Source organism: Abrus precatorius, unplaced genomic scaffold, assembly GCF_003935025.1.
Source record: "Abrus precatorius isolate BTA unplaced genomic scaffold, Abrus_2018 Scaffold11, whole genome shotgun sequence".
In the NCBI taxonomy this organism is placed as follows: domain Eukaryota; kingdom Viridiplantae; phylum Streptophyta; class Magnoliopsida; order Fabales; family Fabaceae; genus Abrus; species Abrus precatorius.
The window spans coordinates 25,101,453-25,173,541 of NW_020874303.1; the positions used below are offsets into that span (position 1 = coordinate 25,101,453).

A 72,089-nucleotide genomic window follows, 5' to 3' on the forward strand; every position below is an offset into this window, starting at 1 on the left:
AGGTGGACACAGCTATCACTAAAATAAGGGTTGGGTCTATATTCTGGTTTCTTCAGGCTTTCTTTCAACAACGAAAAGAGGTTGAAAAGGGAGAAAATTTATTCTTATCCATTGACCAAGTAGAATTGAAATGTGTTTCATGAAATACCTTTTGTAAAAGTGTCCGAGGCCTGGACTAGGGCTTGCACTCGTTCGTCGCCTTTTATCTACTTTTGACCATCCACTTTAATCTTCATTTTGACAGAAACAAATAATGATAAAAAGTTAAATTTATTTTTTTTCTCCCTAAAATGAAAAAAATATAATAAAAAGAAATCTTTGAATTAAAAATTTAAATATATTATTATTATTATTTTTTAATTCAAATTTTAAATCATTCTATTCTACCTGTTATATTTTCTCCCGTCCAAATAAAGAATAGCTAATCATCAGCATCTATCTAAGTTAGAATATTAAATTTATGTATTCCAATTAAAGTAATGACAAGTCTCTTTGGTTCATTTCTAGTTAAGGAAAATTAGATTGTAAATCAATCAAAATATATTGATTGGATTTAGTTCATCAAATTTAATGTATAGTTTACTTTTCAATACATAATTCGAGAAATAGTTCAAGTGAATTGATTTGGATAATCATCTCTTCTGACTGAAACGACTTCTCATTTTATATTTGAAAAAAAGTTAAAACAGAACTTCAAATTAATTTATTTAGATAATCATCTCTTTTACAGTATCATATTGTATATATAAGAAAAAAAAATTACTAACAATTCCAGGAGCTAGTTATCAAATTTCAATTATCTAATTAGTTATCGTGTTCGATCGTCATATTAGTGTTAACTATTTTAAAATTAGAGTTTAGGCATAGCTCTTCTTTATGCTTGTGTTTAGTAAAAATTAAATCTTTAACTCTTTCCATAATCGCATGTGCTAATGGAGTCACTGAGTACTCGTTTAATTTAATTCGAATCTAAGCATGTAAACACAATCTACACTAACTTAATTAATGGAATTAAATTTTCTTTAAATCAATATAAACCCTTTATCTTGAGATAGATTGATGGTCAATCACAATTAAAGTTTCTTTTGAAAAAAATTAAGAAAAGACAAACATTTTACTCTCTACTCCGATAAACTAAGCCAAAACGCAACATACTGTTTATATACTTTTATTTTAGTTTTTTTTAAATTAATTTTTTTTTTATAAAAAGTATTTTTATTCGAATTCCATAAAATCACTAATGAATGACAAACCATTTTTTACTATTTAATTCCGAAGAGTTGGTTGAGTGAAATAAAATAAGGTGTAAGTTCAAGTTTTCACTTCTCTTTTTGAAGTGAGGTAAATATAAACCTGATCTTTGATACTTTTGCTTTCATTGCATGTTGAACAAAACGAACAAAAACTGTAAAAAATAAAGATGAAAATTAACTTTTGTAAGTAAAAAAAATGTAAGACGTTTTTTCCCCCCTAAACAATAGGATTAAAATTAAATAAAATTTAAATAAAACTAAAACTTAAAAAAATCATATTTTGAATAATTTATAAACGCATTAAAGTTTTAATTTATTCTTATCTTGTTCAATTTAGAAGAAAAGTTGGAGGAAATATTATTTTAACATAAGAATAAAATAGGCTTTCTTTCCTTAAAATATGTTTTCTTGCTCAATAATGTTACAAAGAAAAAAAAAATAGAAAATGAAAAGGGATACATTATAGTTTAGTTCACATTTTCTCAAGGTAATTACATTTGAACTGTATATTTAGTTCAACTTATTTTAAAAAAAGTATAAAAAATAAGGAATTATTTTTTCATCAACTAAATCAATGTTTTTCATGATTCAATCACTCGTATAATGAGTTGATGATATGTATGCAAAGTAATATACGGTTTTGTTTCTTGGGATAAACACCATATTCAGTAAGATTCTAAGAATATATGTCATGCTCATCTCCCTTTAGTTTCTTCGTGCCTTAGGCAATCAAAATTAAACTATGGGATTGGAAGATTTTAATAGAAAATAGAAGGTTAAATCTTATCTAGGTAAACTTTAAGAGAAAATTTTATAGAAGAAAAAATTAAGTATAAAAATGAATAATTTTTTAAAGTTAAAAATAACTTATTTTTTCAAAATTTTAGAAAATTAAATGAAAAATGTTTAAAAAATAGAGAAACATAAATTATTTATTTTTATATTAATTTTCTTTTTACTTTATAAAGACTTCTTAAAAATTACTTAAGGAATCTAATCTTCATTTAGAGATTTAGAAATTAAATTGATTTTAGATCAATTACGTTAAGGAAAAGGTAAGTGTAACGCTTCGCCTAACCTTTTCATCCATTATATTTTCGTTATTTCTCATTATGTTGCTTCCCTTTTAAATTCTAAAACATCAAAACTATTTTTATCTTTGTTTTAGCATATTTTCGTTATTTGTTTTAACATATTTTCGTTATCTATTGAGCTCTATCCAATTTCAAGTTCAGATAGAAATTGATTTAGCATAGTGATAATTGAATTATAAATCTACGAGGATGATACTTATTACATTCTTAAATTAATACTTGAAAGCAATATATTTATTACATGCACTTGCCAAACGTGTAGCAGTAATAGACAGCTAGGGTAAAATAAGTATTTACATATTCAATAACTAGTTATATCCTGAATTAAAACAATTTTTTTTCATGGAAACAATTAACTGTAAATTACAAAACTTTCTCGTGAATAATTAATCCTAAACAATTTTTTTAGGAAAAGTAATTTACAATGATCAAATACATTTTATAAAATTTCACAGAAATTTATAATACTCGTTCCCAGGAAAAGTAATTTTGATGGAATTGATAGATTCTCCTTACCAAATGCCTTGTTATTCAAATTTTTATTCCATTGTTGGCAGTATATGTTAATGCTATTTAATTGTAAATTTTAAATTATTCTTTAAAAATGGTGCAAATTGTGAAAAAAGCATATTCAAATTAGGATTTTGTGGTATTTTTACTTTTTTTTTTTTTTGAGATTTTGTTAATTTAAACTCTAAATTCTAAGTACTTAAAGTTGAGTTTAAGCATTTATAAATAAAATATTTTATAAAAAAAATATTTTTTATAAAAAAAAGTATATAGTTATTGTATTAAAATTATAAAAATATAATAAATATTTTTTTAATAAAATTTTATTATTATTAACTGTTTATTAAGGCTGAAGTTAATAAAATTATTTTTTATTATTTTTTAAATAAATTTGTGAACTTCGAACACGACTGCAAGAAGTTTATTTTTTTAATATGTTTTATTTCGTTACTTGATATATGATTTGAAGTAAATATTTTAATATTATTTTAGTAAAATTGTATGTATGAATAGCAACTAATTTAGAACCAGTTGCTCGTAAGTCGTAAACACTAATTATTTAAAATACTAATTGTGACTACGAATAACAAATTATATAATCATAAGAAATAGTTTATAATGACAGTGTTAAGCCAATAAAAGTCAATGTTCATGTTAATGACTTCACTAAAATGACAATAAAAAGTATTTAAATTTATCCTAACTTATATTTGATACTCACGACTTTTGTAAAAAATAAAAAAGAAAATCTCTAAGTAAATCATGCTCGGAGACTCATTTTTCTACAATAGATATCCTTCGAAGAAATAATTTAAAGACTGAATTAATAATAATAGAATATTGTTGTAGAAATGGAGTGAAAAAAAACGCTAATTTATTCATGGGAATAAGCTTACATGTAAATCATGCGAATTACTTGGACACCAAAGGTCCGCATCATACATGGGAGAAAAATATTGCTGATCAGATTCATTCGCCAAAGGTGCAAGCAGTTCATTTGGAACATGGGACAAGTCCACAACATACGGTTGTGTCCAACAATATGTTGTTGGCTGTGTTGCTTCTAGAAAGGCAAAATGGTCATTCTCCATAACCAAATTTTCACTCGAAGATGACGGGGGAGATAATTCCCACGTATCTGGGGTCCCTCTAGTATCTGAACCTTGAAAATTACCATCACCAATTATCTCAGTTAGACATGACTCTATCCACATATTCTCATTCACATCCTCTGTGCATGCATCCATAAAATTTAAGCCAATTTCGCTAGTTGCCCCTGTGGTACTAGCTGAGGGTGTGGAGGAGAATTGGCTTGAGGATAATTGAGGGGACAAAGGGTCACAAGAGGTCTTGGAAGTGGATGGAGAACTATCATTGTTCTGAACAGAGTCTTTCCCTTGCTTCATCGATTCAGAATCATTTGATTCAGTGCCTCTGTCCTTTCCAAAACGTTTCTTGAGGGTAGTGTGCCAGTGGTTCTTTATTTCGTTGTCAGTTCTACCGGGTAAATGAGTGGCAATGATGGACCATCTACAAAGAAAGTGAGAAAAAAATGAAATTAACATTCCCCAACTAATGCTTATAATTGACACATTGATATTCGAGTGGCGATTTGCAAGACCCATTGGTACGCAAGTGTTGAAATAGAGGGAAAATTATCAAATTGAAATGTGAGCATACTTGTTACCCAGCTTTTCGTGTAGTTTGATTACAGTTTCTTCTTCTTCTTCAGTGAAGTTCCCTCTTTTTATGTTGGGTCTGAGATAATTCAGCCACCTCAGTCTGCAACTCTTTCCACACCTTGCCAGACCTGAAAATGATTCACATTTTCATGTTAAAAATAATGATATAATGCTTATTAAACAATTTCACAAGGGGAGGAGGAGGGGGAAGGGAGAGAAAGTGAGTTCATGTATTCTAATGAATTTTAATGAATTAATTAGCTTAATTTTCCCATGTGATAAGATATGTTCAATTAATTAATTACCTGCAAATCTTGGGAGTTGGCGCCAATTCCAACAACCATAGCGAGTGACATAAGCTATTAATTTCTTATCCTCTTCTGGAGTCCAAGTGCCTTTCTTAAGTCCACTTTTGTCAGAAGAAGGGGTTCTCACCATCTCTCTGTTTATGTTAGCAATGTAGTTTAGTCCGTGGGTGTAAGAGACAATAAGAAACTCTGATGATGATCTATATTGTTTTCCTTTTGCTTCTCATCACTACAATCACTAACGGCTTTACTATATTTATATATACATGCGTTCACATAGCCAAAACGTGTTTCATGCTCTATAAAATCCAAATAAGGTAAATAATTCAAAAGATTCCCTCTTTCTTTCTTTATCAAATATCTTTCTCAGCAGATTATGTTTTTACACCCTACGATTGTTTCCCCTTACGCTTGGGTGAAAGCAGAAAATACAAAACATAGCTACAAATCAGGGGGGACAAATTGGCTATCTAAACCATAAAAAGAAAATTAATATTAACAGTTAATGTTTTTCAACTATTTATTTCAACAAATCAAATACTTTTACTTTTCTTTTATGTTTTTTTAGATTCATTTTTATTTAAATAAACATTTTATTTCTTAAAATACATTAAATTTTGATTTTAGTGGTTATAGTTTATTTTATGAATATTAAAATTGAATATACTTAGTTATTTTTTGTTATCAGAGTGCATCCATCTGTCTCAGCTTAAGTCTCGTTCTTCAAATCTGCAGTAGTTCTATAGAGGCGTGAAGAAACCTTTTTCCTTATTGTCGTAATATATAATTATTAAAATTTAAGAAAATACTGTCCATTCATTTAAAAAATGAAAAATGTCAGTGGAATGAGCCGCCACCTGCTTATCCATATTACGGGAAAGTAACAGGAAATTTGATTTTTCTATAAAGAAAAAGCAAATGAACACGTGTGGAAGTCAACATGAATAGGAGGTATCCACGTCAACGTATTTATGACAAAAAACATGGTTGTGCTTGTGCGTGTATACGCTTGAAAATATGGGATGACGTTTCCCATTTGGATAGAGTCAGCAATCATATTTCATTCTCTGTTTTTCAAACTCCAACTTCAACATTTAATTTCCCCTCATAGCTTAGGTAGACATCATTTTAATGGAGGACGATTCAAATTACTAGAACTTGCATAATATCACACCTCTGTTTTTCTATCATTCATACGGTTAAACTAAAATTAATTTTAATTAACCATTTTCATCATTAATATAAGATTAAGCGAATGCTTAGTCGTGCTTAAAAGACATAATAGCCTTTTTTTACTCCTTTAGTAAATTTGCCTAGAAATTTGTATTTTTTAAATTAATTAATTAAATTTTCATCAAGATTACATTTCACTTCACTCTTGCCAATCTTAAAACTTACTTTAAATTTAAAGTTTAACAATAAAAATTTAAAATTAAATTTATTTGTAACTTAATAATATTTTTAAACTAAGAATTACCCTTTTGTCAATAAAAAATTACCTTTAAATCAACTATCGATTTATAATATATTTTATTAGTAGATGCTAATTTTTAAACGAAATTATTTTAAATAAAAATATTTTTAAAGAAATTATTTATATATTTTATTTTTTCATTATATCAAATAATTTTTTAAAATATATATTTTTAATTTTATTTAATATAATAAATTATTTACTGTTAATAATTATAATATTTATTTTTAAAATTTATTAAATTTTAAAATAATTATATAATATACATCTAATTATTTGATAAAAGAATTATTTTAATTTAATGATACTCTTACAGTATATAAAAGAATACTAGTATATTCTTAAATTATAGGACTAAGAATAAAAAAATAATATTTTAAAAGTTATATATATATATATATATATATATATATATATATTAATGAATAAGGTAGAGCCATAATGAATTAGATCGAACAGTACTTAATTAACCCAAAAATTAACTTATGTTATGCATTTACTTTATACGCTTTGCACCTATACATATAATATCTGAATGAAAAAAGGTTATACTCATCTATTACCCATTAGCTAAAAATGGCTGATTAAATTGAGAGAAGACATGGAAACACAAGTTTAAATTTTGTTCTTAGTGTAATAAAAGTGATAAAATAATTGTTTTAGCCAAAAATTTAAAATTTCATCAAAACAAATTTTGAAACATCACTTTCTCAATTATTTCGCGATGTTCAAACATAGGAACAACTGTATACAAAAGCGGAGGTGGTCCTGCTTTTGAATTTGGAATCTTTTGAATTTGTATTAGATGCATTTAAGTATTTTTTTTATTTATTATTTTAAAAAATAAAAAGTATTAACTGTTCTTTAATATTATCCTTATACAATCGGAATACTTTTTTTACCAAATATTATTATAATAGCTCTAATATTATTTTAGAAATAATTATCATCAATTAGTTATTTCAATAAATTTATTATTTTTAATAAAATGAACTTATTTTACTAAAATAATTAATAAATTTAATATATTTTTAAATATGTATATATTCATTTTGAAATGCATCTAAAATAAGACGTAGGGAGTAATTTTTTTTACAAAATCACTGTCGCTAATTACTTTCTTTTGCTGCATACAATTTTGTTTTTTTTTCCTTTGTTGAGAGTTAGTACGGTACACTAGTATTCAATTATTTTTAATACTAATCAACATTTAAGAAAGATGAGAATTAAATTAAATTAAATATTATATAAATAGTAATAATTAAATTATATCTGTATAAGTTAAACCAATTCTTATATTTGTTAATAAATTTTTATTAAATATTTTAATTTTAAAATAATTTATTAGATTAAAAAGTTCAATAATATATATTATGTCTACAAAAGTTTATATCAATCTAAAATTATTGAAAATCTTATTCAAAATTAACAATATATATGTGTGTATATATATATATACAACGTCTTCAACCATGAACTATATATTGTCTCTCAATTCAAATCCATATAAGTATAAGCATGTGTCAGTTTCTTTTTTTTAGTATATAATAACAGTTACTTACTTTCATTAAAAATGCTTTTAACTGGACTTATCGTTAGGGACAGGCAGCGATATACAAAGCAAACATATTACCCTGTTGCCATCCTTTTTTTTTTCTATTGTTTCGTACCCATATTATTTTTATAATATAGAGGAAATCCAATAACACGTTTTTAAGCCTGTTTTTTTTTTAATAAATTTTAGATCATTATTTTGAAAAATGAAAATAATATTTAAAAAGTGAGCAATTTATGTGGTAAATAATTTTTTAAAAAAAATAATTATAAAGAATGTGTTGAAAAACATGTTACAAACATATCACCTAGTCATATTCACTACAAAAAGATTATCATTTGTTAAAATTATCAAAGATTAAAATAATTTTCATTGATATAATATTTGTGTAATAAATTTTTTTAATAAATAATTTAAAAATATATGCAAACAAATGATATAGTATATTAATGTATATGTAATAGAGGTACATAATAATGATTAATTTATACTAATGAAATTATTTGTTTGAATAATACATCATATTCATATTGTTAGTACAAAAACTCAAAATATTTATACTACAAAAATTCAATTTTTGTTAGGAGAATATATATTAACATAGGCTAATATAATGTTAAATTGTTAGTAAATGGTAAATTTTTTAATATTAACTACATAAACTATTATAAATCAAAACATCAATATTTAAATTAGTGAACTAATTCTTTCACCAATTTGGTAAACGGTTTACTGTATAAAACGCTAATATTCTAGAGAGATGCCGTGACTTGACCTGTATACAGTAAAGTTAATGCTTATGGAACGGTAAAGCATATATAAGAATAGTAATTTAATTTTTGAAAAAAAATTATGATTTTATAATTTAAATTTTGTTGTGAAGATATTTAATTTTAAAATTTTAAAAAATTTTAGTAAGGATTTTTAATCAACTAAAATAAAAAAAATTTAAATTATAACAAAAGAGTGAGAATTTAGAATTATTATTATTTATTTATTCTATGTGCCATTTAGATTTTTATTTAGTTATGATTAATTTAATATTTTAAATTTATATTTTTAATTAATTTTATCAAATATAATAGTTATTTTATTTTATTTTAAAAACAAGTAATTTAATTATTCTATCCAAATAAAAAAATTAATATAAAAAAATTCAATTTTTCTATTCAAACAAAATATTTTAAAATAATATAATTTAAATATTCTAAAATTTGTAATTATCTTTAAACGCAACTTAAAGATAAACTGAGAAGACGAATAGAAGACGGAAACAAATAAATAGACTTGCAAGACCTGAAAAACATGAATCTCCTTTTTCAATTGTTTTACTAAAACATTCATACAACCATTGTGAGATGCTAGAGCCGTGTGCTTTCGAGGAGTATACGGACAAGTTGGAAGACTTGGAAAAACATGTTCAATCTGACCCCATTGGCCATTTTCTGTCATTACTTGTATTTTAGACAAATGTTAGATAATCGACCAAAAAACACAGACAATTTACCAGATGAGGGCCTTCCAAAGAAATAACTAAAACATATCGATTATTAGAAAATAGTAGGTATTAAAAATTGTGGTCCACAAATTAACCATGGTTAAGAAACAATTACATTGCTTTGGATGGACATCGATCTTCGATGACGTCAGGTAAGTACCCTACTGGAAAGGGAATGATGCAGTTGACCGAACAAAAAACAGAAGAGAAAATAAAGAAAGCGAATGAATCATGTTCAACGATGTATATATACATTATTTTTTGACCAAAAAGGTACGATTTTTTTTTTAAATTTAGGATTTTTAATATTATTTATTAAAAATTAGAAAAAATTTAATTATTAACTTGAGGTATTTTTAATTTTCTTAATCATTATGTAAATTTTACGTAAACAACGTGTAAAACTCTTGACACGTATATGTAAGTGGGTTTCATTACTTGTTTGACACGTTATATTTATGTTTGACACGTCATTTGACACGTAATAAATTAAATAATGTAAAAAATATAATAATTAAAAAATAACATAATATAAAAAAATTCTATGAGTAAACAAATCCTATAATAATTAAAAATAAGTATTCAAACATGCTTTGAAATTATATTTTATTAAGATATTTCAAAATGATAAACAAAACAAACTTAGCTTCTAGCATTGCATGATAAATTCGTTATATTATTATGATAATTTTTTTATTAAAACAATGAGGATAAAAGTACAATTTGGTTAATAAAGTATAAGTTCAAACGCTATTATAACCGATTCATGAGTTACTAATAATAGCATCTATATTTTGATCATAATAAATTTATAGGCCTTGTAGAAGTAATAAACTAACTGAAATTTCCGAACCAAAGATATGTCTTGCAATAATATTGAAGTTGAAACGAATAGCTTTGAGTAAGAAAATTCATCTACTGCTCCCTCGTACTTCTAGATGGATGTGAATGATTGTAAACTTGTAAGTTTTGGTTTTTTCATCAAACAAAACTTACGTGTATTTTTAAGTATTTTTTATCTGATTTTTAATTAAAAATAGAACTTTCCATCAATAATATATGGTAATATTAAATAATCACATTTTATCAAAAAAATTAGAATAAAATTTAAAGACATCTACCTAAATTTTGTCCATTTCCAGTCTTCTCTCATGCATGCTGAGAGAAAAGGTAATAAGGGTGCGCACTGAAGAATGTATTTCTTTCTTGTATTCTCTCTGCCGTTTCCTTGGATTTTCTCTAAAGTATTTGATTATGAAAACTTTCTTTTATCGTAAAAGACAAAATTAAAAAAAAAAAAGTCTTAAGACGCTCTGTGTGTCTAATAAATCCAATTATATGTGTATAACTCAAAATACGATAATTAAAACGAGCAAGTCCTGTGTAGTCTACTTAAGCTCATAGAAATGATATAGTTTGCAAACAAAATAATATTAGTACTTTTGTGGTAGTAGCTTATTAAATTTAGATATCTTGCTTCTGAATTATTTTTAAAGTAAGGGATTGCTTTTCTCTCTTAAATTAACTTACTTGTTTTCTTCCTTATATGGCGTCAGAAGAAATTTTAAAGAAAACGACTAATGAAATCAAAATAAAATAAATTTCATCTTTTTTTCTACATAATCAACTTACAAACTGCTGAATTAAAATTTATCAAATAGCACATAATTCAAATATTTCTCAAAGAATCCAAAAGAAAATTTCTGGCAAAACAAAAACCTAAAAGCTAACCAAATTTGCAAGAGAATATAAAAAAGAAGACACAAATCGACATAAAATTATCCTAGAAAGGAATAAATACACAAAATCTCGTAAAAACATGAATATGCAGGAAACACAAATATACAAAAATATCTGCAAATAACATAAAATTGTAAGAAAATCTATATGAAACTAAAATTATCAAGTAGTAAACACAAATTCAGAAGAAAGTTCTAATGTAATTTTAAATCCACAATTTTTTTAAAGAAATACAAATCCAGAAATAAATATATACCCAAAAGAAAATCCATTAGAAATACAAATTTGTAGGAAAATCTTCAAGAATAAAATTACTTACGGATATTTCTACAATTTTTTCATGTAAATATATTAACTGGCTTGCAACTACTTTCCTATGAATTTTATTTCAGATATTTTCATGATAAAACATTAAGCAGATAAATCAACAACAAACTTATCTACATGACCGAGGAATTTTTCTTTAGACTTTTCTGCAAATTTATTTTACTTTCAAAATCTATATGATTTTTTAATTTATTTAAAATTTTAAGATAATATTAATTTATTTTTTTTTGTTATGTTCTTATAAATGCAAAGGGAGTAATTAGGGGATTAGAATAGGCCAAGTTAATTAGGTCATATTTTACAAGGCCTGAATTTGGTTTTTTCCTTGACAAAAGCCATGTTTGTAGATCTGACCTGACTTATTTAGAAATCTAACGCTTATTAGCTTATCTAAAGGCTTGATTTGCATGAGGCCTAAAATATGCCCCATGTCTTCAGTGGAGAAGCTAGCAAAATATGGAGATGGTGCGTGACCTTCGATGGAGAACGATCTCAAATTATGATAGTCTTCAAGGCTTTGGCAAAATATGGGCACGTGGCCTTTGACAGAGGAGTTTGGCAATTAGATACGACCGTACTGTATAAATAAATTAAGTAAATATAAGAAAACTTTCAATCAAATGTAAGATGGTCAATTAAATTGCTACAGTACTGCACACTTGGATTTTATCGGTTGAATCGGAATTTACTTATATGGTTGTTTTAACTCAATTATTGACTAATTATTCAGCCACCATAAATTTTGAGAAAGGGTTAATGACATTTACTATTGTTTTATGGAAAAGAACTTAATTTATCTGAGCAATTTCAAACGTCATTTCGTTTAAGAAAAAGAAGGCAAAGAAGAAAATATATTAAAACGAATCTATTTATCTGTACAACTTTTATCTTAACTGTTATTTTAAAACTATGATTTTAATTAAAATGACGTACTTAAAAGGGGGGAAATTGTCCGTAATTCCAAAAATAGTGCCAAATTTTTGGAAAATAATACATTGACATAACATTCATGTTAAATAAGTTTGAGAAAGGATAAATAAGAAGAAAGAAAGAAAATTAATAAATATAGGGAAGATAAAATGAATTTGGAAACGTAATAGTGGGAAGATTTTATGCTTATTCCAGCTACAAAATATAGTTACATCATATCAACATTCCAATATGCATTTTGGAAAGACATAGGGGCAGGCACGAATAGCAAATTTATTAACAAGGTTGAAGTCCACAAATATTGGAAACTTGTGATCAGTGAAACAAACCCTCACATTCCTGCAGGTACAAATCATTTTGGCTCCAAAGTTCTACATCACACATAGGACTAAAGTATTCAGGCACAACTGCTTCACCAGGAGGGACATAGGAATCGTCAATTACATATGGCTCTGTCCAGAAATTTGCACTCTCAGGCTCCGTGTATGCGTCCAAGAAAGAAAGATCATCATCTTCTGGAACCAAAATTTCATGGTTTGTGGCTTTTGTAGTGTCTGTTGTTGAGCAGGAGAGTCCACTAGACGATGGCTGTGGTGACAATGGACAAATATTATCACTACGATTGGCATCCACTGACTTTGAAACTTTGGTTTTTGCAGTTCCACGTCTATTGTCTGATTTCTGTTCAAAACGCTTCTTCAGGGTTGTGTGCCAGTGATTCTTTATCTCGTTATCTGTTCGCCCTTGCAATTGAGCGGCAATCGTTGACCATCTGCACAATCGCACACCATTCAATAATTTCTATACATCTTGGTCTTATTAATTAGTACGTAAGGAAATTGATCAAGGAATCAATAATTAGAATATTTTCAACAAAAATCACGCATTGAAAAACATGTTAGTAGTCTATTAACATTATTTTTTATTTAGTACCCTTAAAAGTATTGGTTAAGAAAAATGCTAAAAACACATTTTTTGATACTTTTTTTTAACATATTTTTAATTATTAATTAAATTTTATTAAAAATTATAAAAGAAAATTGTGAAATTAGGAATGAAAAAGAATATAATTTTTATAGTTTTTAATAAATTTTAATTAATAATTAGAAGTGTGTTAAAAATAGTTTTAGAAAGTGAGTAGTTAGCATGTGATGCTTCTCTTTCTATCATTGTATGCTGCAGTTGCCGATTTTGCAATATACGTGATGTCTTCATAGTTTCAAACTGTGGTCAGCACTCAGTAGTTGCACCAGGAGCCAGGAGCCACATCTTTGTGGTCTTTGAGGTTTCTGCTACTGAATTTCGGCTGCAGCAAATATAGTTCTCACAATATTGTCATTGCGACTGTAATTCTAGTTTAAAATCATGGATGTCTTCAATGCATTTGGTTATTATAAAATAAGAAAATGTATAAAGTAAAAAAATGATCGTACATTTATACACAATTTAAAATGTGTTGAAGTTTAGAATTTATTTATGATAGATAATTTATTTTCTCACTTTATAAAAACTACTAGTCGTTTGATTTGTCTTTGTCAAAGTATATCGTGTATGAATAATTCCAACTCTTTTTTCATTCCTTCGTTTTGATTTTAAAAACGATCACAATCCGATGGTGATATGAGGTTGTCGGGATAGAAGAAGCAATAGCTTTAGTCCTTGTAATATGCAATTAATATATGTATATACATACCTATTACCAAGCTTTTCGTGAAGTCTGATAATAGTCTCTTCTTCTTGGTGACTGAAGTTCCCTCTCTTGACATCGGGCCTCAGATAGTTAAGCCACCTCAATCTGCAACTCTTCCCACACCTCGCAAGACCTGAAAATTAAACCAACCCCAAGGTTTGAAGACTGAACTCTTATCACGTCGTATTACATATCAGTTGCATAATTTATTCTTCTCTTTTTTCTCTGTTAATAATATCACGAGTTTTATTATATATCTTAAAATGACAAATATATATTACTTTAAGGATTAGTGTACATAACCATTTATTAATAAAAATATATATATATCATATAAATTGTTTTTTCTCTTCTATTTCTATTTATCGGATGAGTATATACTCAAGTGTATACACCCAAGAAGTTTCCAAGTAACACTTCCCATTCCAATATGGCTGAAAGAAAAGAAAAGGCAGACGTAAAATAAAGCATAGTTTCTTATAGACGTTGGTGATCCACAGTACCTGCAAATTTGGGGAGTAGGCGCCAATTCCAGTGACCATATTTAGTGACATAAGCAATCAACTTCTTGTCTTCCTCAGGTGCCCAAGCGCCTTTCTTCAATCCATTTTTGTCAGAAGAAGGGGCTCTCCCCATCTCGATCTGCAGGTAGCTAAATTGCTTTTATTATTCAGTGGTAGCGTCGGTGCGTAGTGGGTGTTGTCTTCTTAAATGCATACAGAGGTACAGAGGTAGGAGCAGAGGGAGACAGGGACTTGGTTTGTTATATTTCTTTGCATGTGACCCAAGCTCGAATCTTCGCCTCTTATTTAACATGCGTTCATGCGTTCACAACTAAAACGTGTTGCACGGTTCAAAGGGTATTTAATACCAATATATTCTTTCACACTTATTCTTTTGAACAATGTATAGACTTCGTTGACAAAATAGCAAGTATAGAGAGAAATGTATTAATACTTAGTTTGATAAGAACAATAAAAAAGAAAAGGTACGAAAATAGTTTTTCAAATTAGGTTCATTACAAATTTACACTCTATCGGTTATATCCATATCAGTATACTAGATTAGGAACACTGGAAAATACGATAAGAAAAAGGGAGAGAAAAAAAAGTATAAGGTGATGACTATAAAAAAAATCCCCACTCAGATCAAATATGTTGTGCGTATAGTTTATTTTCTACACCCATACTATATGCTTTCCTTTATTAAATATATAATTATTTTTTAAAATAAAAATAGTTCTATAAAATGAAATTATTAAGATCAATCAGTAGAATTATTTTAATTTAACCTGTAATTTAAATTTTGAACTTTAATAAATACAACTATATTAAATAGTTGAAGAAAAACTCATTATAATTAGTTATTTTAGATAATTAAACTTTGCATGATTTTTAAAATAACATATTTGATCACTTTTAAACGATATATATATATATATATATATATATATATATATATATATCATACAGACGAACTAATTTCACTATATTTAAATTATTTATATTTTAATGTGACTTTTAATAAATGAATTATAATTTAAGTATAAGTCAAGATTTTTCATACATAAAATAATAAACTTAATAAAGTCTCAATTACTTAAACTTAAATTAATTAATTCATGGTTGAATTAGGTTAGATTAATAAACATGTAAAAAATTTAAAAAATAATTTAAATAATATTTTAATTTAATTAGTTAGATATTCTTTTTATCAAATTTCGGTCTCATTTGATATTATGATATTATCCAATAATGATATATATTTGCATTTATTTATATCATATTAGAAATTAATTTGAAGTGCAACTTAATATACTTAAGTGTATGTTCTATTATCTTTAAATAAAAGTAAATAATATTTTAAAAATATAAATATTATGAAAATTAAAATAAATAAATAAATAAAAACTAAAATTAAGTAAAACCGTGTTAAAAAGAACTGAAGTTTTACTTTGGTTTTCTATAGAATTTGTGATCTTTAGTATAATCTTTTTATAAATTTAAAATTTATTTATTTATTCAGTTTTTATAAATATTAATTTTTTAGTGATTAATATGGTAGTAATTAATTTTTATTATGAATAAATTTTAAATTATATGCCTAATTTTATTAACCAATGCAATAATTAATTTTAAAAATTTTAAAAATTGATATCAATTAATTAAAAATATTATAAATACAAATTTTTAAATTTTTATTTTTATTGCCAGAAGGATTGTTTGGATTTGAAAGAAGCTGTTGCAAAAAGTCAGGATTAGGGTCAGGGAGAATGGAAAATATTTTTACACTCACAACACTGTGGTAGGCCCAGTCAATGTTCTAATGGCAAGTGTCGTTAATCCTAACCTTTAGCAGTTGAAGTTAACATGGACCATTGAAAAACTAGTCCATGATGGACCACTATTATAAGAAACGTTAGATATAAGAATAATTTAATGAATGGTTCACATGAATTACCTTCTAGGATCTTCGATTCTATTGGATAAAAATAGATATTTAATTTATTAAATATCATAAATTTATATTTTATTGTAGAAATATTTATAGTATTAAATTGTTAAATTGATATAATATTTAATAGATGAATTTATCTACTTGTATGACTGAAAAATAATTTTTTTATTTATACAAATTTTATGATAAATAAAAATATAAAAATAAATTAATACATCTAAAAGTAAATATTTATTTTTTTATAATTAAGATCACAAAAAAATTATTAGCTATTTTTATAAATAAAACTAAAAATTTTATTAATACCAACGTACTAGTATATGTTTGAAAATATATTTAAAAAAATTAAAAATGTAAATTTTTAACGTATAAAGTATAATTAGTAATATTAAAATAAATTTAAATTTATAACTATTTAAATATAAATTTAAACAAGCTGATAGTTGTTCATCCTCTGTTATTTCTTCTTGATTGACTTTCTAAATAAATTGTTCTGTGCATCCTTGATGATAATTGGAACGTTGTGGGATGTTTCTGGCTACAATTAGCTTATTTATGCGTCTTTTGATACCATTAGAATGCTATTGTTCTACCTGATATTAGAGGTGTAACTGTAAAATAAATTTACTTACTAACATATAAAAATTTGTCATGTATTTCAATAACTTTGTTAGTATAAATATTATTTTACAAAAATTAAATTCCTAATAAAGAATATAAAAGCCTGTACTAACAAACAATATACTAACATTAGTGTGGTGATAACGTACATTAATATTCTATACTAATAAAAATATATACTTATATAATCATATATCAAATTGTTAGTAGAAATTGAAAGTATTACACCGATATATGTGTAGATTAGTGCATGTGCTAGAACACTATCCAATTGAATTGCTATTTTGCTGATATTATTAGTTAGCTTACATGTAGTTAGTCGCTTAGTTTGGATGTTGTGACCTTTTTCCTACAATTAGAAGCATACTGGTCATATTTTGAATAATTGATTTGCAAATTTTGACCCATTGTCATTATCTCTACTGCATTTAATGAAAAATTGTCTCATTTCAACGCGGGTTTATAATTGCATCCAAGACTTATCAGTCAATCCAATAAGATTATTTTAACGGAGAACTTTTATTATTATCTATTTATGTATGTCTCTCTACGTGTGTTTATGTGTTGTTTAAATAACTTAACAGCGCTCGTGTGTCCTAGCTCATGTGCTAGAAGACTAGTTTTGTTGAGACTACTAAAATTAGCTTAATTATGTACTAAGTTAGGACGTTGTGGCTTTTTTCCCCATAAATAGAAGCATACTTCTTATCATATTTGAAATAATCATTTTTCAGTCTATGTATTGGTTCCATCTACTTTGACAACTAGAGTAAGGATTTTAGCCATGATACCTCCGTTTTTAATTGAGAGCCCAATGCTTGGACCAAGGATAGACCAAAGGTGTTTGTCGAAATAGAGGTAAATTAAGAAGACCAAAGTTAGGGCGGAGACAGCATGCATATATAAGGGAAGTCCCAAGCCGTGGTTGAAAATGTGAACTCTATGAAGGTGGAGAAGCGTGCAAGAAATTACTTGAAGGAAATGAAGGAACCAAAGTATTAAAATGTTACATATCAAAAATATCTTTTATAATATTTGAATAATTCTTCTCTTATGTGCTAATTTTAAAAAAAATTAAAGTATTATTTTTATATAATATCAAAATTTTTGTAATTTAAATATTAAAACACTTATAGATATTAAGTTTTATAAATATTTTTGCTAAATATCTATTAAGTAAGAATATGAGCAAAATATTCTAAATACTTTTAAAAGAATTTGAGAAATCTTTTTTTTCTAATGAATTAGTAAGTCGAGCCTAATTTTTTAATGTAAAACTTGTGCTTCTTGACATTCAAGCTACGAGAATGCACTTTGTCATTTCTTTGAACTTGCAAATGGGGCAAGAGCTTATATGCATGGTAGGTCTTGACACTGGCACTGACCGTAAGATAGGTATGAATGATGCTAAAGAAAGAAAATAATCATTGACGAATTCCCTCCTTCACTTATTTGATGGCAAATTGGAACTCCAACTCCTCCATTCATGACCTCATCTTTGCCTTTAAGATCATTGCCACTATGTCCGCTAGGTTGGGACTCATGATAGCAATCAAGGATGAAGTAAAGGAAATATATACGAGGGCTGAAATGAAAGTCCAGCAGACGAAGAGAAATTTGTTGGATGCTATGTTGGCTACTTGTCTTTATATTGCCGATTGAAAGGCAAACCGTACATTTTAAGAGAAATTTGCTCTATTATCTACAATATCACAAAGAAGGAAATTGACCAAGCAAATTAAGGAATGCATAATGAAATTATATAATTGTGTTTGGCGTAGAAAAGTACGATACATGTTGTCCTAATTGTACAAGTTAGATTACTCATCCAAGATCAACATATATACATATATGATCAACGATATTCGCTTGCATGCTGGAAATTATTGATCATGTTGCTTAAAGCACAAAGGGAAAGGACATAGACTCTCTTCTATCGAGAAACAATATTTCTAGTGTGACGATGTAATTTTCATTAAATTCGATTAATGCTCCCAAAATTTTTTTAAGAAAAATGTTAGCATTACATTTTTTTAATGTATATTTTTTTAACACCGATAGCTATTTGTTAAAAGTTATTAAAAATTATAAAAATAAAAATATATATTAATTTATGTATAAAAAAGTAAAAATTTTATAATTTTTAATAAATTTTTATTTAATAATTAAGGGGGTATTAAAAATAGTATGTTTATCAGTGTGTTGCTAACCTTTTTAAAATTGTTAAGCTCACGTTGTTGGCCTTTGTCATGGATTTAATGTACGTCTCATGTGGTGGAATGAATCATGGTGTGTCATGATTTCCCTTCGGAATTGACTTTGTAGAAGTTATGCGGTATAATGTTGCCTGAGTTACAAACAATCATTGCAATTGAGGAAGTTGAGTAGTTGATCAAAGATGCTGGCTGTGCTACATTCCAAGCTGGCATTGTTGCCTTCCATCACCCTTCAACTTGGGTAGGATAAGAGTGCTCACGCGTCCTAGAAATGAACTTATAGTTATCTTACATATAGTTAGTTGTACTTAGTTTAGTGGTTGTGATTCTTTTCCTACAAATTCAAACATATTGTAATCATTGTATTTTGAATAGTACATTTGCGTATCTAATGAATTTTGACAATCATTCCCTCTCTCTATCCTCTATAACTTCCCTTTCCCCTCCAGTCAAATGGACTTGATTCTTTCTCTACATCATCTCTAATGCATTTTAAACTATTATAATCATATATGAATGAATTTATAACTTCGGTTCAGATTAGAGCCGTTCAATAATATACAGAACACACCAATAATAATATGTTTTAATAAAAATTGAATGAAATTTTAATAAAATTAATTATAAAATATTAAATATAATTAATATGCTTGTTAAAATCAAATTCAACCATAAAATTTATATTTAAACATCTACGGTGAAAAGAATTAATTAATTTGTTTTAAAATAAACAGGTTATAATTCTATTTGACAAAAACAAGGAATATTAATCTTAGTTGAGTTCTTTCTTTCTCATGCAGAAAAAATAAAATAATATATATATATATACACAAAATTAAAAGTGATTTAATCATATGTGTATTTGGGCAAATTTATTTAAATAATACTAATTTAAAAACAAATTCTCAAATTAGCGTTTCTTTTAAACATATTCTTTGTCTAGTGTTAATTTTTAGCAGATCGGTACCTGCATGTACGATAGTCTATTTTTTTTTTAATTTTTTAATAGACTATCGGCAACCCCTAACTGATAGTCTCCTAAAATTTAACACATAGACGCAGAAATTTTTGAATAATTTAAAAAAGAAAAAAAATTTAAAAAATTTACTTGTATCAGACCCTGTATCGACTCTGCGTCTACGATAAGGCTTTTTTTAAAATCAACAGTCAGGGAAAGAATACATGTTAAAATCGAAAGCTGTATCGACTCTGCGTCTACAATAAGGCTATCGGTGCATCAGTGGTGATAATGCTTCTGATTGCGACATGTGACAAAGAAGATACTAGTGCCGCATAACCCTTCTTCTTCCCTCCCTACAGTTCAACTTCCATTAATGCCAGCCAGAAGCGCATTTGTCCATTACTTGTGTCAAATTTGGGGCAACAAGTTGTTGATTTTGTGTTTTTCTGAACAAAATTCAAAGGTAAAAATGAAATTTTGTAATAAATTTGTTTATTTTATTTGTAATAGAAAATAATAGTTTATTATATTTTGAAAATTTACAAAGTGCTGGTACCGGAGAATATAAAAGTGGAACTCTGAAGTTAATGAAGGATAAAAATGTCATGCATAATTTTTTTGTAATTTATTTTAATGTTTATATACTTTTTAGGTAATTTAACGTAAAATTAGTTGAAAATGTAATATTTGAATTAATAATTTTTTTAAAAAATTAGATTTATAAGTTGAATATACATTTGTTATATTTAATTCTGAAGTATAGTATTAAATTGAAAAAATTTATAATATATTTAAGTTTAAGTGCAGTTATGAAAAGATTGTAAATTTTGTGTAAAATATTTAGTAAAGTCAGCAAAAATAGATTAATATTAATTTAAAAATAAATTAATATTTTTTAATTGTGAATAAAATAAATTTTTGGTTTAGTATTTTTATAAAATAGTAAATTGAAATTAAAATAATCTTTAATTACAACATAATAAAATATTAAGTTGGCTGAGAAGAAAAATAGATAATGAGTTAAATTAAGAAATTAAAATTGCATAATAAAACATGATAAATTAAATAAAATTTATAAAAAAATTTATCACTGTTAAAATTAATTAGAAGGGTAAATTATAGGCGTAGAAAGTATAATTTTATGAAACATATTTAAAATGTAAAATAATTTTGAGTAGAGTAAATCAAGATTTCACGGAAACAAATTTAAAAAATAATAAACAGTAATTTATAATTTGTTATCAATAGATTAAAAATAATAGAATTTCAAAAGATTAAACCCATAAATAAATCCATTCTTAATGACAATATAAAGAGAAAATTTAAAATATAGTTTAAATGAAATATATGTATATTTAAAATAATAAAAATATAAAATCGTTAAAAATAATAATTACGACAAATAATTTTTTTAAGATAAAAAATCTATGTAACTTATATGAATTATATTTATATAAAGTTAAATTTTTTTTTGAATTTTTAGGTTATTATAAACTAATATAGATTTTATAATGGTCACATTTGTTTAAAAAATTATAATTACATGATTTTATAATTATACGTATTTTTTGACCTCTATTATAATAGAAATAATAAACAAAATTATTTACATAAGTTATTAAATATATTGCCATACATAAATACTAAACAGTATAGCGTAATAAAAATTATATGTAAAAAAATAAAAAATTTAATACGCATATTTTGACAGGAATTATTTGTATTATTATAAAATTAAATAAAAATCAATTCTGCATGTAGTAAAATATTAAAACAGTTGCTAATGTAAGTAAATATATAATAAAATTGAAATATTAGGTATATAAAATTTAACGTATATTATTAGAAGTGTAATAAACATTAGGCATAATTATTATATTTACTATTTATTAACACAAAAATTTCTATGTACACTTGAACAAAAATGCTAATTTGTAGTAATTAGTTTTGTAATGTTAATAAATTTATAGTTTGTACAAAAATCAAATTAAAGTAATATTGAGTATGAAAATGTAATTGTAATATTATTTTATATTTTTTATATGATTATTAAATTTTTTTAATTATTATGTAACTTGATTCACTAAATTTGTAGTTGTGTATTTAGATCAGTAAAATATTAATTTTATCATTATTTTGTCATGTTTAATATGTTAATAATACTAACATTTTTTTTTAAAATTATCAGATGACATTATCTTCTTCACAAGGTCTAGTGATTAATTCAGGACCTGAGGATCCATCATTGTTACGTTTTCAAAGTATACATGTGTCTGAACACATTTGGGGTGGTCGAGAGCATCCCATGATGAAGGTTAGGAAGTGTCAGTTTATACCAACTAGGCTAGACAGTATACCATTGGAGATTCTACCACATTTGGAGCTGGCTGGCTTTGCTGGAGTGGCACAGCTTGCCAACTTTCCATTGGATAGGCACTTAATTACTGTATTAGTTGAAAGATAGAGGCCTGAGACACACACCTTTCATATGCCACCAGGAGAATGCACCATAACGCTTCAAGATATAACTATACAAATAGTTCTTTGGGTTGATGGGCTTCCAGTATTTGCAGCTACTGGAGGTAACTGGCCACAGATAGTTGAGAATAGTCTAGGTGTTAGGCCACCACCACAGGCATTTGTGGGAAACAGCTTGAAGCTTACTTGGTTAGATCAACATTTCTCTGATGTGGCTATGCATAATCAGAATGAGCTTCAACTTACGAGATTTAGTAGAGCGTATATTATAAGATTGATTGGAGGATTTATGTTAGGAGATCACTCTAGCAGTAGAGTCACAGTCCGATATTTGCCTTTACTTGAGGACTTTGCTATCACAGGACAGTATAGCTGGGGAGGAGTAGCTCTTAGTTTTTTATATAGAGAATTATGCATAGCGACAAACATTGACAGAGTTGCCTTTGGGGGATTGACTCCATTGTTAGTTATGTGGGCGTGGGATAGGTTTCCATGGCTCCTCCCTCACCTCCACATTTACGGCATGATCTTTCATATGGTGCTAGGTATTCAATGATATAACTTTTGTAGTTTTATAAATTTCCATATATATTTAAATTATTTTTATATTAACTTAGTTTACTTTATTTATGTTCAGGTGGTTAGTTAATTGGGTGCCTAGAAAGGCGAAGAAGGATGTCGCATATTATAGATATAAACTTGATCGTCTTAAACGGGACAAGGTATTATTTAATTTATGACACTTAAATAAATAGTATAAAAATTCAAATGTTTGTATTTAAATTAATCTTATAAATTATTTTGCAGATTGTTTGGCAGCCTTCCAATCAAGATATAGTTGAGTCATTGCCCCCAATATGCTTGCAAGGGATGAACATTTCGAGGTGAGTCGTGCCTTTGATTTGCATTTAGATTTGTGAGTGGCACCATCGTAATATACAACATTGTACAAATAATATTCATTAATACTTCTCTAAAAACTGACACTTTTCTATTTGATAATTAAAATATTTATCATTATGTTAATAATACAAAGCCAAACAATTCTCATATCCTTTTAAAACATTAACTCATGTCGCTTATTTATAAACCGTTTACACTATTTGAAATGCATATAAACATAATCAACTTGATGTGTAATTGAATATGATTAAACAAATTTCCATATATATTCACTTTCTCATAATCAGGATCATGGCAAAATGATAAATCATAATATCAAAATAAATAAGGATTGGTTTAAATGAGGATAAATCATAATATCGATATAAAAGCTTTGATAAGAAGTACCCGCAGCGTAAAAACTGGCATTGGTCTAAATGAGGATTTAATAGATCAAACAGTCCAAATTAAAAAATTCCACAACATAGTCAAATTATCACAAAGATTTAATACTAAAAACGACGAAATTGGTTCCATCACCATAATGACAATAACTAAACACTATTACAGATTATTCTCAGTTGTTCGACTTTGTGTTGGACAATGACGACGGTTGTGACCAATTTGTTTACACAAGGAACATCGTTGACGTGGTTGAGAGTCCACCCAATCCATTTCATTCCTAGTACGTGTGGACTTTAGTCGACCTTTTCCCCTGATTCTATGCACGTCAGGTAATAACTTCCACTCGTTGGATGTTAATATGTTATTTTCATTTCCAAAAGGATACCACTGCGATGAATATGCATTTGATAAGTCTGTATTTAGGCCTTCTTTTACAGCCCATATATTCATATTTGATCTTTATTTTATTTTGGTTTTACACTAATTTATATATTAATTGTGCAGTTTGGTATAAAGAGGCCGCAAATGGATTTTAGGTGCATTTTTTGCCCAAATTGATAGAAGATTAGAGCTTTGCAGCAGCCAACATGTTCAGACCCTTCCAACAAGCACGAGGTGCTTCGAGCCCATGCACTGTCGTGCTTAAGGCCTTGCATGGCCGTGCTCATCTGCGAGAAGCCCAATTATGAAGAGTTTATAGGGTTTTCAAATCCTATAAAAGGGAAGATCTCAGACACCGTTTTAGACCAGTTTTTGACATCTTAGCTTTGGCTCTAGAATACATCTGATCTCGTCTCTCTTGCACGGGATCCTCGGCACATGCTTGGCGAGACTTGGAGCTTTGAGCGATCGTACTTGAAGACCGAAAACTCATCTCATTTTAGTTTGCTTTTGATTATAGCTTTGTTTATGATTGTTTTAGTTATTTTCTTTAGCATGAGTAACTAAGTCCATAGTTAGGGTTATAGGAACTATTGTTCATGAATTTATAGAATTTTGATGTTTGAATCTAAATTTGATTTCTGTTTTGTGATTAGATTTTATCCTATTACGCTCCTTTCTTAATCCTAATTAATTATATCGTCAGGCGACCGTACCTCGGTTAATTAATAGATATATAGGGTAAAATGAGACAAAGGATTAGGTGGACCAAACCAATCTTTCTCTTCTAATCGTTATTAAATTAACAAGTTCATAGGTTCCTTAAGCTTTCTTAAATTGATGTCTTGCATGACCATTAGGGATGTTAATTTAGAGAAAAGAATATTAATATTGCATGACCATTGGGTATTAATAGTATTCGTATGAATGATTGGTAATCACAAGGAAATTGAATTTAGAGTTAAATAGAAAAATAACATAAAGGATTGGATGAGAAAACTCATATGCCCTAGGTTCCTCTCCGATAAGTTTAACCAAGGCGTGCAGTGTATTCCTTACTTTTAGTTTTATAATTGATTTTATAAATTCTTGTTTTTAATTAATCTCGTATCTTTGAAGCTTAAACAATCAAATTAGAAAATTCTTAGTAATTGAAAATCAATCCTTGTGGGACGATATTTCGGGAACTTAATTTAAGAATCCTTTATTACTTCTCGATGGGTACACTTGCCCTCCGACCAGCATTCACAACATATTGCATTGAATATAGAGGATCAACCCATTGCCAATAATCTATACTGACTAATGCACAAGCAGCTATGACACAACAAACTTATTACCACCTCGTTGCAGGACAGGGTTAAATGTCTCTTCTACTTCAAACCTTGTTCTTTCAATGTCATATCGTCGAACTTGATGTGAAGACACTTCCTCTTGATTTTTTGCCATTTGTTGCATTAATTTATGACAAAATCTTTGACCATTATTAAGTTCTCTTGCTGCTTCTTCACCACGCTTAACAAAATATGAAACTAAACGCGAATACGTACATTTGACCAGTGCTGCTATTGGCAAATTCCTTACTCCTTTAAAGATTTTTTTAACTGCTTCTGATAAATTTGTTGTTATATGTCCATAACGCCTTCCTTGATCGTCGTAGGTCAAACTACACTTTTCTTTGGAGATATAGTCGATCCAAATTTTTATGTTCTCTGACTGATTACAAAATCGTTGTAATTTGTCTTCAAATCTGTCTTTGCATGCTATGTATGCTATTAAACCCAATGACATAATAGTAATCATCAAAATAATATTCTTTCCACCTAAATATTATAAATTAAAACAACACAGTACGTACCTAATTTTATCAGCTCTTTCTTCAAAATAGGATTCTTGAATCGTTGATTAAAATTGTTTGCTATATGACGAATGCAATACACATGATATGCATTGGGAGGTTGTCATCTAATATGTGGATTAGAAACTGCACATTTGATACTTTAATGTCTATCAGATATTAAAGAGATACCTGCCTTATTTGTAACATGAAGACGAATGACAGCCAAGAATCATTCCCATGCTAACAAAGTTTTTCCTTCCACAATTGCAAATGCAATTGGAAGCACACAATTATTTCCATCTTGAGTGGTAGCTATCAATAAATTTTGTCGGTATTTACCATACAAGAATGTACCATTAACTTGTATTAAAGGCTTGCAAAAATTGAAAGCACTTATGCATTGTTTGAATGACCAAAATAATCGATGAAATACTTTGTATCTATTGTCAACTTGATGACCCCTCACATAGTCATTGGTTTCAATCTTATAAACAGACCCACGAGCATGTAATTGCATGTATTCTAACCATCTAGGCAATGTCGCATATGATTCATCTCAATCACCAAAAACCCTTACTATAGCTTTTTGTTTTGCCTTCCATGCTTTCTTGTAAGAAACTTGATAACCAAATTAACCATTAATTCTTTCTTGAATTTATGTGATTGGCACCGATGGTTGTTCTTTTACCATACCTACAACATTTAAGAATATGAAATTTAGTAACATTCTTCAATAAATTTAACAATCTTCAAAAAAATATCTATAATTACTTTAGTAAAACTTACCAAGAACACAAGAGCTAATGAAGTTTGAATCAAGTTTTTTGTAGTCTAGAGACATCATTAGATTAACACATGTACGTATTCCACCACATCTTGTGATTTTTCACTTGTGGTAATTTTTGTCCAATGTTGCTCTAACTCTCCAAAGGCATCCACTTGTATGATTTGGACACTTTACATATAATTTTGTTGGTTTTAATTCCAGCATAAAATAACTTTGATGTGCCTTCATTGCAAAATATTTAATAATCATTTTTACATCATCTTTAGAGTCAAACACTTGGCCAACATACCATGCATCACCCCCCCTTCCATGTTTCATCTACATGAATATCTAAATTTTTCATTTCTTGATCAACATGTTCCCAATTAATATAAGTATAATTTTGACTTGAATTCCAAAAAGGAGTTTCAATCACGCTTGCATTAAAACGAAATGCAACAGTTAATAAACTTTTTTCATGAAACATATAAATTAAAGCACAAACATCACTACCTCCATGTTGTGCATTTTCATGATTATTCAATATGGAATTAAATTCACCCTCCACGTTAGTATCAGATGAACTATTTGTTAAGAAATCTCATTCATTTTCGTTGTCATCACCTTCTTCATCCTCATATTCACTTTCTATATAATCATAAAATTTGTTATAACATAAAGATAAGTCATAAGAAATTTAATATTATAAACCCTAAACCAAAAACATTAATATACCTAATCCAAATTGAGGTTCATCATCATCACTTGTACTATCACATAAAAATGAAATGTTTAAGTCCACACCTTCTGATCGAATACAAGAACTTTCAGCGAATGCAATATCTGCATATACTTCAATTGCACACCTCTGATTTTGTTGTGAAAAGGTATTTAACATACAATCAATATCTTCATCATCACATATATCCATCATAGTGTATTGACTACCAATTGGATCTACTGAAAATCGTAAAATCAATCTAGATAAAACCTTATTAGTAGACAACTTCAATTTTTTATGAATCTTTTCCTTTCAATGTCTCAAAACAAATTACACGTTCAATTTTAATCATTTTATTATTTCTTTCAAAGGCAACACCCTCGTTACTTGAGAATATTCGATCATTCTAATATACTATTATCACAAAATCAGTCATCCTACATTAACAAATTAAATCCACAAACAACAATCTTGATCAGTCAAAATTAACAATTTATTCTAAATCATTTAAATTTTGTATCATGCATATAATCACAAATATTTGCCTATTTACGTAACTAAACTTATTTTATTGAAAATTCACATATGCAACACCAAACTTATTATAATGTTAATAATTTATACAAATATTTAAATTATTAATGCATAATAAAATACTAAAATCATATTAAAATAAAATCATAATATTTTATATACATTATTTTATCTAATAATAATATTTCTATCACACTATTCAATTTTATTTTAACTACTAAATAAAAATAATTATTTCCATAACAAATAAAAAATATAAAATTTTATCCAAACAAAAATAATCAAAACTCAATAAATAAATTACATAATCACTGAAAAAATTCAACTAACCTGGGCTCTCCAAATTTTTTTCTTCAGGAACGTAAAGCTCTTTTTTCTTTTAGCAATGTAAGGCAAATGCAAAGAATGCACAACGTAAAGCTTTTTCTTCCTTCAGATTGAGGCAAATGCGAAGAGTGCAAAACGTAAAGCTTTTTCTTCCTTTCAGCAATAATGTTAGGCAAACATAAAAGTGCAGTATATATCATCGCTACATAGATTTTTTTTTTCAATGCATCACTCATATAACCAGTTGATGTGGACACGTGGCGAGTGCCTAATATTATCGCACTCTGCAAGGTGATAGTGCTGACGCATTGACCAGCGCATTGGCTATCGCTCAAGACCAATCGATATAGCAATCATAGTTGACACGTGTCAACTATCACCTCTAGATAGACGATAGAATTTACGTGTTTTGATTAACGACTTATTTATCATTTTAAAAATAAACGATACACCTCTAATTACGATACGTGTATAAATCTGAGCAAGTATCGGTTATACATCACCGATAGTGTATTAAAAAATTAAATAAATAAGCTATCGTACATGCAGATGCGATACAACTGTTGATCTGGTAAAAATTAACACTAAACAGAAAATATATTTTAAAAAAATATTAATTTAAGAAGTTATTTTTAAATTAGTATTATTTAAATAAATTTGCAGTGTTAGGGGTGAACCATGCATAGTTGCTTCTAGAATGGTAGAAGTTGCGGTGGGAGTTTCATAGGAACGGAGTATGTGTGAACGTGGCTTATTGACCAGAGAAGACTTGTAATGCTCAAACGAAAAATGGCATCGCATCTGAACTCGACACTTGGATTGACTCACAAGTTTGTCGTTGAATGGAAACATCAAAGATTCTTCAAAAGTGAAAAGGTAAATGTTAAAAGTGGCCATTCAGATCAGTTGCCGATGTCAGACTTTCAAGAATTGCACAAATTCAAAGGAAATTTTATTTTTTCACAATATATATTATTAAAGGAAAAGGAGTTTCAAAAGAAATGAACGATGATATAGCAATAGATATAAAACTAAAGACTAGACTTAATCTCTAGTAGTTTTGAGCTGAACACGCTAGCTTTTAACAATATAAAAACCAAATTCTAATTTTAATATATATATATATATATATATATATATATATATATTTATTTATTTATTTATTCATTAATAAAGGTTAGAATTAAGTAATTTATAAAGAGATATGATTTTTCGTTATTAATTAGTGACAAACTTGCATTTCATCACTAATTAATGATAAAATCATTTCATCTCTGATTAAATTATCTCATTATTAATTAGAGACGGAGCTAAATGTCGTCCTCAATAGTGGAATCATACCTCTTGTAAAATAATGAGTGAAATGCTCCTTTTCATTTTCTCACTAATTTAACAAAATTTTGAATATATATGTAAATGGTTACTGTATGTGTAAGGAAAGATTTTTTTTGAGACAAAACTTATTTTAATATTTTTTACACTTAAAAGAAAACCAGTGTTCGCCTACCCTGAATACACGCCAAAAGTACCCACCATATTTAAATTAAAATAACAAGTAATAACATTAAATTCAAATTTAATATTAACAATTTAAATTTCATTAAAAAAAACTTATATTATTAGAGACTAATGTAATATTAAATTATGAATTAATAATAATTTTTTTAAGTAGTTCTTTTATTTAGTACCACCGTGTATGGAAAAAATAATTTCAATTTTCATTTGATGCTTTTTCCTTTCTTTTTGCTTTTTGACCAAATTCTTGAAAATATATAGCTACTGGAAGATGGGTCAAACACGATCTCCTTTTAAGACCAGAAATGGATCCTTTATATACCATGACGTAGCCCTCTTTCCTCCACTATCAAATGTCGCAAAGAAGAAAAACAGGATCAGAAAGGTTTTTCTCAAGTGCCGTATCATGTCGTAGCAAAGAACAATGAAATTAATCAAACATGTCCCTCCCAGTCTTTTCCTTTTGTTCAAATAAAAGGAAAAATTGCAGTAATAATTCTTTGTTTAATTTCCTTATTTATACATATGAAACGACATTGTATTTGTTAAGTCATCTTTTAGATACGTCAGCATCTTATTCTTATCATTTGGCGGTCTGAATTTTAAAATTAAAATGCTCAATAAATATGGAAGTCAAATATTAATATGATATTTTTAAACTTTTAATGATTATAATATTTAATGCTTATTATTTTAGGGACTAAAATAAAAATTTAGTCACCAATAAATTTTAATAAATAGTTATATATTATCAAATCAACAATAAACGTTAGATTTGGAACAACCTCCTTTAAACTTTATTCATCGAGATAATAAAAATTTGTTATTTATTAAGTAATAAATTGATTTTTGTTAATATAATTTTTTGAACAAAAAATCATTTATTATAAATTTTGAAAATTTACAGTAAAAAATAATATATTATATGCTAACCTATAATGTATTATAATGTATTAATATTTTTACTAACCAAATTATTTGTTGATATATATATATATATATATATATATATATATATATATGTAATCTTATTACATTTATATCAATTGTTTAAATTTTTTAAAAAAATATATTTACAAAACGTTAAATTGGCATTGAATTATTAATCTATTTTTTTAATGAGATGAAGATAAAATGAGAATTTAGAATATATTTATTTTAGGGTGATCGATTTAATCTCTTAGAATCCTTAAATTTAACCTCACCAAATATTTTTTGGTGACTTAGTTTTTTTTTTCTTTTAAGTTTCAAAGTTATTCTTTAAATTATTATGCATAGTAATTTTCTCTGCAATTTTAAAAAGTTTTCTTTTTTATATGTTCAAATTATACTTGAATTTCTTCTTCTGTAAAAAAAAAAAATTCTAGTTAATTATCCATAGTTCTTTCCTAAATTTAAATATTTCCTCCTATTTTATTTATAAATTATAATTTTTATCCACAATTTTCTTACTAATTATAAAAATAATTATTAACTTATACCTTCTTTTAATATTTTTTTGACTTGTTAAAAAAAACTGTCGATCCACCTGTGGAATTTTTATTAAAACAATTTTTGTAAAAATATATAGTATTAAGTAAATTTTGAAAAATAATATATTTATATTATAATTTTTAAGTAATATTAATTGATATTTTTGATATAATAATGATTTCTTTTTACATTATCCTCTCATAATCTAATTGTTTTCCATGTATGTTTAGTCTGGTGGTCACATACTCATCAATTGATCTTTTTATTTTTGTTGTTGAAGTCCATATAGGCAAAATAAAACTAAAATATCTGATAATCCGACAAAATTGAGTTTTAAATAATACATAAGAGAAATATTTTATTGAAAGACGATGGGTCTTGAGTGAAGTACGAAAGAGAGAGCGCCTATATTTAAAATATATTTATTCTTTACTTAATTTTAGCAATCTTTTTTCATGATTTAATTTATTTTAATCAAATTACAGTTTTATCACTTCTTACAATAAAAATAGAGAAACTTAGTTAAATCAAGGAATAATTCTTATAAAATAATAGAATAAAATCTCATAGATAAAGTATTAAAATTATAGTTTTTATTATTATTATTATTATTATTATATATACTTTGAAAGCAAAAAGAAAAAGCAAGAGTAGAGATGTATACCGTGAATGTAAGCATAGAAGTGTGAAAAAAGTAAGATTAATACTATAATTGTTACTTATCTGTGTTCACTGGATGCTCTGAAATATTAGATTTCTCGTAAAAACATTTCTAATAAGAAAAAGAAATGATTGATTCATAAGACCCTCTATTAATAAAGAAAAAAAATTAAAAAAGTAGAGTCCACTAACTTGGAGACAGTGCCATGCAATTACGCAGATTGACTCCTTTAGTCATTTGTACAAGAAGTCATGGTGGTTGCTAGCCGTTTAGTGCTTCAGTTCTTTATATCCCTTCCCCTGATCTGATATAAACACCAAAGGAAAAACAATTTTGAAAAATGGCCACAAGATGAGAAAGCGTGAAAAACAGACAGCAATTATTTGAGAGTGAAGATGACAGGTCTTTTGTGTGGTGGGCGTGGATTTAACAAGTTGTGGTCAAGCTGCAGCGTCTCTTGAAATGAACTATGTTTATGCACCATGCATATATCACACATATATATTACATCATCTTAATGATATGCATGCAACATGCAACATGCAAAAGTCCTTCATCTTTAAAGTCAGTCGTATATATGCGTGTAAGATTGTGTCGCACATGTTCATCTTTAAAGTCAGTCGTACACACACAATCCTTTTACCAAACTTTTTTTTTCCAATAAAAGAGGTATGTCATATTTGTTAACAAGTGCTTGTTTAAGAGAATAACTAAAAAAAATTACTGTATTAATATAACAAAGAGCATTTTGTAGTGTTATTTTAAGCAATTAAAATAATTAACAAGCATTATCAAATAAGGTCTTATGTATTGATTTTACCCAATTTGAGTAAAATTATATTTTGTGAAAAACATTTGTAATATAAAAAAATTAAAAGTTTTATTTATAAATTCACTTAATAAAAAATCAAAAGAATATATAATTAAAGCTTAAATAAACTTTTAATCTTTATAAAAGTTATTGAATTCAAAATTTAAAGAAAAAAATTGTTAAAATTTAGTCTACAAAATCAAGCGAATAAAAAAATTTGTTCATTTCTGTTACTTCTTTCGGTAAATATTGTGTTAGTTAACAAAATTTGAAGTGTCATACATTTTAAAATTACTTTTAAATAAAATTTTAATTCTTATAAAATTAAGTTATTATAAATTTGTTAAATTTTTTTTTTGCTATAACTTAATATGTAATAATCTTTATCTGGATTAAATCTCTACGAATTCGTTTTAAAATATCAATTTTGAATACAAATAAATCAACTGACTTTATATGCGTCAAGACTGCTTGACCTAAGAAAAGCAAAATGAATTGTGCTTACCAGATAGAATCATTATTGCAGGGTTGATTTCTTATTAAGAACCTAAATTACAGTATGCTAGATGGACTGAGTTGAAATTTTTTGTTAAATAAACGAGTTTGGACTCTAAAAAACAAAGTCTAAAATTATTTTGGACCGTTTTAATCTGATCTAAATAAGTTTGGTACTTGACAGGGCTTTAACTGAACCAGTTCATACAACTCAGACAACTCGCATATATATATATATATAAAACATTGAGTTTTAGAAAGTTTAAAAGGAAACATATTTTTAGTTTTAGAATCCTAAAATTAAAAGTTTATTTATTTTTTTAGAATACAAAATTATCATATCTAAGATTTAAATTTATTTTATATAAATTTATTAATATAGTCATTTTTTTTAGAATATGATAATGAAGATGATGTTAACGAAAAAGAGACCATTATTCTTAATGATTCCAAGCTTTTTCAAAGAATTTCATATTTTTAAATTATGATATTTAAATCTTTGATGAACTTTTTTAATTTTTGTAAACTTTTTTATTTATACTCTGATCTTGTTTTATATTTTTGTGGACTTATTATGTATATGGAACTTTTGTCTTTATAACTTTGTTCAATTGTGAACTTATTGCATGTATAAAAATTAAAAAAATGACTATTACAAAAAAAAAATAAAGAATTAGTTTACAACTTAAAAAAAAATAGTCTAATATAAAAACTAGACAAAATAAATGAGTAACCTATTAAGTAGTTACAAAAACAATCTAAAATAGCTTGTTATAAACACTAAAAACAGCAAATGTATCTTATTATTATAAAAAAAAAATAAAAAAATAGCCTATTACAAAAATATAAAAAAAAGCTAAAGAAAATTATTTGAGTTATCTGATTAACCTGCAGAAACCTGTAGTCCATATAAGTCCATATAAGGCAAGTCTGGAATAGTAGAAATACAAATTCATTTTTATCTTAGGCTAAATAAACTGGACTCATTTGAACTTATCTGTATCGGACTGGACCAGGGCCACCTATATTAAGTGCTCTAACCAGAACAGAGCTTTCCGTGATTTTTTGTTTTTTGTTCGAGGAATTTGCATCGTGGCCCATGATCTTGTGGGCATTAAAATAAGGCTTGGGTTATTGGCCCAACTTCTTATAATGCAATAAAAATATTAAATTATTCCTCATTTGTTGGTGCTGATATTCGGTAACAAAGGTCCAAGTTTTAATAAACTTTTTCATAAATTGTTATAGGTAAAAAATTAAAAAATTAATTTTATAAGTTAAAATTAATTTTTTTATTTATTATTTGAAAAAAATTATTTAACTTCTTTAAAATTTGAGAAGATAAATTATTTTTAATTTGAGAAATTTTATTTATTTTTATAATGATTTGACGTTTATCTAAATTCGACCTTAAAATAGTAATAAAAAAAATATAATTGAATTTAAGTGTAATTGATGATATCAAATTTTAAATATTATCGTTTATTTATACATTCAATATAATTTAAAACTATTACTTTTCATGATGATTATTGATTTTCGTACGTTCTTCGTTGGTTTTGCGTCTCTTGACGCACACTAATCATGGTCATGACTCCAAAGTGGCACGTCACGCAAAGGGCTAAAGCAATGGGTTTGTGCCCCCAAATCCAAATCTTCACAAGGAGCAATCGAAATGTCGGGCATATAAGGTTCCAACCAGAAGTTTCCGTTCAAGGGCTCTGAGTATGCATTCAGAAGAGCGAATTCATCTTCAAGAACAAAATATTCGTTGCTATGATCTGTTGTTATAGAGAGTTGGGTGGATTTAGATGTTGATGGAAGAGCATCAGCATGTTTTGGCATTTGTTGAAGTGGGGATTCATCCTTCGACTTGGAAACTTCAGATTTTTCATTTTGTTGATATCGCTTCTTCAGATGAGTGTGCCAGTAGTTTTTTATTTCGTTGTCCGTTCTTCCCGGCAGCTGAGCAGCAATCGCAGACCACCTACATTCATTAAATAATTTGAGTATTATATTAGTAGTGTTAAGCGAACTTCAACAAAACTCGGATCCTAACACGAATATTAATGAATCTTATGATTTGTGCAAACACCACATACATATAGGGAAGGATCCAGATTGCCTGCATTTCTGGCTGAACTGCAGTTTTGGATTTGGTTAAACAAAATTTTTTAGCTTAAACTAATTTTGGTAAAATATGATTTTGGTTTAAGTTAAAATAAATTCATTTAAGCAATTTAAAAAGAGTAGAAAAAAAGCAGAAGAAGAGAGAAAGGAAGATCAAAAATGGAGAAAAGAGCACAAGGAAGAGAGAGAGCGGAAAAAGATTAATAGAAGAAAGGAAAAAAGGGGTTAGATGAGCAGAGAAGAGGAGGGAGATGAGTCGGGGTGAAGGGAAGGGAAGGGGAGGGGAGGAAAGCTAGATGAGGAAAAAGGCGGAAGGAGATGGGATGGGCCGAAGAAAGAAGAGATTAGGAAGGGAAAAAAAGAAAGGGACTGAGTGAGAGAAAGGGAGGACAAGGATGACTGGATTGGAAGAAGAAGAGAAGAGAAATAACCGAAATAAAGGAGACAAAGAAGCATCTTCTTCTTACTGCGTATTTTTGAAGCAAAAATACGCAGAAAGAAGATGTGTGTATTTTTCTAAGCTAATTTTTCTGGCATAAACGAATTTGTTTTAACTTAAGTCAAAATCACTTTTTACTAAAATTCCAAAACTGCAAGAATCTAAATCCTATATAGAGAAATTTAGATTAGACTGTTACTAGTTCAACATTTAATAGAATCTAAAACAACTGTAATAGAAATGTGATGTCATCAGTATTATACACTGTAGATGATTATTGAATGAATTTCGAAATGATTTCTACTAACAAGAAAATATAACGGTTTCTAAACACTCTCAATTTATTTAATCTATTTTATTAACTTTAATTTTTGAAAATTGGATTTAAACATCTAAAAATAATAAAAATATTTATTGCACTTTTTAATTTTAAATTGATAAACATTTTTAATAAAAAATTATGACTTTTAATTACTTATTCTCAGCTTTAAGGGGAGAAATTAATATTATTTTATTTCATTTACTGCAGCTCCCCATTTCATGCAGCATGAGGAGTTTAACACCGGGTTCACACCTGTTACCAAGACGTTGGATCAGCTTCATAATAGTCTCATCTTCTTCTTGAGTGAAGTTCCCTCTTTTGATATTAGGCCTTAAGTAATTCATCCACCTTAGCCTACAACTCTTTCCGCACCTCTCAAGACCTGAAGATTAAATTCAATAACATAATATAATATATGGTTTCATAACAGCACCAATATTGTTAGGTTAATCCCAACAAAATATGGAACATTACAGGAGATTTTAAATGATTTAATAAAATTATTAGAAAATCAAATTAGAGATTATATATATACATGTTGATGGTAGTGGTGCTCATAGTTTATGATATGATGATTGATTTGAGAAAAATAAAATGGCTTCTCTGGCCGGTAGCCAAGGGAGAAATATTAGATATATATTAAAGTGAATTTACCAGCAAACTTGGGGAGTAGGGTCCAATTCCAGTGGCCATATCTTGTAACATAAGCAACCAACTTCTTATCTTCCTCTGGTGTCCATGCTCCTTTCCTCAGCCCACTTTTATCGGGGATAATTTTCATCATCATCTGCAGCAAGTCGCGTATATGTATATATTACAAGTGTCAATTTATTGCTGAAGTGAGAGAGACAGAATCTTCAAGTTTACTAGTACGACTAAAATGAGAGAGACAAATTCAAGAAAGAGAGACCAAAACTCCTTTCTTTGCCCTTGGACCAAAAGTTTGCATATTTTAACCTATTTATACCATTCATTCGGTACCAAGCATACATCAGTGCTCATGGAGATTGGTTATCTTTTTGGACATCGTTGTCTATGTTAATTTGATTGCATTCAAATAATATTTTAATGAAAGGATGAAATCAAATATAAGGATTTTTAGTGTAAAAAGATATTATTATATTATATATGAAGAAGAATTTTTTACACTGATATAAGTCTAAAAACTTTTAAATATTATAAAGAGATCATACTCATATATATATATATATATATATATATATATATAAAATCTATTATAATTTATTATTTTATTAGTCAATAAATATAAATTAAATTAAAAATTTAAATTGAGTGTAAAAATTTTTAAATTTACAGTAGTGTAAAAAAATCTTTTCTTATATAAATTAAATTTATGTTTATAGATTTTTTTAAATGTTTCTAGATAAAAATAAAAAAGTATTATATTTTATTGATTTTTTAATAAGATAAATTCAATTTAAATCATTTTATAATTTTTTATTAAATTTAATTAGAATGCATTATATTGATATTCAATCACAATCATTATATAAATAAAAAATTATTAACTTTTGTAATAATGAATTTAAAAATTATAATTATTATGTATTTTAATCAATTGATGATTAAAAAATTATACTAACAATGAATTAAAATTATTATTTTCTTAATTTTGAACAGCTAAAAAATATTATTTTAGAGAGTGTCAGTTATCCCAACCCATCTACATCACATTTTCTTAGAAAATAAATTGATTTTGTTAATCTTAATTTTTAAAGTTGAGTTTAAATAATTAATAAAAACAGTTTTTTAAATATACTATTTATTATAATTTTTTATCTTCAATTCAATAATAATTTTTCAATAAAAATTTACTACTTTTTAAATATTTAATTTCAATATTTAAATAGAAGTTAACGAAATTATATAAAAGTTCGTATCAAGGGATCAAAAATCTACTGTAAAAAGAAAAATCAGCACCTTCAAATTAAACTAAACTTGGCTTTAGCCAATATCTCATTTTAATACAATACGTAATCTTATCTTCATCAATTATTGCATTTTGAAAAGTCGTATCATTTTTGCGAAGCCAAATACACTGTAAGAAAGAAAAGTGCAGCACCACCCATCTTTTTTAGTACTGTCTTATCATGAATTAAACTTATGCTGCAAAAAGCGTAGGTGTCCATATTAAAACTATTTTATAATTATTTTACAAATTCAATTTGTTATCTGCATCCAAACATTTTACAATCCAGACTTTTTCCACAGATTGTGAGTTTTTATGTTTTTCCTTTTTTGTTCCATAGGTAAACAAGGCATGGAAGGGACTGTAGATTGGTTTGCAATACTCATGAGAGATGCGTGCATGTTTATGTAATTTGGATTGAAACTCACTGTTGTAAACCAATCTATAATCACTAGAATTTAATTTAAATTTATTTTTTAACAAAATTTTGCATCTTTTACTTAAACAAGGTTTTTCTATCTTTGTAGAACATACGATGACACTTTCAATTAACGTTAGTAACTCACTGTTTAAGAGTCTTGGAGTTGTGTGTTTGCATTAAAATTTTGTAATATTAATCTAAATATTGACTTAGAAAAAACATACAAAACATTTAAATGCACGTATAAGAATTTATTTATAAATTTTGTATGTATATAAAAATTAATTTATAAATTTGAGTCAAATATAAAGATAAAATTATCATTTAAATTAATTAAAATTTTTGAAAGAAAAATAAAATAAAATGGTTGAAAACTTGCTTGAGGTACGTCTAATCCTTTGATAAGTGACGAATATATAGGGGGTTTGTGTAGCTTTCAATAACAAAAGTTTCAACCTTGTTACATTCTACAAATTGATTTTTAAAGACAAATTTTAGATACTACTCATAATAACTTTCAAAAATCGTCACCTTTAATAATTTTATATTTTTATTGTCTACCGTTGATTATTTATACTATCTTAATATTTTGTATCTTTTAAATTTTTATAATTTTTTATTGTAATCTTGACAAAGTAAAATATATTTTGAGACTGAATCGAAATATTTTATTAAAGTTACTAATCATGCAAGAATAAGCTTAGATATAAATATTTTTAAAAATATGATTATGAAAACACATAGTAATAGCTTTTCAAATATAAAGAGAAAATAATAGATAGCTATGGAAATTAAGAGAATATAGTATAAAGCAACCTATCAGGGATCATTCAGTTTCAGTTATATATGTTTTTATTATTTTTATATAAATATTTAAAATTTAAAATAAAATATTATATAAATCTTTCAACACACATCATGCAGTTTGAAAAATAAATGAAAGCAAGGAGGGTTTGTCATTTGTTTTGGAGTAATTTAGTCTTTTGGCTGCACAAAAATGTATTACCTTTATCTTTCGCCTTATGTGTATGGATTGGATTACCCTCTTAACCTCTTGATATTATTTGTTGTTGGCTGCTTCAAAAAAATAATTAAAAGTAATAAAAATATTAAAAAAAAGTTGCAAAACCAAACAACCCTAAAATAAGGAACAGTGGCATCCCACAGTCGAACGAAAGAAACCAATGTTCATGAATTTCTTTTAGGACTTTTGGGTGGAGAGATTTCTTCCTCGCTACCGAGAATCCGTTTAAATTTGCATTATGCTAACTCAAAATGATTATTTTTGTTAAATTTATGGGATTATAAAGTTTTATATATATATATATATAGGAGAATTTTAGAATAGAAGAAAAAATTTATATTTTAAATTAATATATCTAAAATTAATATTTTTTAAATAAAATATATAAATTAATATATTAACATAAATTTAATATATTACTAATATATTGTCATCATAAATAATATATATAACTTTTTTAATTTAAAATTAAAAAATATATCTTCTCTTATTTTTCTTCTAAAAAGTTACTCCTAAACATAGCTTAGTATCTATATTTTTAAGTACTATCTGGATCCGGATTACCTGCAGTTTTGGCTGGAACTGCAGGCTGTAGTTTCTCATTCACTTAAGCTAAAAAAATTTACTTATCGCTTAAGTAAATTTTGACGAAAAATAATTTTGACTTAAGCTAAAAAAAATTCGCTTAAACAAATTTAAAAAAAGTGACAAAAAAATTTAAAAAAAAGAGAAAAAAGGAGGCTAAAAGGGAGATAGAGGCAAGAGCACAAGAGAGTGGGAGAAGACTAATAGAGGAAAGGAAAAGGTTTTAGATGAGAAGAGAAGGAAAGCAGGATGAGTTGAGGTGAAGGGGAGGAGAGGGGAAAAAGAAAATTGGATGGGGTTGAAAGAAGAGATGGAGAAGGAAAAAAAAGAAAGAGACCGAATAAGCACAAGAGAAAAAGAAGATGACTGGATTGAAAGAAAATGGAAAGAAATGAAGCCAAAACAACTGAAGAGAAAAAAATATCTTTTTCTTGTGTATTTTTGTTTAAATAATATTAAAAGATATTAAATCAATAAAAAAGATAAATTAGTATCTTCTTCTTTATGCGTATTTAATTCTTAGTATCTATATTTTCCATTGCCACATGTTAAGCAACAAAAGATAAATTAGTTTTTAGTTTGAAATAGTTTCTGTGCAGATAAAGCTCTTCTATGGCAAAAAATAAACGACAGGTATTGCTCAGAATTTAGAGCCTTTTCAAAGTTATGATTTGTTCTCTGCATGTTAAGTTTTGCGTCTGTTAAGATTAAACATGTATAATTTGAAAGCTATTAAAACAAGTTTTCACATTTGAAACGTACTTATAATTAATTTTAATGAATAACCAAACACACACTTTTATTTTGGATATTTGGTACCCATCATCCCTAATTTGTAGTGCACTTATTTTAAATAATTATATCTATTTGAATAAATAGTTATCCATTAAACAATAAAAGAATGTAGCCATAAAATAATTATCATATATATTTGAATAATATTTTTTATATATTCAAATCGATGTCTATATATGATGAAGACATTTTACCATACTTTATTATAAAACAATGTTTTAAATCTTGCATAGGTCTTTAAACAAGTGAAGGCTTTGATTCAATAATAATTAAATATATAATCAAGCATCTATTTATTGATAATCGTGCAACGAAAAAATTTATTAAAAATATATTTTTTTAATATACTTTTAGCTATTAGTTAAAATATTACATGGGTTACACTTTTTTTTTTACTTCAAATTTAATATTTAATTTTTATACTTATATAATTTTAAATAAATTTTAATTAGTAATTAGATGTATGATAAAAAAAAAATTCTAACAGTGTTAATGGGCAATGATTTATTTCATTTACATGACTAGCAGATCGTAACCATTCATTACACCCAGCAGGCTGAAAGTGACCCTGAGAACTATTTGACCCATTTTCCATGCAATTATGTTCAGTAAATATGAGTGGCTAAAAATATATACACGTCCATGCGGCACCTAAACTATCAAGACGGTGAAACGTGGAAAACATGCTTCTTCAATTCTGTTCCTACTATTATTTATTTGAACATAAACATTTTGTCTCTGACGATATTCTCTAGGAAGATGTTCTTTGACAACGTCAACCTCGTTCCGGGTCTAGGGTCTAGCGATAATCAATTTTAATATTTCAACTACTAAAACTTAATATTATGCTATAAAATATTATACAATTATTTATATTTTTTCTTATTTATATACACATTTAAAAATATACTCTCATTTAAATATTTATACAATATTTTCTTGAGCTAAAAACTTACTCTTATGATACATGAAACGTTTTGGTAATTTCTTTGAAAAAAAATTGAACGACACATTTGGATATATAATAATTATGTAGAATTTTAAAAAATTCAAAACTTAAAGAAAATGTTTAAATAAAAAGTGTAAGCTCTAAAAAATTATTATTGTAATTCACTTTTTCAAATTTAAACCTTGTAACCTTAATTTAGAATCCTTCGTTTGTAGAAGACATAAGGCTCACACAATTTGAAATTATACAAAAGTGATTTTTTTATTTGAATTTTTTTTTATAGTAAAACTTAGACATCTAGTTTCATTTTGTTTAAATTATTTTAAATTTATTTAAATAAAAATTTAAAAATTAAATTAAAAAATTATATAAAATTTACTTAAACAAATATAATTATGAGGAAGTATTGTTCACATTGCAAGCTTTTTTAGAGTTATCTGAGTTCTTTAAATTTTCAGCGGCTTTTACTGTTATGGTTTGTCTTGAATGGTTTAATCCCTCAAATCTTTGTAAATGTTGTGAATTTTCCGATTCAGAAGTTCCTTCAAGCATAATGCATAGTGGCTTTCAACGCGTAAATATCAACAACAACGTTGGTGGTTCATCTAGTGTTGAGTTGGGTGCTTGTGTATGAGATTGGGTTGGATCTATTGGGTGCGTTTTGGGTTGAGTTTGTCACGGTGTGTTCATTGTGAAGAGTAAGACGTGTAAGAGCCCGTGACAAGGGTTCCTGTTGCAAGCTTTTTAGGAGTTACTGAAACACTTATATTCTGTATTGTTTTATAACTTAGTTTCATATTATTAGGGCGATCACAACAGCATGACCAAAATATTTTTAAGAAAAATCAGTAGAGTTGTTATTAAAGTTTATAAAAAAAATTTAAAAATATTTTAAAATTTTAATCTTTAAAAATAATCGAAGTCATTTAAATGTAAGAAAAGTATTACAACATGTATTTAAATAATAGTTATCTTAAATTAATTATACAAATTTATTATAATTTTAAAATATATTTATTTAACTTATGAAAATAAATATTGTTATTTTTATTTTAAGGAAAGAAAATTTATTTATTAATATATTAAGTCATATCTTAGAAAGAAAAAAAAAATTAAACTGTTTTGTTGATGAGTCTAATTCTTGTTCTCAAGTGCAATAGAAAAACTCAAAGTCACATAATTTTACAGTAGAAATTCTAAGATTACATTATTAATATAAAATTTACAACGTCCGTTTAAATAACGGTTACTTTAAATTAATTATATAAATTTATTATAATATTGAAATGTGTTTATTTAACACATAAAAATAAATGTTGTTATTTTTATTTTTAAAAAAAATTTATTTATTAATATATTAAGTCATATCTTAGGAAAAAAATATTTTTAAAACTATTTTGACTGAATGAGTCTAATTCTTGCTCTCGAGTAAAATAAGAAAACTCAAAGTCACGTAATTCTATAATAAAAATTCTGAGATTACATTATTAATAAAAAAATTTATAAGATTTTAAAGGAAATATTTTAAAAGAAATTATTTCAAGATTAGTTATACTTCTTTTCTTTTCTTTTTTTTAATAATAATAACAACAATAATAATTTATATCTTTTAGGATATAAGACAGCGCAACTATACATGTAATTCCATGACAAACGATATGAAAGGTAAAGAAAAATCACACATCCATATTATAAGTCATTGCAAAAGAGTGTGATAATTAAAACAAAATATTTTAGTTTATGAAAAATTATTTTTAACATATAATTTAATTCAAAAATTTAGTATTGAAAAAATTTAAGATAGTATAAATTATACTTAAACATCTCATGAGTTGATTAAAGGCGATGTAAATTGTACATTTGTACTACTGCGAAACATTATATAGTAAAATAGAGAAGTATACTTAAATAATCAAATGTTTGGTTATTTAATTTATCAAATTTGAATATTTTTTTAAGTGTAAAATTAATTGTATTTAGAAAAAGGAGGGGTGTTTAAAGAAAATAAACTAAAAAAAATATAGTTAAATTGACTGATAAATTAGATATTTAATTAAGAAAATTTTTTTAATAAATTTATATTGCATGAAACCCAAGATAATATTAGTATACAAAAGTCTCAACAATTTAAAATATACAAAATAGAGATGTTACACAATGATGTTATAAATTGCTATATTAATTAGGTGATTTAATTTTAATTTAATTAATTGATAAATTAAACCAGATAATAGAATGTAAAAATACAATATATATTAATCAATTAGTTATTTTATCAAAATATATATTTATTCTCTCTTTTTAGATATTTCCCTTGTAATTTATTAAAATTATTTGATGCAAGTTAATAATACTATTGTGTAGTACTTTACTTTTATGCATTATCGATTGTCAAGACATATATATATACATGCGTTATCTTATGACATAAGCATTGTCAATATATTTAAAAATAAATCTTTTATGAAATTAATGAATTATATATTTGTTTTATTAAAATTTCTTATGGCAGTCTTAACACATACACTTGATCTCTATTTTAATAAAAATTCAACATTGATTTCTTCATTGATTATGTAGTTTAGCATGAAAGACATTACCAATAAAAAATAGATGGTCACACTTACATAAAATTTGATGGAAGATAAAATTAGGCGTAGAAAAAAGCATAACGTTGCCTGAGAGGTAGTACTACGAGTACTTCATGGATATGCACAATTGTGCACATAGCACAATTGTGCTTGTTAAATTAAAAGATTTTTAGGGCTTTTAAGAATATTATTTAAGAAAAAATAAAGTTTGGTGAGAAGAACTTTTTGCCTAGACAATTTTTTAGTGTTTTGAAAATGTTTTGGTGCAAAAATCTTTGCTGAAGACAAAAAAAACATCCCCTGAAAGTTTAATCAAGTGATTGAAAATGTGTTTGGGAGATAAGAATTTTTTTCTCTCTTTCCCTTTGGGTTCTTAGTTTATGTTTTCTCTTTTGAATCAATATAAATTATTTACAATTGTTTTCACTATTTTTTTTCATTGTGAGTAGTTAAATCCATAACTAAAATTATCGTGGATTCATTACATGCTTTATATGATTTTTACATTTAATGATAATTATGGTTTCTTTTGTTCATTAGTTTTTATCCTAATAAGTTTATATTTCTATGTTGAGAATTGTGATCTTTTAGCATCTCATAATTAATTGTATTATAAAATATTGTACTATATGTAGTCAATGAATTTACAAATTAAAACAAGACAAAGAATTTAATATACCATACTTAGTTTTTCTCTTTCAATCGTTAATAAATCAAAAAACTCATAAGTTTTTATATTTTTTTTTTTTTTTTTTATCTTGCATGATTATTGAGATAATAATCTGAGAAATGAATGTTAACATTATATGACTATTGGATGTTAATAGATTTAGCATGAGTGATTGATAATTATAAAAAAACTAGAATTAAAATTAAACTAAAGTAAACATAAAGAAGTGTAAAAGTGAAATCATATGTTCTATGTTCATCTTAAATAGTTCTCATTGAAAGTTGTGTTAACTCTTTTTTTTAACATTGTATGACCATTAAATGATAATCGATTTAGTATAAGTGATTGACAATTACAAAAAGATTAGAATTGAAATTAAACTAAAATGAACATAAATAAATATAAAGGTAAAATCATATGTTTTATGTTCATTTTAAGTAGTTCTCATCGAAAATGTGCTAACTTTTTTTTTTAAATTACTTTTTAATTTAAATTTTTCTTTATTCTATATAAATTTATTATATATTTTTAACTTCAAACAATTAAATTATGATAATCTTAGTAATTAAAAATAATTTTTGTAAGACAATATTTTAGAAACTTAAATTTAAAAACTTTTTTTACTACATTTCATTAAGTACACTTCTCTACAAATAGTTACCTATGTTCTTTAAGTTAGGGAAGGTGAATTTTGTTTTTTTTTTTTTTTTTGTAATTTTTTTAAAATTTGCTTAAACAGATATAAAATTATTTAAGCAAAATTGGAACATGATATCCAATTCACGTCTATTATAACGACAGAGAATCCAAATTTATTATCTTTACTTAAAAAGTCACTAAATTTAAGATGCACGTGTTCGAATGGATATATTTTTCACTTGGATAGGTAGTGCAAAGTCTTAAATTTTTAACATGTATAAAAATGATTTGTTTAATAACAGATTTTGTGTTTTTATTTTATTGTGTTAAAAAAATTAGATTAATGATTAAAAATAAGAATTAATTTTAAACTAAAAATAATTCATAAATTTTTTTATTCAAAAAAACTTGAAAACTCAATAAAATAAAAAACAAAGTTAGTTACAAGGTTTAGAAAAATTAAATCCCATAACATTCTTTAGAGTAATGTTAATAATACATTCTTTATAACACATTTTTATGATTAGTTAAAATTTATTGAATACTGTAAAAAAAAATGTGAGTCTCATTCTTGAGGCATATATCATCAGTATTTAAATTTTGTAAAAATTTATACATATAGTCATTATGATAATATCACACAAATTAATAGTTAGACTGTCAAAATTTAATTTTGATTGTAAATTATGATTTTAATAAATTTGAAACTAAGTGTCAATTCATCCTATCCCGCGTATTTGAAAAACAATTCAATTTAGAAATATTCGGAGTTAAGTCGCCTTAGCTTTAAAATATTAAAAAATGGTATAAAATGTTATTTTTTAGCGATATCATAAAATAATTGTGTTTAATTATAATTATAAAATTATATTTTGATTTCAAAAGATAGTTATTTCTAAAATATTTTTCTCATAAGCCACAATTTTTTTAAATATCCCAGTAAAATAACCAAAAAATAATATTTTATACTTCTAATTTGTTTTCAAAGAGAAAGATAAACATGTTAAAAAAAAAAGGGTAGAATATGGACCTTATTTGGTCCCCGAAACGCAATATGGATTTTTTTATCTTTTTTTTTTGCCTGTGAGATTGATTTCGGCATGCTGCTGCATAGGGCCACCACAAAGGCCTACCAGTTGACAGCCTCTGAGCCCATATATATATATATATATACTTAAAAGTAATATTTATCACAATTTTAATGCAAAATTATTTTTAAATCATTAAACTAAATTCTAAACACTAAAAACAACAAAATCCAAAAGATAAAAAAAACTATATTATGTAATTAGACAAGATAATTAAGAGGTTGGTAAATGGAACTCGGCTCATAATAAGTAAATTTTCACATAGTAAGTAAAAAGCTTACAATGAGTATACATTTGTTCGTTACAATAAAATCACGAAAACAAATTTTTCACATTGGCCTGACTTTCTCTTTTCAGTAATTGCCTTGAGGCATATTTTGGTTCGTACTACTACATGTATTTGCTTCATCTACGTGAAACCGTCTATTATTTCAGCAAAACTGATTTGCTTCTTTGTAAACTTTAATTCTTAAAGTTTAATTTTAAGTGTTTTTTTTTTATAGAGAAAAGTAAAATCATAAAAAAACATATAATCTCAAATATTAGACTTCTTTGACTTCTATCAATTAAACAAATCACAACAATACTAGTTATAGAGGAATCCTTCCTTCCACCAGTATTGATCATTTATCTTTTTTGTTTTCACATTTGAAAGGAGTCAATAATGCTCGAGACATAAACAATTTATGATTATGAAATGATATCCTTATGAACTAGATAAGAAAATTATATATATATATATATATATATATATATATAATTTATTTTATTTTTTTTGTTTATTTAGTTTTGATTATGTTGTAACTCTAATAGTTTGAATTAAATTTATTGTTGGATGAAATGCATCCTTGATATTGATAAAATAAAAAAAGATGGATATTGCAAATCCGTGAGAAGGCCATCATTTTTTAAAATTAGATAGATTTTACTTACTCTAGAAGGAACTTTAAGTACGTAGGAGATGAGACTTAATATTTAAATTTATAATATGAAATTTTTTTAACTTAGCTAAAAATTTGCATATATTGTCTTCATGCAGAGTGTGTTTTAATAGTAATTTGTAAATATTTTTTTAGTTAATCATTTATATCTCAAATAAAATTAATATACTTATAGAAAGATTGAATAATTTTTATTACAAAGTTTAAAACTTATTCCGCATCAGAGTAACACAAGAAATATCCTATATATAAATTTCAAATCATTTTCAACTTTTGAAGCATAATTATAAATTATAAATTCAGTATGGATATATAAATACTAATAAACACATAAACTTCTCTAGGCCAATTTTTATCTTTATTTTTAATAAAAACTTTGAAACTAACTATTCTTAGAGTCTCCCAAACACTCATATCGATGTTAAGAATGAATTTAAAATTTTAATTAATCTCTCAATGAACCCAACACTTTAATTAGCCTGTCTTTGTTAAAATAAATAAAGTTAATTTGTAAAATTTATAACCTCAAAGCATAATTTTATAAGCTAATATCTTCTTTCTAATAATGCAATTAGTATTCATTATTCTCTATATCGACCATAGTATAACTAAAAATTATAAAATATTATTAATTTTATATTAAATCACATTTTAGTTAGTTACTGACATAAAAAAATTATAAATTCTTTAATCTATCAAAGGAAGTGTTTAAAAATAATATTTTTATTTTAAAAATATTACATTGAAAACATAAAAGTGTAGTAAATAGATTTTTAATAAAAAATTATTATTAATAATTATCTAAACTTGCCCCTAAAATCAATAAAACCATGTATAAAATCAATAAAGTAGTAATCATGTTTTTAATTTTATTTTTTATCTTAATATCTGTGAAACAAAATAAAAGAGAATAACAATGGATTAATAATTTTGAGGAAGATTAATTTAGCCAAATATAAATATTTCTTAAAAATTAATTGTGTATATAAACAATAAAGCGTAGGAATAAAAATAAATTTTAAAACTTAATTACACGCTTTGTACAAGTAATAAAAAAAAATAATGCATATAATTACTCCACACACGTATAAATCTATATAAGTTTGGAAGATCCGAGATCGTAAGCATCTAAGACTCATGCGAGGATACTCCTAAACATGTCATTATTTTCACATCTAATTTCTAGTTAAAATTTCAGCTAACTTCTGTATATATATTTTATTATTATTAATTAGATACACATACCAGTAACTACTTTTATTTCCCTATCATGAGTAATTTTCACTTCTCCAAAACTTAGCATAACAGAACTAGTTTGGTTGAATATACCATGTTATTTTTAAAAAATATTAATTTCAGTTATATATTTTAGTATTATACAATACATCACCAAATACAAGGCTGTTTATTTTTACATAAATATTACAGCAAACATTTTACAGTATTAAATATTTATTAAGTCTTATAATATTAAACATTGTACCGTGATGTGTACCAAATAGCCCCTTTCACATTGAAAATGATCTACAAATTCAAAATGGAAAAGGAAAGAAAAAGAAACAAAACATGTATGAGTTTTCTAGAACAAATCTGATCAGTGTTCTAAGGAATAAGTGGAAAGACATTTTTCTAATATTTGTTGAACTACCTAAGATATGCTCGATTCGGCAGTAAATTAATGATAGGGTCATGTCGGGTGAGGAAAAAGAGAGGTGCATGGTAGGAACGAATAAAAGAATTTTTTTTAGTCGTCGTTCAAAACTAATAAGATCGTTAAATTCAAACGTGATAACACACATTGGTAATGGTAACTCAGAAGGAAACAAATTATAGCATCTTTCGCTCAACGGTGCTTATTTATACTACTCAAACTATTAAATTTCTGGCTGTGTGGAACAAATCCTTAGCAAGGACATTTTTTATTATTTTCTTAACCATTTTATTAATTCAAATTGTTAGCATTATTTTTAAAATAATTTTTATTTATAAAATAATATGAATTTTATTTTTAATATACAAATATTTTTAATAAAAATATAATTTTAATTATTCAAAATTCGTCTCAAGAGTTTTAGTTAGCCAGCAAAAAAAAAAAAACTCAAAAAATGTAGTTCCAAGCATATGACAGAAGCAGCTTTTACAGTAAAGTGGCTGGCATTTACGTGAAAGTTTTTGGGTTCGTTGATGAACCACATAGAAAAAGGTTGAAATATGAACGTATATTCAAAGGCATTAATAATGCATGATATATTAAATTATGATTTTTTTAGTCTATATTCAAAGGTATATAATAAAAAATTATATATAATAATTTTTTTATTAAAGATACATAATTTAACGCATCAATGTACTATTAAAAATTATAATTTTTAATAAAATATATAATTTATTAACTTCTTACTATATGTTTTTTAGTACATTTTAAAAATCATTTAAATAAAATGTTAAACTGTTTGTATACATTTTAATTTGAATCTTATTGAAGGTATTAATTAAAAATTAATAAATAATAATTTTCAATATCCTCAAAATGTTAATTAGCAAGATCTAATAGTTTTACTTTATTTTAATTAATGTCTTACTGATTAGCATTAATTTTCATTTTCATTTTGCTGAATTTTATCGTATGGATCGATGAAAAATGTTACACTTTCTTACTATTTCAATTTATAAATTTTCCTACTCATAAAATTTGGTACAAATTTTTTAAAAATATACTAATTAATTTTTTATTATTTTTCTTTAGAAGACATACACCATTTTTATTTTAATAAAACCTGAAACAAGTTAAAGACATAACATTTATCGAAAAATAATATAATTGATGTTACCATATCATTTAAAACCGAACGAAATCGATCTTAAATTCAGCAGCACGGTAGTTGTATGCATTTTAATACGGAGTCACTATAATTTATACACGTAATAATATAAATGTAGCAGTGATATGTAGTTTTTCACGTTTGATCACCATATCAGATGCAGTATTCATGGTAATACATTTTACGATTATGTATTATCATTCTGAATTCTTTTTTGTATTTGATTCTTAAGATAAAACCGTCCTCTTGATATATAGAATGAGACCATTTTTTTAACTTGTTAAATTAAATCAAAACTTGTAGTCCGCATAACACTTACTTTCATGTTGGAATAAAATAATAATAAATAATTTTCATTTATGGCCTTAGTACCATAAGTGAATCTTTGAAAATTTAGTTGGATTAATAATTTAGTATAAGAAAAAATTATTAGAAGTGTTAAAATTTATTCCTACATACTATACTCCCTCATACAATGTTAAAATTTTAATAGCATTTCTCTGTTTGTTGACATTATTTTGATTCTTGGTGCAATATGAACAGGATCAGTTAACTTTCTCACCCTTAATTTTTTTTATTAAAAACTTCAAAAGAAACAAAGGAGCATTTTGAGTCAAACATTCTCAACTCCACCAAACCAAGTCACAATGATAAATCCAGAGGCTGCAACTTTTAAAAATAGTATCTATTCAGTTTTTTTTTTCTTCAAAATAGTTTATAAATTATTTGCTAAAAGATATTCAACTATGAAGGATATCTGTACCTCCCGAGTAACCCCAAAATTGTTCTGCCTTTTTCACTTCGCCCCCCACTCCACTTTCAGGCCTCACTGGCTCACAGCAAATCCTATGAAGATAGATTTAAATTGTATATAAGTGATTAAAATTATATATGAATTAAGATCACATAAATCATTTATAGAAGTCAAGCACTTTAAGTTTAATTACTTATGATAACATTTAATAAGTACAATTTGTTTTCCTAGTTCTAAAAAAAGCTTTCTTGTTTGTCCAGATATATATGGGTGCTTTCAAAATTTCGGCTGTCCAGTTATCGAAACGGACACATTGTTGCAGGCCTTGTAAATTCTAATCACCCCATGAGTCCAAAATTCTCTCGTCAAATGCAAAGTGCTCCTCTCTTTTAGTCCTTTTCCTTCCATTTGACATATATAGTCATAGATGTACATACATATACACCTCTATTCGTAACTCTCCAAAACCCATTGTCATAATTATTATCTCCTTTCTGAGTTACTCTATGAAAAACGTTTCAAAGAACAAGTTCTTAACATGTTTCCGTCCCGTGGGTGATGTAGATGCCACGCTCGAGTCTGGAGCTGTTGTCGATATCGACAGACACGGCCACAAAAATTCAGCGACCAAATCCACGTTTTCGGATCAAAAGTGCCCCATATCGACACATAATTGGGCTGTGCCTCATCCTCCGAAACGAGCGCTTTCTAAGGTGATTAAAGCTGTGGTGTTTGAAATCATGTTGGTTAGTATTTATTATTTCAACTGAGCGTATATTTATTTTATAACGTAATTAATAGTTATCATATTGAATATTGAATATTGAATATCTTTGCCATACAGAATACAAGAGCTCGCCAAAAAAATAGTTATGGCCAAACTTGCTTTGGATCAAAACGTGGTTATTCGGCATATACAGAATGTGAGAAACGTGCTTCTTTGGACGCTAAAATTAAAGAAATCAAGGGCCCTGAATTGTCTTTGATGATTTCATCTTCAAACTCAACCATATCTGAATCAAAGAAATTATCCAAGCATGAGTCTACTAGAGACCAATTAGAGAAGCAAAAGAAGTTCCAATGCCTAGTGATAAATTTGTTTGTCATAAGCTTAGCAGTTACGGTCCTTTGGGGCAAGTTTAACGTTATTGTTTTGACGTCAATATTGATGTGCCTTGTCTCTCTTCGGAATGCAAGCTGTCGCCGCCCGAAAGAGGTTGCCGAGTTGCGGAAGACCCAATTCACAGCTTACAAGAATGGCCACCACTGTAATGAATGGACCCTAAAGCAACTTTTACTGGGCCCGCAATCTTTTTAGTGGGAATTCTAGTTTTTGTGTTCGAGTCTCTTGCTTAGGTGTGTGTTTGTGTTTCGATAATTGTTTATTTAAGTATTTATTTAATAAATTTTTAAAAATAATAACTTATATTATAAATTTAAAAATAAAATTTATCAAGGTAAGTTAAAAATAATTTATATATTCATACACTTTATTTTTTAGATGTATGAGGTGGAGAAAAGAGAGTAATAGAAAGAAAATTAATAAAAATATTATGTGACCAGAAAAGGAAAATGAAATAACATTGAAGTAAATAAAGATTTTTCTTAGACAAAAGCTTCTATTATTTTTTCATATTTGCTAAGTAGCTGAGAGTTGAGGCAACTTGAATCACCCTGTTCTTGTTACTTTCCCTGCGTTTTCCTCTGTTTGGTTTTGTTTCTGAGGAATGGAAGTAGAAAATGTATCTCAAAGACTATAATGATAGTAAATGAGGTTTTGAATTCTAAAATTTTGCAGTAAGTTTTTGATATGGTTTTGAAAGGTTCAATTCCCCTTAACTTCGGCAAGACAATTAATCAGACGAAAAATTTGAAATAAGTGGTCACAGTTTTAAATTATGAAGACATTTCAGGCAGAAGCGTTACGGGCATGAGACGCAATTTAAGTGCCATCAGTTTCCAGAATGACAAGTTCATCGATTCTCTGTTTTCTACTCCATAAATAAGCATTGCAGCCGTTTATGTTAGAGTGGATTTGAGTAGTAATTTTAACTAACATATGAATTTATCCAGTTACCTTATTTCATTAGTTTATATGAGCTTATTTAATCAAAATAAAAAAAAATTCACAAACATTTTTATTTTATCAAACCTAGCATAGTTCATACGTAACTCCTCCGTATGGAAAAGAATATATGGAAAGACACCAAATTCGCTTTGATTTTTGCTTTATTTAATATTACACTTTTTATTTTAGTAAAATTCATCTTTTAATACTATCTGTTTATTCAATTATTATGTTATTTACACTTTTATATATTTTCAATAAAAGAGTTTAAATCAATTAAAAACTAAAAAGTATTATTACCTAGAATATATTTTTTTGAAAAAATATATAAAAAGTTCTGTAAATATTTTTTATATTTATTATCTAGTGCAATTGTTAATTTTCTTAAACACTATTAATTAAATAAAATAGTTGAATATCTTTTAGCTAAAATTTGTAACTAATATATCAATTATTTTTGCCAAACATAACCACAGCAACTTTGGCAAACATTTAAACAGAGGCGGTTTTTCTTAGGTCGGCTGCGTTGTCTTGACATTGGTTGACTATACTTTGTCCATTATCATATTTCAAGGACACATTTCAAGAAGATAAAACTATGTTAAAACAAAATTTTTAAAAAAAATCTATTAATTAGCATAAAAAACTTGGGGCAATTTTTCATGTCTAAAAGAGAACACTATGCTCCTTGGCATTGATTAATATGTTCTGTCCTCACTCATATTTAAAGGAAGACTCGAAAAGCGATGGATACATATTGGTGATCCACCAAATGAAATCAGGCTTTTCCTTTTGCATAACCACTGTCTATTCTAGCACACAACCACTTTTCCAACTGTTTCAAAATAAAACACGAGTTTTTCTAGAGAGACCTATACAACGTAGGAATCAACGGATCTAAATATCCGTGTAAGCTTATATCATACATGAACCTGTTGAAAGTATAGTAACGTTGCTCGCAGTATTATGTGCCAACTGCACTTAGCTAATTTCTCGTTAGTATCCAAACTATTGCATGGAATCTTGAAAACTTTGTTGATAGTTAAGCAAATCAAAGTATTGGAATCTAATGCTTGAAGGCAATAACAAATAGGTAGCACAAACCACCCCCTGTATCAAGTTACTTGGTACTGTCAAAGCTACATAAGGTAACATTATTTTTATTGAATATAGGATCAGCATGGAAAGAAAATCTCACGGTTCAAACCATATATTACAATTAAATTCGTTTAAAAACTCAAAAGATGCCATATTTTCTATAACAACTATAACAAAAGAGTCAGGTGCTTGTTCTCCTAACTTTCTACCCCTGAGGACTTGGAACTTGATGAGATGTTACTTTTGGCTTGAGAAGAGGTGATTGAGACGTTGCTCTTTGCATGTGAACTTTGGGTGGAGTTTGAGTCGGTGTAGAAAACCAAGTTCTCCTGCTGGTTGTCAACAAACACTTGAAGTGATTTTGGAAATGGAGGCAAATTCACTTCCAAGATCCCCTCAAGAATTTGAACTACCTGACCCATGGTTGGTCTGTGAGTTTCATTGTCTTGGACACACCATGAAGCAACTTTTATTACTCTCGTCACCTCCTCAACGACAGCATTTCCCTCCAAACAAGGGTCCAAAAGGCCAAGAACACTGCCACCTTGGACAACTATGTTCGCAGCCAAGGTAGGAAAAAATGTTACTCTGCCATCTTCAGATGGCTCGGAGTTCCTTCTACCTGACACAAACTCAAAAAGCATCATTCCGTAGCTGTACACATCAGCTTTGGCTGTAATAGCCACCCCAGAAATCCACTCTGGAGCAAGATACCCTCTTGTTCCTCTCATGGTTGTGAGGACCCTGCTGAAATCCCTTCCAACCAGCTTGGCCAGGCCAAAGTCTGCAACCTTGGGACAAAATTCAGCATCAAGGAGAATGTTTTCTGGCTTCACATCACAGTGTATAATGCAGTCTCTACACTTCTCATGGAGGTAGTTTAATCCCCTTGCTGTTCCCAAAGCAATTTGGTACCTCATTTTCCAGTCCAAAACCTTAGAGTTCTTGTTCCGGAACAAGTGGAAATCCAAGGAGCTATTTGGCATGTAATCATAAACCAAAAGCCTTTGGGCACCTTCAGAGCAGAACCCACGGAGCCTAACAAGATTAACATGTTGTATTGTCCCTATTGTGCTAACTTCTGTTCGGAACTGCTTCTCTCCTTGGCTAATACTTTCCAACTTCTTCACTGCTACAACACTGGAATCACCCAATGTTCCTCTGAAAACAGAACCAAACCCTCCTCCACCCAATTTCTCAGAGAAATTCTTGGTTGCATTTTGCAAATCTCTGTACCCAAATGCCACCAAGGAACCCTCCACAGGCTTCCCTGCACCAACCATTCTTTTTCTTCGCCTAATCATGAAAAACACAAGAAGGGCCAAGACCAACCCAATGCCAAGACCCACACCCACACCCACACCAATTATCGTTCCGTTACTGTTTTTACCATCATGAAACTCAGATGCTGCAAGCTTGAGATACAAAGTTTCGCCACTACTATCATCTGAAGACAGTTGTTGCAAATTCAACAGATCACCAATCCAAATTGAACACCCATTACTGTCATATGCATAACCTGTGCAAGAACAATTCTTCAAACAAGTTGATTCACATTCCCCTACTTCCCCTAACCCCAAAGATTGTGCATGATTAGGTAACTCCATGTTGGGCATTGCAAGGAACCTGTCCTTATCCCCATTAGAGGGACTCAAACTCTTGCATTGCAACTCTGTTTTCCTCTGACACCCCCCTGATTGATCCCCCAAATTCCAATCAGACACTGATTTAGGCTCAAAACCAGTCAAACAACTACAATAAGGCATAGAATTTTCCGTGCAGCTCCCAAACGCACCGCAAAAAGCATAGACCTCACACTGTTGTCTCGGCTGTGACCAAAACAAGTTCCACTGCTGAGTACTCTCCAACCAAGATAGTTGCTTGATCTGGCCCGAAACATCCATCACAAACCGAGATATAATAGAAGCATTATACATGGAGTAGGTGAAGTAACTCTCGTTCTCATTCGACTCAAAAGTGAAATTATATATATAATTCGCTCTCATCTCTGGAACCAAACTGAAAATGTGTCCATTCCAAGCTCCACTAGTCCAATATTTTTCAGACTTGTTCCAAAGAATCAAATAAGAAGTGCTTCCTTTGGGGTCAAGTTCCAGAGAGAAGAGACCCGTTGCAGGATCTTCCATATTCTTCCACGAAGTGAGGTACTGAGGCTGCTTCGTTTTGTTATCAAGTTTAATTTTGCCACCCGGAAGCCACGTGTTAGTTGGGTGATCAAAACTCTGCCACAGAGAATCTGAAGCATTAGGCCTGTCTCTTAGTACGAGATTACCAGAATCTAGGAGAACAGCTACAACAGAATCTGACCCTTGAGAACTCATATTTGTTGACCAAACTTGATTTGAAGACTCGTCTAAGAGAACTAAGTTACCGCGAGATATTGTTAACGTGGCAGTGTTCTTATCAGAGACAGGGTTGTCTCTATTTGCCACCCAAACAATTGTTACTTCGGTGACTTTTTTGTACCACATGCCTATGTAGTAGTTAGAGGAGTTACCTGGCTTGAAGAAACCCAGTTCGAAGATGTTACCTTCAGAGACGAGGGTTTGGTCTCCGGTGAGAGATTGGTTTGTAGAGATTGTGGTGAGAGCTGCAAGGGAATGATGGGCGCAGAAAGATAAGAAGAAGAAGAAGAAGAAGAAGAGAGTGAAACGAGAAAGGTAGAAGAACCGTGGGTTCTTCATATTGTACGTGGCTATGGCTTTGCCTCTGTCACCACTGAAAATCTTCCTGGGAGAAAGTAAATAAAAAATGTACTTTGATTTGGATGGAAGTGGAGCAGACAATGAAATCATGAATGTAAAGAACAGGTCCAAGCCGTGTTGGAACCAGGAGGAGTAGAGTAGCCAATATCTTAACAAAGACTTTTTGTTCTCACTATTCTGCCCTTTTGGTTTGCCCAATTTTCCTCTTTATTGTATCACGTGTTATGTTTGTCCACCAGTTTAATGAAAATCTTATTCCCTATATCTCAAAATTAAAATTAAAAATTACTATTGTTGGCTATAAGATTAGAACGTGAATTTAACATTAAAATTTGTTTGTGTGATTTTATTAAATTTTTAAATAGCACGTGATTTATATTTTTCTAAAAATTAAAAATAAATGATGAGTAAAATTTAAGTGTAATTTTAAAGTATAGTTAACCTTGTATATTAAATATTTCTCGATAATCTATAAAGTATCAAATATAATTATTTAATTAAAATAAAATTTTAACTTTAATTAATAAACAACGTTAATAATAGTATAATACTGTATTTTAGGATTAAAAAATTATCAAATTCAAATAACTCTTATCACACTCCAAAGGGACGGGAGAAAAAGTGAAGGGCTTTTTGGTCATTCAAAGAAGAAGCTAAACGTCAAAAAATATATTATTCTTTTTGCAACACATTTTTATTTTTATTGTTAGAGACAGCAATGTGAAAACAATACAAGAAAGGGTGAAATGTGAAGCAGTATTTGGGTTCTGGCAAAGCCTTATTCTCACTTAAAATGTTTAGGAACAATTCAATATCGCAATTAACGCATGGCCGACACAATTTTCTAGGTTTCTAAGTAGACATTTGGGTAACCCCTTTTTCAACAACCTAAGGTTGATAAATGACTCTTCTACCATGGTAATTGTGTGCCTGCAGATTTTCCTGCTTAGGTCTATGCAGTTTCAATTTTTAAAGTCATCGCCAAACTTGACCACAAAATCACTATGTTTGTCTATAAATGAATTAGTAATAATTGCTTCGTAATTTTCTCTAGATTAGGTGAACGACACAATCAAGCATTTTTATTCATAATCAGAAGAACATTGGGTGGACAACCATTATACGGTTCTAATTCCTAACCCAAATCAACATTTTTTTTAATTACAATGCATTTTAAATGTTAGTTTGTTTTGATTTTTGAGTTATTCAAAGAATTAAACCTTACCCCATCGCTAGAAGACCAAGATACGGTGGGGGTATCTTAACGTGCGTTTTTGCCGCAAGAGATTGAGGATGTCCACCATCTCCACCTATCTTTTGCGAATAAGTTTGTATAAATTTTTACAAATATTTTTTTTTACACTTTCTTTATATTAATATTTATTACATTAAATTTTTAATTAAAAATTATGATAAATATATATATATATATATACTAATCATATTTTTTATAAAAAAATTATTTTTCAATTTTTTAATCAGTGTCTTAATGTTTTATTTGAATAAAAATACTAAATTTGTATTTGACTAAAAAGAAAGAAAGTTGACTTTTAAAAGCAAAAATGAAAAATATTTTCATTTCTTTCAATTTAAATTTAAATGCTTTTTAACACTTTTTTTTTACAAAATAAAAATAAAGGCACTGGTTAGTGTATATCTTATTGTAATTTTTTTTTGTTCATACCTGTAAAAAGGTGTAAAAATATATTTTTGAAAATTTAAAATGGATAAATTGTTCTTTTCCATCATTTTCGCTTCTTTTAATAATGACTAAGACATTGGCCATCAAGTTGCGAGGTTAGTTGGGAAAAGACGAACGTATTAATGTGTAATAATAAAGCTTCCAAATAGTTCAATTTTTAATAAATGTGTGGAATGTTATTTAAATTCCACTTTGGCCATGCGTAAGGTACTACTAGACTCCAGCCGGAGCTAGTCAACTACAAGTTTAATGCATTTTTAAATAATAAAATTGTTTGTAAATATATATATATATATATATATATATATATAATATAATATAAATCACAAAAATTAAAATTAAAAAGTTCAATATTTTTTATGGAATTTATTTGTTTATTTTAATTTTAAAAATTTATTCAATCTAAATTAAACTATTTAAATATCATGTAAATATTATAATTTTTAAATCATAAGATAATTATGTTCAGAGTCAAATTAAATTATTATAGATAATAAAATTTTCATTAGTATCTAATACAGTAATATCATTAATTTTTAAGGTTTAAATTTAAATCACAAGTAATAATAAATTTTATTTAAAAAATTAATATATTTTTTGCTTCTGTATTATAACAAATGTTTTATTTTTTAATAAAAAAATATTCATTTTAAAACTAAAATTAACAAAATTTATTCACGACAAAGATAATGACATGTAAATGAATAAATCATGAATGTAGAGAAGATGTATGTCAAGTTAAGTTACTCAAAATCTGTAAATAATTACATGCGAATTATATTGACTGTTATGTTATGGAAAAGACTCTGGACCGAAAGAAAAATCAATAACAGGAGAAAGATGTAAAAAACAATAAAAAGAAACTCCAACTAAAATACTTATGTAGCATTATTTATATACAAGTTGCTAAACTTTATGTTTATCTTTAAGTGCCATATAAATAACTTATCTAACAAAGTCAAATAAGATGTTAAAAAATATAGACTATATTGTATTTTTTTAATTTATATATTTTAACGTATATACAATTTTAAATTTTAATTATTTATATATTTTTAAAATACTCAAATTAATCTTTCATCCCAAAATCAAGGCTTTATTATATTATATACTTATTAAAATATTTTTTTATATTTTCTTCATTTATTTATATAAATTAATAAAATATCATAATTTTCATTTTGTTTTATTAATTATAAGTGAAATATTGTTATAGAGGACTTAAATTGAATATTTAAAAATAAAATAATTAAATATAAAAACCGTACCGAAATTAAAATACAGAGAAAAAAAATATAACAAAAAAGAATAGTATCGGTTCTTACAAGTCTGTAGTTTTGGATTGAGACTTTCCTACTTTTTCTTTGACTTTTTTCTACTAAAGAAAGGTTAAATGATATAACCTTTAAAAAGATGGATATCAGTATATGAAGCCACAAATTCAACTTTTTATTATATTTTATTTGTGCGTCATACTTTACATATTCAAAACAACAAGAAACCTTTTAGTATTTCTTGTAGTCTTTATCAAAAGCCATAACATACCCATCCAAAAGATTGGGAGGATTATCCCTTAAGTCGGACATTTGACTTTCAATCCCAAGTTTGTTCTGTTCTGTTCTTAACTATAATTAAATGCGAAATTGGGGCAACAAAAAAGGGGGAAATTGGGAATATTTTCAGTTCACATAGGAAGATTGTTTGTACTGATTTCTTATTCACATTGTAATAGGAAGATCGAATTGTTCATAGATTATTTAAATGCGAGTGTTATTGTGCACTATGTTTCCACTGCCTATATCTTTTGTTTACTTTTTGTCTTTCGTTCATTAGTTTTCCAAACATGGCTTAGACACACTGTTTTTCCCCTCGCCTTCTCTTACCTTTCCCTTGAAGATGAATGGAAAAATTTACACACATAACACAGAATGAGTATAATATTTTTACAACATAATTAGTGTTTATGAAGTATTTATATTCTTTAATTTAATTATCATCTAGACTATTTTAGATTTTAACAGGATTGTGAGGTTACTTAACAAATTAATTATTCCAAACGCCAAGTTTAATATGTTTACTAAATTGATTAAAACTCCAGCTTGGCATGCATAAGATTTAGGAACATAACAAAGAGAGAATTGACAGGAAAAACGGTCCAATACAGAATTAAAGGTGAAGAAATAATAACTAATATTCGTATATTAACAATGACTATTCAGAGGTTAAACGGTCTTTTTTTATTATTTTTATATTATTAAGCATCACTTCATTAATTCTTCCAAAAACGAACGGCGATGTGGTTCGGAACTAGTTTCGTAAGTACTTTGGCAGAAAAACAACATTGTCAATTCTGCTCACCATGATAATAATATTTCATTCATCACAAGGTGTGATTTTGTACCACAGTTGTAAGTTGCAATTAAGTTTTTTCAGGTTTCCTTACAAAACTTTATTCTATTTCCAAATGTACACTGTTGCATTCCAAGAGAATAGTATAAATTAAATATATGCCAATCTTCATCTAATATTTATCTGTATATTGTTAATGTAAAATTTATTTTACAGTATCATTAAGTTAAATATTTGTTAATATAACTTATTAACTTGTTTTGAAATTTTAAAAATGTTAATTAATACAATTTTATTTTATTAAAATGCTCTCAAAGTGTAATTTGATAATAATATATCCTTTCCAGAAAGCAACTGGAGTATATTGCTAATTTCATTACTTTTTTAAAAGAAATAAGTTAAGAAGCTACAACTTGTATTTATATATCAAAAGAATAGATGTATAACTTGCTAATATATTTTATAAAAAAAGAAAAACAAATGACAGTTTATTAAGAATTCCTTATCTAAATACTTTAACCTTTAAGATGACATAAACTAACACATCATTATTTAACGGCGGATGTTTGTTCTTTTTTTCTCTTATCTTTCTTTCTATTTTCCTTTCATACTAATGATTTCCATCCCTATCGTATGAAACACGAAACACGCACACTTCTTTTCAAACTGATGGCAGGGCAAATACTCATCGCAGTTGTTTATAGAAATAATTAAAATCACATCATAAAATCAGATTTAATCATATTTTATACACGAGTTTTTAATTGAATTGAAAAAATTTTAAAATCAACATTGAGATTTTATTTTAATAACCTGCATGATAAAAAATAATATTAATTGTTAATGCTATTTTTTAAAATAATTTTTTTATTAAAAATAACACAAAATAACTTAAAACGCTGCACATAATTCTTATATTAAAGAAAAGAAGAAGAAAAACGTTTTAGCTGTAAGACGGATAAGAAAAAAAGTTAAACACACATACAATTCCACAGAAGGTTAGACGATAAAGCAATTTATTTGTCTCCTTCAATTAATTAGATTATGACTTCCTCAGTGTAAATCCAAAAACACTAGTGGTCAATTAATTAATACACAGAAAACAGCTGTGATTGAAAACATTTTGGCAATTCTTAATCCAGACTTGTGTTTAGCAAGAGCCGTTCATTTCTTGTAGCACCATCTAACAACAATATTGTTATGAATTGACCCAACACCTCCAGGCCCATTTGCTATGTGCCACTCCCCACATCTTCATTTGGTCTATTGTCATTTCCTATTAAATCTCCCCACGACATGTCCCTGTTCAAAACTCTTTCCTACTTTGTTAAAATTTGGCTTCATTTGCCCTCAACAAAACCTGGCTACGAGCATTACCGATAACACCGTTGAAACCAACTTAAAACAAGCCATGGTTTATTGGTTAATGTAGCGACATGAATTCGGTGAGAACAATGAAGAGCATCCAATTAGAGTACATTTAGCAGCCGAGTGGATATTAAGTAGTATTATCTAATCCTTATTTAGTTGAGGAAGAAACAGAGACATAATCCGAAAATCGAGTGTCCAATTAGAGTACAATTAGCAGCTAGTGGATAATTAAGTATTATCTAATCCGTAATTAGTCGACGAAGAAACAGAGACATTATCCAATAGGGAAGGGGTCAAAAGACCAAAACACCCTTTCACACACCAATCCACTTCCAGTTTCAAAGAGAAGTATCTGTTGTGCTGACGCATGAAGACAGCGGAGGAAGGAACTTAGAAATTTAATAACACAAAAAGAGAGAGAAACCCCTCACAGTCTTTGACCCGTTACCATATTAATTGCTCACACTCCAAAAATTTGCATTGACTTCCAACTTTTTTTTTCTCTCCGGTGACCAAAGTTCAAAACCGTAATTTCGTTGCTTCCCCCCGACATGAATCCGCAATCACCGGTTCGGTCTGAACCGGAGCCTCCGGTTCCGACGTTTTCCCCTCGCTTCGCGCTCACCTCCGGTTCACAGCGCAAAATCGCGATCGCCGTTGATCTGAGCGACGAGAGCGCGCACGCAGTCCGATGGGCGGTCCAGAACTATCTCCGACCAGGCGACGGCGTGATCCTCCTGCACGTGCGTCCCACGAGCGTCCTCTACGGCGCGGATTGGGGCTCCGTGGATCTGAACCTAACGGAGGACGACGGCGTCAACGAGGAGTCACGGCAGAAGCTGGAGGATGATTTCGACAACTTCACGGCGACGAAAGCAAGCGACCTGGCGCAGCCACTGGTGGAGGGGCAAATACCGTTCAAGATCCACATTGTGAAGGACCACGACATGAAGGAGAGGCTATGCTTGGAGGTGGAGAGGCTGGGACTCAGCGCTGTTATCATGGGAAGCCGAGGGTTTGGTGCTTCCAAGAGAGCTTCTAAGGGAAGGCTTGGCAGTGTCAGCGATTACTGTGTTCACCATTGTGTGTGTCCCGTTGTGGTCGTGCGTTACCCGGAAGAGAATGATAACGGTAACGGTAGCCATTCCGGTGGTGGTGGTGGTGGTGTTCAGGTTGGGGAACAGGTGGAACTTCCCCCTGTGCCTGAGGAGGAGCACGAGGTCTATCATGATGCTTCCGATGAGCACAAAGGTTTTCCCCTCCATTTAGGGCTTGTTTGGTTAAGGTTAAAATTTGAAGGATAATCGATTATCTTTTGAAATATCTCTTACAATAAAAATAAGATAAATTTATTCAGTTTTGATGGATTATAATGTTATTTAATTTTGCATAGTGCTTAGTTGGGTCTAACTAATGAAAATGATCCTGTAGGCGTAAAATAGGTAGTAGAGAGGATTGGGAATTGGACAAAACTTACATATATTATCATTAAGACCATTATTCTATCAAAATTAACATTTCATGTTGGTTGTAGTTGCTTTGTTTTCATCTTGGAAACTAAAATCGGAAGCAATTCCTGAGATGACATGTCAACTTTGATTGGAGAATTAGTAAATATCCACAAAAATGTTCATGATAATATATCTAAGTTTTGTCCCCAAGGAGCTCTCTGTGAAGGTTCTCTATTTGATGATTTTTCTGAGGTGAATTATATTGGACTTTACTGTTCGGAACATGAGTAACTGTAGGATAAAAGGGCCTAGACCAAAGGATTAAGCTGTGGCACAAAAGCATTATAGAGGAGAAAAAGGATTGTGAGGTGATCAGAATTAGTAAATATCCACAAAAGTGGTCATGATAATATATCTAAGTTTTGTCCCCAAGGAGCTCTCTGTGAAGGGTTTTCTATTTGATGATTTTTCTGAGGTGAATTATATTGGACTTTACTGTTCGGAACATGAGTAACTGTAGGATAAAAGGGCCTAGACCAAAGGATTAAGCTGTGGCACAAAAGCATTATAGAGGAGAAAAAGGCTTTTGAGGTGATCAGAAACAGGGACAAAGAGCCTTGCTGGTTAACACCAGTAGAAATGGAAGAAAAGCTTTATGCAACGTAGAAACCCTGTTTAAAACAAATCCCGAACCATATTTAAAGTAGCTTCGATAATAAGAAAGTAAAAAGAACCAATTAAAATATTTAGAATTCTACTATACCTTTGGTGCAATAGCTTGGATGATACTTGGGCTTTAAGAGCATTAACAATATTAATCTAGAATAGCCCAAGCCTTCTAACCAGAAATCATAATTGAGCCCTCGTCGTGCATTGGAAGTCTGATGCTGAATTCAAAATCATAGATGTATAATGCACCAGAAGTGTATATGGAAAGGTCAAACATTTATCATTGATCTTTTGAAGGTAAGTTTTGCTTGTAGTTTACTCAAATTTCATGGTTTGATTCGATATGCTTAATTGTGGAATTGTGAGGACCAACAATGATGATATTTTACTGTTAATATATACAGCTCAGTCAACTCTGAAATTTCAACATTGCTACCAGACATAATTTATTTTATAGTCTACCCAAGGCTCAATTCAACTCTTATCACTTGCCATGTTTTGCATTTAAGCATTTTTGTTTAAAACCATATCCATAATGTGCACGACACTGATCTTATTCTCTTCTATATATGACTGCTACAACATAATTCTTGAAGTCAAAAAGTTAAAGATACTAAACTGAGAAGAAGTTGAACACATGCCCACGATATGCACCTTATGGAATTTACAGTTATCCATGATATGCTCCCCACCTACCCACAACGCTTTGCAATAGGGAGATAAACTCTCTAGGGTTCAGATTTCACCGGTTCCCAGAAACACGTACTGAAGTCAACATTAAGGCTAAGGTCAGATTTGAGAGGTCTTGAAGGAAACAGTTACTAAACTGATATCTTTGCATAAAGCAAATAACAAACCAAAAGATAGATCCTCGAAGATGTTCTTTTTCATTTTACTGAAGTTTTCTTTGGTCAAGGAGACTATCAAGTTCTTTTTTAGGTTCTAGATTGACATGCTATCTGTTGAAACGATGTTATCTGTGGTTACGACGAAAAAGAATATATAATGCAATACTTATGTTGTTAGAGGCAGTCAAATTATGAAAAAACCGAAATCTTGTATAATATCATATATTGGAGTATGCAAGCTATAATACTGCACATAATTACAGTTTTGATTAGATTGTTCTTGTTTAACCTATTTGTTTTTTCTGTGTGAACAGATGCTTAATGAAAGTACAGAGCAAGTCCATTTCCCTACTAACTTAAGGTAATGCAATAACAACGTCTACAATTTTTCAATAACAATTTATCCTTGCTTGAGTTTGAATATCAGCTGCTATTAGCTCCCATTACGATTAAATCCTATTGTAGATGTATAGAAACACCGGTTGATAAGTGCCACTGCTTTCTGTGCTTTTTTCCCCTTTTTTGACTGGGACTTGGACGAGGGAAGTGACAGGGAGTGGTATTCCCAGTGCTCTCTTTTTCTATCATCCTCCATGAGATATATTTGGTTTGAATATGGAAAACTACAACCTCAAGGTTACTAGAAGTCCAACTCTGGACTGATGTTTTCTTCTCAAGGAAAATATCGATTAAGTTCATGAATTTGGCACAATCAATTAATTTGGTCGTGTAGACATTACCAAAAAGCATATTTAGTCGTCAACTATGATAACTACTAGTCAATCAATATTATTTTAGCAATAATCAGTCAATTTGGTGTCTAACAACAATAACCAAAGACCAATGCTTTTTCGTAATATCTGTGACAAATTAACCCGTGATCTCAATATCAGGATTAATTTGACATTTGACTTTTCTTTAACTGAAAGCTGTCATATTTTTTTTTCATTTATGGAAATTTTCACTTATTAATAAATATTTGTATTATTATCTTCTGAAGCTGTTTATATATCATGGCATACATATTAGAATTTACAGGTCTTTGATTTTTGTTTTTCAGAAACTGCTCACAAGAACAAGGCAAGTGTCAAATGAAGAAGAATGTGCTAAAATTGAAAAGTATCTTATTTGTATAAACTATACATTGTAAAGCGGTTGTTTGGTTGATTAGCATTTGTATGCATTTGTACAAGTTTGTTTCCACGCTGCTTCAATACTCATTGACAGGGTTGAATATGATATGTTTCTACTTCGACGATTGATTTGGAGGGCTCTTGATCCACTTCATGTTTGCAAACCAATTACAGATTTATATTTAAGAAACAACGAAAGTTTTTATTTATTGTCTTGCGTTTGGCCTGTAAATACCTGGTACTATGGTACAATTTATGTTGAAGGAAAGTTGGATGATGATTAAGTGTCAAAAACATTTTTGTTGTCTGACACATGGCCGCAGAACACTTTCCAGACAAAGCCTTGGATTAACTGTGGCTTCTCGTTTGCTGTTCATCATTTTCTTCTTTGGGCGAAAGCTGTTCATCATTTTCTTCTTTGGGCGAAAGCTGTTCATCTTGTTGCACTATGTTGTACCCATCTCGTGGTTTTTTCCCATGTGGGCTTATTCAAAACCGTACAAATAAAAATGGTTTGGGCTGGGGTTTGGATACTATAATTGAGAATTGGCAAGTGAAAATTGAGAGAATGGTTATTGATTTTGCAATAATTGTGTTAAAAAATCAACCTGTTGGCTGAAAGGGATAACGACGGAGCCAGATCCCTTCGTGTTTCAGTCCAAACATGAGGGTCATGTTAGTGCATTTTTATAAGGAATCTTTTTCTGAAATTTGGCAAACTAGATGTATTCAAGCTACTAATTGCTGACTCAAAGGACTTAGAACTAATCATGCAAAACGTGGCTTTCATGAATTTTTGCGAATTCTGTCTTTTATAAATCAACACGTTTGCACTGCATGTTACGTTAGATTTAAATAAGTCAAGCTTTAGGGTTTATATGACTGGCTTGTTAGGAAGAATTTGACCAGGAGGGTAGGTTTCGTATCACTGAAGACGAAATTTTCATGCCTCAACAACTAGAGTCTAACACACAAGTGTAACAGTGTGTTTGATTTGGGTTTTGACAGATATATGTACCCATTGTTCTTCCCTAAGCGGTTGCTGATGTGACTCCTGATCACGATTTTCATCCAACAAGCAATCGTTGGTGCAGTGTTTTGTTTTTGGAGAAAATACAAGTAAAAGTACATATTCGATTCTTTATTTTTAAAGTCAACGAAATATTTACCTCAAAATTAATTATTTTTTAATCGATATTTGGACCATTGATAAAAATATCCTTCTTTTATTTTTTTTAATAGCAACTAAATGGTTTTTATATGTAAAATGGTGGCCTGAGGTTAATTTCATTACGGAAATTTTGTTCATGCCATTTTGAGATGTACCATGTTTATTGCAATTACTCTGTCTAGGCCTTTTTTTTTTTAATATCAAAACACTTTAACTAAATCACATAAATAAATAAAAAAAAAGGTGTTGAAAGTAGTTAATGTATTAATTTTTAAAAATTCAATGCCAACATTTTAATTTTGTCTAATTAAAATTAAATTATATATTTATCTCTGATGATACATACTTACGAATTAGTCTTTATATAAAAAAAAGTTATATATTAATTTGTATAAAAGTTTTTTTTTAACATTTTAATCTTTATAGTTAATGTTTTGATCTATGCCAAAATAACAATATTAACAATGAATAAATCAAATCATAACTAAATATTTGTATAGTAACTAAAACATTAGTCCTTTTAAATATAAAAACTAAAATATAAACTTTTTTAAGTACAAGACTAGTTCATAAACATGTCAAATATAAAAATCATTTTAATTTATTATAATTTCAAAGAAGTTGTACAATTTGAACTTAGTATTACAATAATGTGTTTATACAACTTTTGTAAAGATCTAGATTCTTTGCTGTTTAAAAAGAAAACTGTAACATACAATCTAAATTCACTTAAATAAACTACAAAAAATAATTTTTACTTAAGTCAACAAAATTTAATTAAGCGAATTTAGATTATAAATTGTAATTTCTTCCAAAAAAAATGCAGAGAATTTGAATTCTTTTTTTTAGGAATTGAACACTTAATTAAGTCTTTTTTTTACATGATATATCAATTTTTATAATATTTTTGAAAAGCACTTTTTTCATATAAAAAATAAAATATTTATTATATTTGAAATATGAAATTTACACTATCACTGAAAATTTTAATAAATCAACTTTCTTATAAAAATATATTTGTAAATCTTCTATTATGATAGAAGTAAACAATTTTTATGTATTTATTTAAAATCTCATTAGTTGATTTTATTTTTTTTGTGACTTTTTCTATCAGTTAAATAAAAAATATATATCTAGATATATTCAGTTTTTTTTTCTATTATATTAACACAAAAAAATTATTATCTTTAGTTTTTTTTTTTCAATTGTAATAAAGTATTTGTTATATGTGAATTATTTTTAATATTTTATTAAATATAATTATTTTTTATTGATTTATATATTTATCAAATTAATAAATTTTATATAAAATTTTAAATCATAAATAATATTTCGCTTAAATATATGAGTTTTTAATATTTTTAAAATTCACGATTCTTTTATTTAATGACTTATTTAAATTTTTTAGATAAATTTATCAAAAATATTTGTTTAAAATATGCTTTTAATATTTATAATTAATATTTATTTAAAATTTAATTTTTACACTTAAAAGAATTTATGTTTTAGTCTATGATTGAGTTTTTATTGTTACAATATTTTTAACATCGATAGGAAATAAAACATAGCAACACTGCATGTAGGATTAAAACTTAACTTTTTTTAAAGTATAAGTTGTAGATAAATATAACTATAAAAACTAAATATGTAATTTAACCTAAACTCTATCATTATATAAATTGTTATGAAATTAAAAAGGTTCAATAAAATTTAATAAACATTTTAAAAAATATATAAAAAAGACTGAAAAGAGTATTTAAATTAATACATTTTTTTCTTTCAATCAATGGCATTGAGAGTGTGAAGGATTTAAATTCTTCCTTAAAATATTATTTTTGATTCTCTTTGGATACGAAGATTATAAAACTTGAAATCTAGTTTTCATCTAAATTAATTGAAGTATGGTGGAAGAAATTAAAAATCATAATCCTAATTACTAATTAGTTTTAGTGGGTAGATATTTTTCTTTCATACTCTATGTTGCAAGGATTGGACCCTACAAAAGATCGTGAATCTCAATACAAACATAGATGTTCAAGCAGCAACAATTCATATAAAAACTGAGTATAATAAGTTTAATTACTTAACCTAAAGTCGACCTTTCGTAGAACAATTTTGCAAGTATAAATATTTGAAAGTATGGTTGCATGTGCTAGAGTTTGGTTCTTTATGGAATAATTTTTAGAAACGTGATTTGACCATTCTTTAAGCTCAATTGTATAGACGACATTTGATTATTAAAAGATCTTGCCATTTGCAAAATGTGAAATGTGGATTACTGAAATATCCTCTCTGACCTTTTTGCCCAATTATGTCGATGGCGTTTAGAATTGGGAAACTATGCGATATAATTAAATTTGGATGGCTTTATTTTATTCTTTTGGGGTTCCCTTTTATGATGGCATGTAGCAGGCAAACTATCCTGAGTGTGCCATGTAAAGCTTCCCTTTCATCATATCTACCCCATAAACTGGACAATGATTTAGTTCACCCTCTGCCCAATTCCCACCAAAAACTGCTGTTTTTACCCAATTCCCTTCATCATATTTTACTAAAGTTAATTAATGGTTCTAGCAAATAAAATAATTAATGGCATGTATCTTTGTCCTGATCCAAAGACCATCGATGATAACATATCTTTTCTTGTATAGATCGACACATGATTTCTTATGATATGAACGGTTTAACTGATTTTAAGCATATACGAATAATAATACAGAAATATTTTCAAAAAATGAAGCATGAAAAGTACAAGAATACAGAAATAATCCAAGACTAATATTTAAGCTGTACAATGAAGAACAAAATCTCCCAATAAAATACGACATAATTAGTATATAGTTGAATCTTTAATTATATTAATTAAGTCATGTGTTGAAAGATTTATTAGTTTGAAAAATATTCTTAATAGACAAAAAAAAGAGAGATAAGAAAATGGTAATATTTTGGTTTTTAACATGACACGAAAGTGAATGTAGGGGCATTGAACGGGAGTTTTATAACCCCAAAAAAGAAATGAATTATTATGCAATCAGAGAAGTAATATTTTAATTGTCTAATAAAATCAGTTCCTTTTTTTTTTCATTTTCGATTCTTTATTTTTTATTTTACTCCTTTTTTGTTTCTCTATAACTTGTTATTTTCTATTAATTTTATTAATAATGGTGTTAATTTATTTTTATATTTAATTTCAACTTATTTTCTTTTAGTCTTCTAACTTATAGAAGTTTAATACTTAGCCATTTTATTACCATTTAAAAAAAATTTTATTCAAAGTAATTTAGTCTTTATCAATGAATCAAAAAAGAAATTCAATCTTAAATGTGAACTAAAGACACTTGTTAAAATTACTATACATTATTGCAAAATATAATAAGAATAATCATTAACGGAGTAGTGAAAATTCATATATACACATGAATGTGTGTCAAGAAAATTTACCACAATAGGTTGATCTACGCAATAGATGAATACAATAAAAATAACATAAATAAAATTAAAAAAAATACAGCTAATTGAGAAGTACTTTTTTTTTCGTTTGAAGAAGTACAGAATAATTAAAATGGGTATCTTCAGTTCATTCTGAAGGATGAAACATTCATATTTTTAACCTCCTCTTATAGCAGATTAAAATTCTTCTGAATAAGAAAAAGACATTAGACAAATAAAAGAATATTAACTCAGATATTAAGACTACTTAAGATCATACATTGAATTGAAGCATATCTGCATGCAGTCATGAAGGAATAGCTTTTTTCAGAAAAATGAATTTGGGTTGTAACATTGGTTAGTTCCAAT

At 27.5% G+C, this 72,089-nt stretch overlaps 5 protein-coding genes across 6 annotated transcripts; 1 reads left to right on the forward strand and 4 right to left on the reverse strand.

The window, feature by feature from the left end:
• Positions 1-3,706: 3,706 nt before the first annotated feature.
• On the reverse strand, positions 3,707-5,078 carry LOC113853658 (transcription factor MYB13-like). The gene is made up of 3 exons (XM_027484157.1): positions 4,845-5,078; positions 4,538-4,667; positions 3,707-4,387 (listed from the first exon to the last, which is right to left on the reverse strand). Exons 1-3 carry the CDS (start codon positions 4,975-4,977, stop codon positions 3,736-3,738), a joined length of 915 nt encoding a protein of 304 aa, XP_027339958.1. The 5' UTR covers positions 4,978-5,078; the 3' UTR covers positions 3,707-3,735.
• A 7,608-nt stretch (positions 5,079-12,686) lies between these two features.
• LOC113855907 (transcription factor MYB4-like) lies at positions 12,687-14,697 on the reverse strand. The gene is made up of 3 exons (XM_027487538.1): positions 14,565-14,697; positions 14,065-14,194; positions 12,687-13,143 (listed from the first exon to the last, which is right to left on the reverse strand). Exons 1-3 carry the CDS (start codon positions 14,695-14,697, stop codon positions 12,687-12,689), a joined length of 720 nt encoding a protein of 239 aa, XP_027343339.1.
• Positions 14,698-35,183: 20,486 nt separating this feature from the next.
• On the reverse strand, positions 35,184-37,277 carry LOC113855908 (transcription factor MYB13-like). Its single transcript, XM_027487539.1, has 3 exons — positions 37,151-37,277; positions 36,749-36,878; positions 35,184-35,592 (listed from the first exon to the last, which is right to left on the reverse strand). Exons 1-3 carry the CDS (start codon positions 37,275-37,277, stop codon positions 35,184-35,186), a joined length of 666 nt encoding a protein of 221 aa, XP_027343340.1.
• A 17,627-nt stretch (positions 37,278-54,904) lies between these two features.
• On the reverse strand, positions 54,905-57,711 carry LOC113854797 (G-type lectin S-receptor-like serine/threonine-protein kinase At2g19130). Its single transcript, XM_027486027.1, has one exon. It carries the CDS (start codon positions 57,685-57,687, stop codon positions 55,069-55,071), a length of 2,619 nt encoding a protein of 872 aa, XP_027341828.1. The 5' UTR covers positions 57,688-57,711; the 3' UTR covers positions 54,905-55,068.
• A 5,642-nt stretch (positions 57,712-63,353) lies between these two features.
• LOC113855168 (universal stress protein PHOS32-like) lies at positions 63,354-67,408 on the forward strand. Of its 2 annotated transcripts, XM_027486678.1 has the most exons (3): positions 63,361-64,270; positions 66,302-66,348; positions 67,048-67,407. In XM_027486678.1, exons 1-2 carry the CDS (start codon positions 63,571-63,573, stop codon positions 66,307-66,309), a joined length of 708 nt encoding a protein of 235 aa, XP_027342479.1. In that variant the 5' UTR covers positions 63,361-63,570; the 3' UTR covers positions 66,310-66,348; positions 67,048-67,407. The 2 variants fall into 2 exon arrangements, 1 of the variants encoding a protein (XP_027342479.1); XR_003502833.1 differs by having other exon boundaries at positions 63,354-66,348; positions 67,048-67,408.
• Positions 67,409-72,089: the final 4,681 nt, after the last annotated feature.

Excerpts from the sequence above, each read along its gene's own strand:
- LOC113855168 (XM_027486678.1), top strand. The coding sequence starts at position 63,571 with ATGAATCCGCAATCACCGGTTCGGTCTGAACCGGAGCCTCCGGTTCCG.
- LOC113854797 (XM_027486027.1), bottom strand. The coding sequence starts at position 57,687 with ATGATTTCATTGTCTGCTCCACTTCCATCCAAATCAAAGTACATTTTT.
- LOC113855908 (XM_027487539.1), bottom strand. The coding sequence starts at position 37,277 with ATGAAAATTATCCCCGATAAAAGTGGGCTGAGGAAAGGAGCATGGACA. Across the intron at positions 36,879-37,150 it reads CCTACTCCCCAAGTTTGCTG|GTCTTGAGAGGTGCGGAAAG; the intron begins GTAAATTCACTT and ends TTTAATCTTCAG. Across the intron at positions 35,593-36,748 it reads ATCCAACGTCTTGGTAACAG|GTGGTCTGCGATTGCTGCTC; the intron begins GTGTGAACCCGG and ends TAATGAATGTAG.
- LOC113853658 (XM_027484157.1), bottom strand. The coding sequence starts at position 4,977 with ATGGTGAGAACCCCTTCTTCTGACAAAAGTGGACTTAAGAAAGGCACT. Across the intron at positions 4,668-4,844 it reads CCAACTCCCAAGATTTGCAG|GTCTGGCAAGGTGTGGAAAG; the intron begins GTAATTAATTAA and ends AATCATTTTCAG. Across the intron at positions 4,388-4,537 it reads CACGAAAAGCTGGGTAACAA|ATGGTCCATCATTGCCACTC; the intron begins GTATGCTCACAT and ends CTTTCTTTGTAG.
- LOC113855907 (XM_027487538.1), bottom strand. The coding sequence starts at position 14,697 with ATGGGGAGAGCCCCTTCTTCTGACAAAAATGGATTGAAGAAAGGCGCT. Across the intron at positions 14,195-14,564 it reads CCTACTCCCCAAATTTGCAG|GTCTTGCGAGGTGTGGGAAG; the intron begins GTACTGTGGATC and ends TTTAATTTTCAG. Across the intron at positions 13,144-14,064 it reads CACGAAAAGCTTGGTAATAG|ATGGTCAACGATTGCCGCTC; the intron begins GTATGTATATAC and ends GCGATTGTGCAG.